This window comes from Octopus sinensis, linkage group LG19 (assembly GCF_006345805.1).
Source record: "Octopus sinensis linkage group LG19, ASM634580v1, whole genome shotgun sequence".
NCBI classification, from domain to species: Eukaryota; Metazoa; Mollusca; class Cephalopoda; order Octopoda; family Octopodidae; genus Octopus; species Octopus sinensis.
This window is the reverse complement of record NC_043015.1, coordinates 35,008,972-35,072,180: the sequence shown is the minus strand read 5'-3', so window position 1 is coordinate 35,072,180 and position 63,209 is coordinate 35,008,972. Positions and strand designations below refer to the sequence as shown.

The window sequence follows — 63,209 nt, the reverse complement described above, 5'->3', positions numbered from 1 at the left end:
GCATTATCAGTCCTTCAAATATCCCAAATTAATAAAGTAAATACATATGGGAGTTGAAATCCGATAAAATAGAATATACCCTTAATTGGAATATCATTAGTAGAGCGAAGTCATATAGAATAGGTAATAAAATGTGTGTATTATGCACAACAGAGTTTATGAAACTACTCCAGTCGAGACAGGTATTACTGAACAGTATTGAAGAGAGAGGAATAAAATGCTGACATAAGAATAACTTTACGGACAATAAAAGGAAAAATAAAATTATACGCCCCACCCCCGAGTATGTAATCTCTTAAACAATTATGAGGAAGATAGTTAAATGCAGTTATAATAGAATTATATAGCAGTATTAGATACAGATATACCAGGAACCAAGAATATATTAAAGAATATTACCTTAAAAGGAATAGACAGGCCACTTTTAATCTAACATAAATCTCTAAATCTTAAACACTACAAAAAAATCCAGTTACAGCTAGATTTAAGAGTATCTAGTTATTATCTCCCCTTGAATTCAACCTCTCTAATATTATTAGTCTTAGAGAATTTTTCAGAGTATTATATGTATGTCATTCCCATAATACTTAGCGCACAACAGAGGGAGCAGCCATTTGCACAGGAACGAAGAGGAAACATTTTGTATTCTTCTTTTGTTAGTTTTGTTTACTAGATTCTTTTACTAGTTTTATTCAATAAATTTACAACTTATATAGAGGTTTTTTATTAAATAATCTTTTTTAAATACTATTAACTTATGTTTGACATAAAAATGGTAATTCATACTTGTATAAATCTCATTAACAGGTGAGACAAAGGTGTAACAGACTGAGAATTAATATGTATTTCTCAATTTCACATATTTATAATAAAATGAAAATGAATATACAAAATTATGTAGTTATGACATATTTCTGTCATGAAACTGTCCAAAGCACCCTTTACACAAGGGCATTTTGCAAAAGGAACACATATACAAAGTCTCTATCTGATACCCTTTGCCTCCATGAGGCCCACGCTCAAAAGGAACTCATTGACTTAGCCTCCGCGAGGCTCAATACTTGAAAGGATCTCAGTCACTTTGCCCCCGTGAGACTCAATGCTCAAAAGGAACTCAGCCACTTTGCCTCTGTGGGGCCCAATGTTCAAACGGTGCTCTTTATGTGCCACTGGCATGAGTGCCAGTTATGTGACACCAACATCAGCCATGACTGATTTCACTTGGCTTGACAGGTCTTCTCAAGCACAACATATTGCCAAAGGTCTCGATAATTATAATTAGAAAGGTTACCAGGTTCACAGGCACTTTGCCCCTTTCACTTCTAATCTGAGCCATAAAAATTCCACACTAACATATTTTATCAATGTACAACATATGTAGCTACAGGTATATCCATAATATTGATACAATTATTTCTATTTCCAGTTGGTTAATCAAAAGTTAGTGGGTTGGTAGTGGTGGTGTTGATTATACTGATTTTCATGCTGATGGTGGTTCTTGTTAATTGCACTGCTGTTGCTGTTTAGTTTCAAGTAAATCCTTATGAACCTAAGATTGAAGACTTCCATTCAATATTATCTCATGTGATTGATTTTTAAAAATTTCAAATGAAGTTGCTGGATTGCAATGGCAGGGGTCATGTTGGCATTGAAGGCTGGTGTGTGTGTGTGTGTGTGTACGCACACACAAATTTATGCTGACTATACATGGAACTGGTGGAGGAATATTAAGCTAAACAAACTAATTAATTTTATATTATTTATTATATTTTGCTTTTTCCCTTCCCTTTTCTACTGCTTTGCAGCTCTTAAAATAAACTAAAATATTTCCTTTGGTCCTCAATACCAACAGGTACATTCTCTGTTGATCTAGCTATCTACCCCACCTTCTCTTTCTTTATGTGGTCAAATAATTGAAATCTCTATTTTGAAGCAACAAGCAAATAACTCCAAGTTCCTGCCAAATACACCTTCTCTCCCTCCCTCTGTGAATACATATAAACCCAGAACCACGCTAATAACTTAGGAGTGAAATTTAGGATTTCTTTGTTTTCTGTAAATCAGTTTTGATAAAACTTTTCCCAGCTGGTTTACATACTATGGCAACACCATTGTTATGTTTTCATTATTCTGTCTAAAGTCCTTTTTTTTTTTTTATTTCATTTCAAATTCTTCAGTTTTGGGGTGAACCATGCTAATAGCTTTTGAATGAAAAGTAGCCCATCTAGAAATTTTTTTTCAGAAAATGAAGGGTAATGATACATATTAAGCATCAAGTGTTTTTTTTAACAGAATAATATTATAACATTCTGTTTTCGGATTTGGTTTGCAAGATTCTTTATGTGAGTTCGTGTGTTGAAGTATATTCTGTTGTGTCTGGGGAGAATCATTTTCTTTTTTTGCCTTATAATTTAACACACTCACTGGTAAAATTTTCACTTATTTTTGTCTTCCTAAAATTTTCGTTGCATCTTGCAACCTTTTCAATAGTCAAGACTATTGAAAAGTTTGCAAGACACAACGAAAATTTTAGGAAAATAAGAAATAAATGGAAATTTTACCGGTGAGTGTGTTACATTATAAGGCACAAAAAGAAAATGATTCTCCCCAGACACAACAGAATATTATAACATTTATTGACATAATGAATTATTTAGCTACATGAGTGCCAAGAAAGAAACGATCCAATGGTGGGACTGCCAAGACTGTGACAGCTAGGAATTGAAGGAATATTGGCCACAAGTTATGTGGGAAACCTGGACAAACAAGCAAAGCCATTTTCACCACCTCCGAGCTTCCTCATGTACCAAAAACCACCAGAAATCACGTCCTCAGAACCCCTGAAACTGCCTCCTCACAGGAGTTTGAGGTTTCAATGGGCCCAAAAGTACATTAGACATGAGTTGTATTCTGTTCACTGACGAAAGCAGGGCAACCCTTGACGAACCTGATGGTTGGGTCTATTTTGGAGATGAGTGTCACCAATGTTTACAATGTCAACAACAGAGTGGAGGAGTCATGTTGTGAGCTGGTATCATAAGGAACAGACTTGTTGGCCCAGTCAGGGTGCTTGAAGAGATTAAAGTGTCTGCAGCCACCTATTGCAATCTCCTGAAGGTCTTGGATCCCTGGTTAGATGACATATTGCAGATCTTGACCCTACTGAAAATCTTTGGTTCATCATTAAGCAAGATGTTTATGCCGATGGACATCAATTTACATCAAAAGATGTCCTATGGGCAACCATCAAAGCTGCAGCTGAGGCAGTCCAACCTGCCACTGTTAATGAATTGACAGATTCCATGACTAATAGGTTTTTTGAAGTTATCTGTCGAAATGGCGCTCATGTGGCTAAACAATTCATTATGTCAATAAATGTTATAATATTATTATGGTTTTCTGTTAAAAATAGACTCAATGTATACTTAATATGTATCATTACCCTTCATTTTCTGAAAAAAAAAAAAAAAAATGTCTAGATGGGCTATTTTCATTCAAAAGCTATTGGCGTGGTTCACTCCAAAACTGGAGAATCTGAAATAAAAAAGAAAGGATGTTACACAGAATAATGAAAACATAACAATGGTGCTGCCACAGTGTGCAACCCATCTGGGAAGTTTTATCAAAATTGATTCACAGAAAACCGAAAAATCCTAAGTTATTAGCGTGGTTCTGGGTGTAGGTATTTCAGATATGGATAACAAATATTTCATTTCTCTCTTGAAAGACAAATTTATTTCAAGTTTAGATTGGTAAACATTGTGGTAGGACATTTTGTCGATATGTGAACTCGCATGTAAGCCCAACAGAGGGAATAGCTATCCTAGTGGACAGCAGTATGGTAGATAAGGCAATTAAAAATATGAAAATCAGGAAAACCCCTAATCCATCTGGAATCATGGCTGAGATGCTCAAAATATCTGTTAAAGTAGGATAGAGGCTAGTCACCTGTATAAATAATCAGATCATTCAGGAAGATTTAATACTCAGTGACTGGAGTAGCAGCATCATTGTTTGCTGCTACACGGTTTAAGGATGATGCTTTAGATAGAGGCATCAAACTCCTGGACCAGGTGATGAAAATTATGGAGAGAGTTATAGCCCAATTAATTAGGAGCAGAATTAGGTTAAACAAAATGCAGTATGGCTTCGGCTGGGAAAGAAGCGCTACTGGCACTATTTTCATAGTCAGGCAAATTGCACGAGAGGTGCTTAGCTAAGAATAAACCATTATACTTGGCATTTGCTGATCTAGAGAAAGTCCCCCGCTGTGTGATTTGGTGGGCTCTGTGGAGGTTAGGGATAAATGAATGGCTGGTGAAAACTATACAGGCCATGTACAGAAATGCTGTCAGTAAGGTGAGAGTTAATCACAAGTACATCAAAGAATTTGGTGTACAGGTAGGTGTTCATCAAGGTTCAGTCCTTAGTTCATTGTCCTCCAGACTATAACAGAGGAATTCAAGACTAGCAGCTCCTGGGAACTACTATATGCTGATGATCTTGCCCTCATAGCAGATTCTATATCAGAGCTAGAAGAGAAATTCCAGGTGCAGATGCAAAACCTGGAATCTAAGGGCCTTGATGTTAACTTAGCAAAGACTAAGGGCATACTAAGCAAGAAAACAGACAGGACCCTACCCACTTCAGATAAGTGGCCCTTTCAATCTGAAGTAAAGGTGTAGGTAGGAACTCCAAATGGTGTGCACAGTGTAACCTATGGACACAAGAAAATTATCTGAGAAAGTAGTGTTCATATGTGGAAGATGCACAAGATCCATAAAAACTCTTTGAGTGAAAAGAAGATTGTATGATGCATGTATATGGACAGCAATTCTACATGGTAGTGTGATGTGGGCTCTGAATGCAGAGGAACATGCAAAGGTTAGAAAGGAATGAGGCTTGTGTTCTCCACTGGATGTGTAATGTTAGTGCACATGTTCAACAGAGTGTTAGTGTATTGAGAGAGGTTAGGCATAAGAGGAATTAGATGCTGTGAAGCAAGAGAGAAGACTGTGCTGGTTTGCTGATGTGATGCAGATTGGATGCCGATAGCTCCATAAAGAAGTGCTGCTCTCTCAAAGTAGAGGGAACATGGAAGTGGGGGATCTTGGAAGACATGGAACAAAGTACTGAAGAATGACCATAGAACACTGAAACTTTCAGGTGAAATGACAAAGGACTGAGATACCTGGTGCATTGCTATACTCAAGAAGACAAGTGCAGAAGTATCAAGGCTGGTCCCCCTGCAAGAGTCCTGTGCTAGTGCTATGAAGATGCACCAGTGTGGTGTCACATAAAAGCATATGTGCGGTGCCATGCAAAAGCACCCATGCAGTAACACATAAAAGCACCTCTGTTGTGCCGTGTAAAAGCACCCAGTGCACTCTGTAAAGTGGTTGGTGTTAGGAAGGGCATCCAGCTGTAGAAACCATGCCAAATCAGAGTGGAGCCTGATGCAGCTCTTCGGCTTTCCAGCTCTGGTCAAACTGTTCCAACCCCTGCCAGCATGGACAACAGACTTTAAATGATGATGATACACACTGGAATATCTTAAGTTGAACTGAACAGCAGGTTTTCACAGGAGCCCCCAGTTTTGCATGTGCTTCAGTTCTTACTAACTCCTTTGTATGCCCCACCCAAGTCATAACTCCTGGATACCTCTCTGCTCCTACATTCTATGCTGTCTGAATTGCAACTTTCCTGGGTGGTTAAGGAGGTCCAGAGCCAAAGTAACCAGCTCAGTCTGAGATGCCAGTTGACTGTGGGGTAAATAAGGCTTTTTGAAATTCACTTCAAGTCCTCCTTGACCAAATCCAATTGGGACTCTTTCTCCCAGAAATTGATAGCTGTTTCATGAGATCATAGGCAAATTTGCCCCCAAACTCTCTTGCTCCCACCCCTCCTATGCCAAGGACATTGAGGCTAGATTCTTTCAAGCTGATAACAAAACTCCCATATTTTTCAGTCTTGTAGAGGTGAACTGCCTTCATTCTTTCACATGGCAGAGTGAATTAAATCAGCATCAATTTGATGAAAGTGAATAGAGTACAATATCCAGTCTCATATCACTCTTATTGATTTTTCCATTCTGGAAGATTTGCTATGCCCTCCCAAGTCCTTCCATCCATATAATAGATCCTGCTTCCATGATTCAATTGATACAGCTGTTCTAGGCTACCATTTTTATCCCCTGAAGTGTAAATACTAGTGGAGCTTCTGATAGTATTGTCTTTCCTCTCACAGCACAAATCACACACAAGATCTTTTTAAGTACTTGATTGTGTCTTTTATGTGTACCACCTTTGGACTAATGTGACTTCACATGAACTGCACAGTTTACCTTTGCAGAATGGCATGTTGGGTTATCTAGGTTTCCTCACCTCAATGGGTTTGTATGAAAGCAGGAGGTCAAATACAGAACTGAGGATGAAGCTCACTCGAACAGCTACTGTTTATTCATGTTAAGACTTATTTGGCACACTCTCTCCTTGCTGGACTACCTTATGGATTCTCTTGGTGGCCTCTTCTCCCATCACTTACTGAATAACCCTCCTTTGACTTCCCTTTTGTCTTCGAGCCTAGTCCCTGCCTATTGGTCTGAGTGTCCCATTATTTCGCTTATCTTGAGATTAATTTTTGCTGCATTCACTGCCTCCCGAACTTTCTATTTTCTGTCAGTTCTCAGCTTGGGTTGAAATGATCTTACGACCTTATTTTCAGAATATCTAAGCACACACAAGATGTAGATAGATAGGTGGATACTCATTGCGATCCAAGAAAATATACACAAACACAAATATTCAGAGAAAACTTCCACCTCACACTCCTTAAGTGTTTATAGTGATGCGCACACACACACACACTTGCATACATGCCTTACCAACAACAACACACAAACATATTATGTGTGTGTATCGTGATTATAGTTTTTCAAACTGTGAACTACAAATTTGATCGGTCAAACTAAAGCGTTTGACCCAGTTATAAAAACAAACAAAACAAAATAGTGTAATAGGTGTAAAACAACTTCCTCTAAACGAATATGACAAAAAAAAATGCGCGCTCGTGAAAGGGGGTGGGGGAGAGGACTCGGAAAATTCACATATTCAGTCCATGGCCTTTAGACTATAGTGTTTGACCCGGGCCGGAAAAAAATTTTTTTAAATAGTGCAATTGGTGTAAAAACTACTTGTTCTAAACGATTGTCAATAAGCAAGAAAGATAGTATCAAATAAAAGGCTACAGCACCATCTTTAGTGTCTGTTGTTATTATTATTGAGTTGAATGTGTGTGTGGTGAAGTTATTAATATCAATACATTAACCAACACCATTGAAGTGAAATAACAGTTTCTATACTTTTGGTTTGGCACTGCTGAATTCAGTCAAAGACTATATAATACAAGTTAGCAGGAAAAAAAAAGAAGAAAAATGCGATATCCATAACAGTAAAGAAATAAGACCTTCCCCAAACAGTAACCCTTGTGTTTAAAATCTCCCTAACAAAAAGGGAGGTTGTTTGGCTAAGGACCACACTGATCTTTCCATGTTGTGGTTTAGCCACTATTTTTTTTTTTTTGTGTGCCAGGGTCAGACGCTTTCGGAACATTCACGATGTGAATTTTCCGAGTCCTCTCCCCCACCCTCCTTTCGCGAGTGCGCATTTTTTTTTTTTTTCTTGGTCATATTCGTTTTACACCTATTACACTATTTTAGTTTGACCATTTGATCTTGGTTAAAACGCCGAGAAGCGGCCTCTTAGATAAAAACACAGTGTAGTTTTTGAATTCTCAAAATTTATCGTTTCCTTAACGGAATAATAATGCATATTTCCAAATTAGTGGTCATATATTACAATTCCAGTAGGCGCTGAAATCACGTACCCTGAGATGACTGTATGGCGGAAATGCTTGTGAAACAAAATCAGGGAAAGGTAGAGCTTAATGAAAACAGGCAGATGTTGTCTTCGATGAGAAATGTGGTGACGACTGCCAATGGACAGGGTTTGAAATGGGGCAGAAAGATGAAATTAGGTGGAAAAAAACATCCAAATCCAATTACAAACTTACCAAATGAGTTTAGAAAAAGTCGGAAATAACATTTACTTGGGTCAAATCAGAAATGAAACGAAACTAGAAATTTTTCTGGAAATGATTTGAAAGACGAAAGTCATAATTCAACAATAGAGGAAATAGAAACCTGAATCCAATAATGCCTTGTGGATAATCTTACCTTTCGTTCTCTGTGATAATCTCGACGGGAAAAATCCTTACTGCGATAGAAATCTTTTTGAATGTCATCAGAGCTGGATGAATACCGAGAGAAGTTGGAGCAGCTTTCGATATCTCCGTCCATCTTAACGAGAAAGACAAAATGGAGGCGGATGACTAATTGAAGCGGAGTCGACAGCAATCATTGTAGCGTACAAAATTACTCAATATATTTCCATGAATTGCTAAGAAAATAATATGTAAATATATTATTTAGATTAGTTTAAGTTATTTTTCTAGAAATACATTAATTTTTTCCAATGTTTTAATACTAATATTATTTTCGTATTTATGAAGAGCGTGTAAACCTGGAAAATGGGACACGAAACGTAAGTAGGAAACTTTTCGTCAGGTTTCCCCAAATAATTTTTTGGGGTTTTTACTTCTCCTTGTCCATTATAAAATATTATCTTTTCTCTGCTTGTTATTATTATGGTGTTCATTTTTTAACTGATCTTTGATTGAGTGAATCTTTTCTTACAAATTCTAGTTTCGTAGGTTTCGATTCCTGCAAATTTCTCATTCATTAGCAACGTTTGTTTTGCTGCTAAAACTTAATCAAAATAGAAATAATCTAATTTGTTCTCAACATTACATATATAAAGTGAAAACTAAGCAAGTGGTGCCAGGGCGGTTTCGGACACTTTTTTGCAGTTTCGTTCAATTTTATTTTTGTTAAAAACAAATTTTTACAATGATTTCCTATTTCCAGTCGGGGAGACAAAATGAGGAACTTGGATTTTTCTTTACTTGTTTGAAAACATTACATTGCAAGCACTGCATCATTATTTTGTCTTTTCGGTCTGCGTGACGGGTACTTTTTTTTTTTAAAGAAATTTTCCATCAACTTTGACCCGATTGTAACTAAGGTTGCTAATAAAACATCTGGAGAATTTTTGGTGTTTAACAATCAATATTCTTTTCTCTGTTGGATTCCAAGTCATTTTTTTCCCACGCTAATGTTTAATTTGATAATTTTCAAGTTTCAAAAAATATCTAAAATGGGGTAAAATGAGTAACAACTAATTTCAATAATTTCTTCTCATTAACTGTACAGTGTGTAAATATATCATAAGAGAACACTCCGACAGATCGTGAAGAAGCCATAAAAAATGTTTTATGTTGAGTTTTTCTTTTATTTAGTCGTTTTCGTTAATTTCGTATCATTTACCATTTTTCCATGACCCTCTTTCATTTAAATAATAATAATGAAATTATTGTATACAGTGCTCAGGTGCACCACAACTTGTCAGAGAATATGCAGTAATGTACAAATGTCTGGAAAGCGAACAATGCATGAGTCAGATACATGCTTGTGTGTGTATGGAGGGGAGAAAATCAGGTGTAGTGTTGGCGAATCTCAGGAAGCATGGAAGTTTTGAAGGATGCAGTGTTCCGACAACTAACAACTGATGCCGGCAGTTTGTTCCATGCTTCAGCAACTCTGAGCATGAAAAAATGTAGATCTTTTATATTTTAGACTGCAGCTATGTTGGGGAGGTTACCGGTAATAAAGTCACAATTAATTTATGCTGGCCGGTAATAAAGGCACAGTTAATTTAATGGGATCCGGACAAAATCCCCATTGAATTTTTTCCTGTGGCTTTTTTTACCTGTATTCGCTGGGGCACCTTGAAGAATTTTTAGTCAAATGTATCGACTCTAGGATTTATTTTTAAACCTGGGACTTATTCTATTGGTTTCTTTTGTCGAACTGCTAAGTTACAGGGATGTAAACACATCACACAAACATATATAGATATACGACAGGCTTCTTTCAGTTTCCGTCTACTAAATCCACTCAAGGCTTTGGTCGGCTTGAGGCCGTAGCAGAAGACGCCCAAAGTGTCAATCTGTGGGATTGACCCTGGGTCTATGTGGTTGGGAAGCAAGCTTCTTTATTTCATGAAATTGGCCATGAAAGCTGTACATAGAGGGGACAGTGCAAGGTGAGGGGGTAAAAAAAACAAAAACCAAACGAATGGAAAAGATGAATTGGATAAAATGAAGAATGAAATGCAGCTGTTTGGCCCCACTTCCGACCAACTTCATTGAACCTGTTAATACAACTTTTTTTTGGGAACGCTAATTTACAATTATTTACACCCCAATTTGCAACAGTTAATCTCCATTTTTTCACAGAATGTCTATGTTATACTTTTTTAATATATCAAAATATCCTACCCATTCAGGCATTGTGCTGGTGTCTATTTTCTTGACCCACCATTCACGGTCAAAATTTTCCACATAATCATGTAATCTGAACAGGTACTCTTCTGGGTCTGCCAACGTGCAGTGAATGTTCTCGAGCAGACCTCTTACTCCCGTTACATCCACTTTAATCACTCCGTTCCACGAGTCTACCTCATTGTAAAGTTCTTCATTTTATCCATTGTACATTATCACATATATTTTTCCTTACAGAGCAGGTAAGTTTGAGACTCCTGTGTGTTTGCACTTGTTTCTATGTCAGAGCATGGGGAGGGTTGGGGTAGAGTGGGTGTGGGTCACCCGTTACCACATGTCTTCTCTTTCTCCTTTTCCTTCTCTTTTTTCCACCATTTCCCAGCTGGTGTTCGCCTCCTCTTCCTCGATGCTGGTACTTGTTTTTGTTTGTGGTGCCACATCACTTTGCTTTTCCTGAACATCTACGGGCAGTGGAGTACCAACCACTTTTTCACTCTTTTGTTTCTCCTTAGCCTTTTCTAGTGTTGGAAGACTATCTGCTCTAATGTGACCTTCTAGGCCACATTTATAGCACCATGGAATCCTCCCTTCTACTCTGACTTTTATTGTTGCCTCTCCGACCATGATAGTCTCAACCATCTTTTCATTGTCCTTGCCAGTTCCTCTGGGGTGTTCTGGTGGCCTGGAGGACCACCACTCTCTCCTCCATGCCTAGTAGTATGGCAGCCACCAGCCAGGCTACATCTACTTCTGGGAGTATTTCCTCCACTGTAACCTAGGAAGCATGCCTCCCAAGGTATACGGGTAGAAGTACCACTTTGTCCGTTCTCAGTGGTGTAGCTGAATGCAGCCTGGTGGTAGCCAACTTCCAGAACTGCACTTACACCATTCCAAACTTTTTTCCTCTGGCAAGGTAGGAAATCCCTTGCCAGATTGGTCAAAGTGCCTTTTCCACTTGCACTGTTGACATATAACTTCAATTCTCTTTGCTGCTACAGAGTATGTCCTGTAGATCATAGTTTTTTCCCCTTTTCTCCTTTAAAACTTCTTTGTGGGGAGGGGGAACACTTTCACTTAGTTCCCCCTCTCTTTTAATCATGGTTTTAAATTGACTCAAATCCTCTAGACTCACATCTTCACTCTTTTCTTCCGCCACTGTAGCATAACTTTTTGCTTCCATTTTCTCATCTATTCTTTTTAAACGCTCCACCATCTCTTCCTCAGACGACACAAAGTCCGAAGAAGGGCAGTTTATGAAGTCTGATCAATTCAGGCTTTCACAGCTTGTCACCTGACGCCCCTCCATTAAACAAGAGGGAAAACGTTGCACCGCCAAGACAACCAAAAGACACATGTGTTATTCACAAAGACCACAGTCGAACTTAACAAAACGCTATACCAGAAGCAGGCTTCTTACCACACAGCCATGCTTGCATCTGATATTTAATATTTTTTTTTTTTTTTGCATTTTTGATCTTTCTGGTGTCTAGGGTTGGATATTGATCTGTATGGGTTTATTTTCTGAAGAATTGAAGCAGAAAAGTTTAATCCTGTCTTGTGTTACTCATTTTACTCCAGCCACATTTGTCTTTTGAGAATGGCAATAACTTCCTGAAATAGCGATCAGATTATGTTATAATGCTTTTAAGGCATATAGGGAAGCCTCCACTCTCACAGGCATACTTTCAATCAGATGGTGGAAGGTTTCCTGTGGAAAAGCAGCTCACTCTTTGCAGAGTGCTGGAATGAACAAGGGTATCAATGTGGGTCAGTGTGGTTGAGCATGAAGTTGGCATTCCAAAACATTCCAGAAATATTCTATGAAATTTAAATCGGGACCCTGCACAGGCCAGTTCATTAGCAGGATGTTGGTGTCATCAAACCACTCCCCTACAACCCCTGCAGTATGGATGGGTGCTCAGTTGTGTTGAAAGACACAAAGGTCATCCTCGAACTGGTCTTTGATGGTAGGCTGCATGAAAGTACTTAAAATGTCAGCATAAACTTGTGCCGAGTAAAGGAGACTCACAGCTACATTATGACCCCATCACCGCCAAATTTCACAGTCAGCACTATACAGGCTGGTGCTCATCGTTCACCAGGCATTCGCAACACCCACACCCTACCATCAGATAGCTTCATTGTGAACTATGATTCATCACTCCACACAACGGTTTTCTGGAACAAGTGAATAACAAAATTAAATTCAGGTTGGAAAATTACAGCAATATACCAAATTTGAAAATTTTCACTTAAAGGTGGTGCTCCAGCATGGCCTCAGTCAAATGACTGAAACAAGTAAAAGAGTAATTTTAAAATTTCAAAAACTGTGGCAGCAACAGAAAAGATCCATAAGATTCTCTGTCTAATAAAATAATGCAAAATACATGGTTGAAATGGCATGTTTTACTTGTTTCATTCATTAGATTGTGACAGTGCTGGGGCCACTGCCTTGAAGGGTTTTTAGTCAAACAAATGGACCCCAGTACTTATTTTCATTTTAAGCCTGTTATTTTATTATGAACAGGAATTAATCATCTCCCTTTATTTCTTCACTCCTTATGGCCTTAAATTTGCCACCTTTCTTCATCTAACACCAACCCCACACAGATTCCCATACACCTCCCACCTTCAGCTGTCCCTCCCCTCCACCACTACATCTGTACACCCCCAATTCAGTACCCTCACCACCCACACCACTATACAAACACCCATACACACTGTTCAACTCAGTACTCACATCACACACCATTATGCACACACACACCACTATACAAACACTCCTACATACTGTTCAACTCGGTACACACACCATACATCGTTATGCACACACTAGTACCCAAAACCTGCCAACCCCTAACTCTCATCACCCCTGTCACACCTCTCAATCCGTGACTCTTGCCACCCCATCTCACCTCACACCTCCATACATTCCCCCCATAACACAATATTCTCATCAAAAAGTACATGCAATGCACATGAACACAGACGCACACATGCAACACACAAATACATACAACTTTTGCACACAAACACAATACACATGCACACACATACACAAGCGTTTGCATATGCATACACACACACAATAGCCTCACACATATACACATGTCCATATGCACACACATACACGAACTGCACATCACTCCACATACACGTACACACACAAATGGCACCAACACAGGTGCTTTTTTGTTACACCAGCATGAGTGCATTTTGCATTGCACTGGTGCATATAAATTTATTTTTTCAAACATTTGTACATTTTCAATAAGAGCTTACAATTAGGGGTTCTTTCCCCTCCCCTAACTACATGCCAAAAAGCCCTAACTTTTCAAAATTTTAATTTTCATTCCTTTCTCCACCACGATTTTTCTTTTTTTCATTCATGAAAATTTTTTACGAATTACATGTTTTAGTGATGCATCAGTTGAGGAACACACAGATGTGGTGTAGTGTTGACAGGCTAGAAGCTGGATTATTTGGTCTGGCTGTGTGCTGCTCCCAAATAAAACTATTCGCAATATTTTTGTTTTATTAACATTTACAGATTGATGTTACAATTGTTAAGCTGCTATGCTGAATACCAGAAGCTATTGTTTGAAAATGTGTGCATGACAAGAGAGAACGTGTTCATGCTTGGCAAGAGGTTGGAGTGGCATAGCTGCTGACTAACCAAGAAAGCCTCTTCTCCAATGTATTTACTGCACATCATAATTTATAGACATGATTTGGTGTGAATCTACATGGAATTTTCCATTAATCTCAACACTACACAACTGTGCCAGAACAATGATTGGCTGAAACATGGATCAAGATTACCTAATAAGGACAGTCATTGCCAAATATGGAAACTTGATATGCTCTGGCCTTTTCTTGTTATTGAACTGACAGAATTTCAAATGCTGAGTGCTGCTACAGTGGGACTGGAAATTTAAGGAAATGAAGCTAGGAATGTTCTAAAACAGATTTGCCCATTCAGAGTAAGTGAGATGGATAAGTAAATGCTTAAGATAGATTTCTGTTTTCATAGTTGCTCTGAAAGTGTAGCAGCTAGAGTATGAACTGAGTGGAGAAAGTTCAGAGAGCTGCTCTCACTGTTGAAAACAAAGATCTTTTCCCTAAGAGTGAAGGGCAGATTGTATGATGGGAAGAAAGACAAAGTCAACCTTGCTGGAATTTGAACTCAGAATGTGAAGATGAACGAAATGCTACTAAGCATTTTGCCCAGTATGCTAACGATTCTGCCAGCTTACCATCCTATATACCTATATAGGAGTTTAGATTACAAGAGATTAATAAAAGATTGGTTGAGGAATATTCATACTGGTTGTAATATATGCTGGTATTCTCCTGGAACATAGTTGTAAGCTAAGTCTATATTATTGATATTAGCTCATTAAGTTAAGGTAGATGTGCATATCTTCCTTCTCATGTAGTTTTGGTTTCTACCTGTGATGACCTGCCTTTAATCTGCTGTCTAATATCAATAATTCAGACTTACCTTATAATTGTACTTTTATCCTATTACTAGCAATGCATCCTGGCATTGCCCTGGTGTTATGACCTCCAGCCACATTGTATTATTTGCTCCTTTCCTATGGGCAGAATCAGCACCACTGATATATCCTGACATGCTAGAAACAGCAGGTAAACAACATTATTTCTGAGGAAACCTTGCTTTCCAAAAAGCTAAAAGTGAAACATTGGAAGTATGTAGGTTTTTGAAAGTGGTGAGGTGATGGGTAAAATTCTTAAAGATTTGTACTCACTGTTTTTTCTCCATGGTTTACCAAGAAAAAATATTTGAAAAGAAGTCAAAAATGAATTTGGTGTGGAGAAGGAGATAATTAAAATATTGAGAATGTGTTTGGTGGGTGAAATCCTAATGCCCCGTATCGCAAACATAGTAGTAATAGGAAGAAATTTAGGGAAAAAATAAGGTGAGGGAGCGTAAATGTCACCTTGGACATGCTAGAAAGAAGAGGTAAAGGACAGGATTTCTGGAAAAACTTTCTTTTAAGCTTATATTGAAGATCAGGTTTTTAAATACGCTCATCACAAACAAATTACACGATAGAAAAAAACCATTTCAATTGGATGTGAGCTTTAAATTTGCTTGTGCACACTGCAAAAAATAACATAATTTGCACAGAAGTTTTACCTAGAGTGTGTGTGTGTCAAAGGAAGTTATTTTATGGCATTCTTCCATTTGAAGAAGCAAAGTTATCGACTCGACATATATGAGATCATATGATTGTTTGTTAATTTCCATAAAATTCTTTTAATTTCTTTATACTTTGAAGAGAGGATAAAGTGAAAAAGCGACATTTGCTTTCAAGTGAGAGGAGAAAGTGAAGGATGTATGTGTATATAAAATGTATGTGTATGTGTGTGAGAGAGAGAGAGTGAAGGTGTGTGTTGTGATGTTTGAATTTTTTTTGCATGTATGTATAAGTGTCACTCACTCTCTCTTTCTCACACACACATTGTTTTACATATACGTGTACATAAATAGGCGAAGGTAAAGAATATGTACACCACCCGTTTTCAGCGTAACTCTAACCCTAAACACTGGATGTGCGTATTCTTTACCTTCGCCCATAAATACATATGCATACATCTTTTTTGTGCATGAGAGGGAGAGAGAGAGAGAGTAACTGTATTTCCTCATAACATATAGAGAAATGTATGTCTTTTAATGCAATTTTTTTGGTTGTGGCTTATTTTAATATAATATTTATGTGTACATTTTCATAAATGTTTGTCTGAAAATAACCTCAAAATTGTGTGACTTGCGTAGCTGCCGGGGTTATTTTAGTTGTAAAAAAGAGTTGTTGAGTGAAAAACAGTTTATTTGGTAGATAGATAATAAGCCTCAAAGTTGTCAACAAACTGTCATCCGGATCAGCTGTTTTGTTCTGTAAAAAACATTTATTTATTTACTTTTGCTTTAAAGTGAAAGAGAGGGGAAAGTGAAAGATGTATGAATATGTATATGAAATGGACATGTGTATATGTGTGTGTGTGTGTGTGTGTGAGAGAGAGAGTGAGTTTCACTTACACATACATGAGAACATGCACATTCACTCACTCACTCTCTCTCTCTCTCACACACACATGGACATGCATAAAAGACGTATGTAAACATGACAATACACTCCTTCAGTCACTCTCTTTCTCCCTTCCTGTCTCTCTCTCTCTCTTTCTCCCTTCCTGTCTCTTTCTCCCTTCTCTCTGTCTCTCTCTCACACACATACATGCATCTTTTATTTTCTCCTTTCTTTCACTTTAAAACAAAAATTAATTAAATAAAAATTTTTTACAGATATTAATGAACGCAGATGACAGCTCTACAAGTCAAAGCAAAAGGTCGCCTGAGCAACTTTATTATAATACAGATGTCACTAATTTGGAGAAACATTACTTTCTTTATTCACACATCGTCAGTCTCGTAATTGAACACTGTAATTTGGGTTGAAATTAAAAGTGTGAAACTATTTTCACTTTCTAATGAAACCTACTTGTTTGTAACTTTCAATATCAGTGCATTTCACTGTTGGGTGGGTGAGTGATGGAGAAAGTCACATACATATCTCTCTCTTCACTCCGTCGATTACGACGCCGAGGGTTCCGGTTGATCCGAATCAACGGAACAGCCTGCTCGTGAAATTAATGTGTAAGTGGCTGAGCACTCCACAGACACGTGTACCCTTAACGTAGTTCTCGGGGATATTCAGCGTGACACAGAGAGTGACAAGGCTGGCCCTTTGAAATACAGGTACAACAGAAACAGGAAGTAAGAGTGAGAGAAAGTTGTGGTGAAAGAGTACAGCAGGGATCACCACCATCCCCTGCCGGAGCTTCGTGGAGCTTTAGGTGTTTTCGCTCAATAAACACTCACAACGCCCGGTCTGGGAATCACATACATATACTGGATCTTTTCAATTCTGAAGCCAGTTTTTTCAAATTTTGAAAAGATCCCATATACTTACTAAGACACACCCAGACATACATTAACACACACCTCAAGCCTATCTCTGTCCCTGTGTGTGCCTGTCTGTATCTTTTGATGTGTGTGTGTGTGTGTGTGTGTCAGTCGTCACAAAAATATACTGACAGACACAAACACTGTCACACACATATACTTGTCAGTCATTGGCCTAATATATGTAAAGAGTGCTCGAACACACACACTGAAAACGTTGCATCATCATCACATTTGTCATTTACGATAGGTGACTAAAAGAAAAATGATAATCTTAAATTTTTGTAATGCAAATAAGTGAATGAAAATGTAGTTTAGTTGGTAGCCAAAAGTTTACTGAATCTTTTGATACCCCATACGTGAAAAATGGCAACTCGGTTTTGGAATGCAGCAGGAACATATGCACACACACACAAACAAACTCTTTTATATATATATATATATATATATATATATATATATATATATATAATATATATAGATAATGATCAACCATGTGTGTAACAACATAAGAAGTAGACCTCAATATCATTAGAATAGAGGAATATACTTAATATATTATGCAATGATAGAACATTCACATATGGTACTCAGAGTTTCCCCAGCAAGCTACATATGTGAAATTATTTGAATTCTAACACAACAGCTGATGAATGGTGGGCATGTGCATAAATTACAAATCAGGAATTGGATTACTTTACATCCATGGCTTGCCAGAAAACATCAAGTATTGTATGTTAACGCTCTGAATGCTCTATGTTTGTGTATGTGTGTGTGTGTGTGTTATGTGTTTCATATTATATCAGGTCACTCTTAGTACTACTGGTAATATGTAACCTAATATAACTTGTTGTTTGGTTGGGCTGTTGGCAACTAAACTGGCAACCCTTGCTTGGTAAGGATAGTGGGTTTTTGTTGGATATACTGCAGGAAAAAAAATACAAAACCTGACAAACCTGTGATCACCATGAAAGGTTATTGGTGATAGTAAAACATAGTAAATATTGGAACACAAGGAAAGAAAAATGAAGAACTTAATTTTTGATTGAAAGCTAAAAAATATTATTTATTAGGAATAGAAGACATTTAACTATATAATGTACAAATATTCTCAAAAAATTATGATTTGCTGAATAAAATAAACTTTAAATCTATGGCTAATAAGAGAAAATAAACAGTTACTAGAAAATCAGAAAATGCTAAATACTTTAGTAGTTCTTTACAGTAATACTTTCTTATATAAGGAAGCTGATAGCAACAGAGAAATGAGAATGTTAGGTATTCATTGGTCTTGCAAGGCATTAATGTTGTGAATAAAGTTCTAATTAGGAAAAGAAATGTAGTTGGAAATTTGTTTTTCTAAGACTTTGGGGAAATATTTATGAAAAATATATAATTCATGTATATGTTCTTAAAGAAATAAAGCAACTGTTGCAAGAGAAAATGTAGTTATATTTTGATTTGGTTTTCTTACTATTCCAGTGATTTCTCCAGGCCACCTGAACTTGTCAGCTGCTCTGAAGAATTTAATAAAAAAGAAAACAACTTTTTGAAAGGGTGTAAATGGTAAGATTTGATTTTTTAATTCAAATTTTTATGTTATTTATATTCATAGTCTAATGTTTTACTTGATTTACAATTAATATTATCATCAAATTACATCTGCTTTCAGTGCTGGTATGGGCTGGGTGGTTTATCACAGTATAAGGCACTTATTTGGAGTCTGCCCCTAGTGAAGTTGCATTATGTTCCACAAGACATAAGGGTCTATGTTTTTTGCATTCGTTAAGGTAATCTGACTGAATGAATACAAAAGAGGGTAATTGCAAAAGAACTAGTGTGAGAGGGATGAAGAAGCAAGAGTATGTGGGGAAATAGCGAATGAGGTGAGAGTGTGAAAGAAAGTGGAATGACAATGCTAGAAGGAATAATAAGCAGAGGTAGCAATGGCAGGGTGTAATGGGAGAGATATACTAAAAGAAACTGAATGTTTGATGGTAAGAAAGATGAAGGATGAGTGATGGATGTCAATAATGAGTGGCCTGGAGGAGAGGTGGTGATGGTTAGCAGCTCAGGATGATAATGTCAACTGGTATGAGAGAGCACTACTGAATAGTAGCTATGGAGATGGGTGAAGGATGTTAATGAGTGACTGAGAGAAGAGGGAATTATGGCTAGTAGTACAGGAAGGTTAATGGAGGGGCATATTAGATAAGAACAGATCTGATGCATTCCTCCTTAGGCATCATGATTGGTGGCAAAGAAGGATAGCGGGATACAAATGGTAATAGGTACAAAATAGGTAAAAGGCTCAGATGTAGACATATATATTCTAGTCCCCATCATTACTACCATTTAGTGTATGTTTCACCATGCTTGCAAAAGTGGTGGAGCATGTAGCCATTTTCAAATAGTAGCGCCAATTTCTGGTAGCTGGCAATATGACGTAATGTCGTATTGCAGAAGAAATATGATTGTTGTTTTCCCATTGGTTGATATAACTGCTCATATAGGAATTCTAAAAGTTAGTTAAAAAATATTTTTATGTGATTTTTCTTTAAAGTCAAGTTGAGCAGTTATAAAAACCCTGGATTTTGGGAAAAACGTTAATGTTTGTGGGATGTAACTAAACTCCACGACACTCACTCCTTTGAGACATTGGTTATTTTTTCATGCCATGTCTATGAAAAATCCAGCAAGACTTGTTTGAATGAGGAATTAGTTAACTAAAATATTAAGTCGTAATTCTCTACGACAAAATTACTTTACTTCAAATTATACTATAAATATTAAAAATGCTATATGTACATAATAAAATAATGTAGAAATTATTAGGGTGTGGGTATTGGGGGTGGGGGTGCTGTGAGCAGGGCAGTGAGGGCAAGAAAGAGGATAGGAAATGTGAGGAAGAGAAAGATACAGTTTAGAAGAAGAGTTGTAGTTTGGTTTCTTAGGGTAGAGTGGGTGAAAAGTGTGTTGTGACATGTGGGTGAGGCACAACTCTTCTAGCACTCAGTTTTATGGACCAGTCTTCTCTAGAACCTCATATCACCAAACATTTCGGTCCATTTTCATTTCCTCTGTGAGCCCCAACATCTTAAGATCGGTCCTCACCACTTCATCCCATGTCTTCCTGGGTCTCCCTCTTCCACAGGTACCATCCACTTTCAGTCACAGGCACTTCTGTATACAGCTGTCTTCACTCCTACACACCATATATCCAAACCACCACATTCTCTTCTCCTGCAGACCACATTTAATCCTTCTTATGCCCAACTTTTCATGCAACACAGTTGTGCTCTGTCAGTCATGCACACTGATGTTGCAGATCCAACAGAACATACTACTTTCATTCCTCTCCAGTCTATACATGTCCTCCACAGTCAGAGACCATGTCTCACTACCATGTAACATAGCTATTCTCACACAAGCATCATACAATCTGCTTTTCACTCTGAGAGAGAATCCTTTTACTGCCAACAGAAGTGGTAGTTCTCTGAACTTCCTCCATCCTATTCTTATTCTAGAAACAATACTTTCAGAGCATCCACAACCATTACTAATTTAGTCACCTAAATAGCAGAAACTATCCACAACCTCAAGAGAGCCTCCTGGGCATTTTTGAGAGTCTAAGTCCCTTGTGCTCTTAGTACTTATTGTTCCTGCACATCTGTGACACACGAAAGCAACCTTATCTGATAACTTGCCCATGATTCCACCACATCTCATGCATCCATGGCTTATCATTAGTGCAGCAAATGGAATTACTTCACACTCCTTTCCTACATATTGAAGAAAGGATACTGGTCTAAGAGAAAACATAAGGGAATGTAAGAGGAAGGTGAATGCAAAAGGTGGAATTTAAAAAATTGGAATGAGAAAACTGAAGATAAATGAAAAGGAAAAAGAAAGACAGGAAAGAAAACTAAGAGTTTTGTCCCCTTTCTCTATTGAAATCATAATTTGTATAGCAAGAATGGAATGATTCAACAGGGAGAGGCCAAAGTCTGTGAGACAGCGTGCTTAATTTGGTGCGGAGTGTCCTCAAGTTCAACAAAAGAAATTTGTCCATGTGTTTGCATTTGCTAAAACTTTTGGATCTGGAATTAGATAGTGGTGGAATTCTTAGATCTAAAAAGAATGTGAGATCCTTCAGCTATATATAGCTTGCATCTCTGCGATCTATTTACATATGGTATGGATTTCTCCATGATGACCTGGGTATACACCTAATAAATTTAGAAAAGATGTTATATGTACCTTTAGTCAATGAGGCCTCAGAATTACTGTAACCCCTAATCTGTTAAAAGCTGATTTTTAGATGTTTCCCTAGGCTTAAAGTTGTACTCTAATAAACCCTATCATAAACTGAATGAGAAACTCATGTATATACATAAACAGTCCTGTCACCCAATTTAGTGTTTAAAATCCTAATAACCAACTTCAGTAATAGAATATCTAATCTCTCCTCTTCTAAGGAAATATTTGACAAAGCAGCCCTCTTCTACAATAATGCCCTAGCTAACAGTAACTTCAAAGATCTTACAACCCAACAATTCAAAATATGAAACTTAAAAATTGACCTACAATATTAATGTTTCACTGCTCCCCTTTCTATTTGAATATTAAGACTAACATAGGCAAAAAATTCCTGGAATTACCAGATAAGCATTTCCCAGTAAACTATAAATACAGGAAAATTTTTAATAGGCATTTGGTGAAAATGTCATGCAATTGCTGCCCCAATATGAAGGACGTTTTTTTTTCTCATTTCAGTTTTCTTTGCATTCACCTTCCTCTTGCCTTTTCTTGTTTTTTCAAATAAGATCAGTCATGTGTATCTGAGCTTGAAGGTTTGCTTGGAAACAGGAGGAATGATACATAAATCTGCTGAACTATTGTGTTTCTACAGCATGAAACTGTTAATAGCTCATATTTAAATAATGTGTATATTAAATGGTATTTATCCATCACTGGATGGAGTCCTTCTTTTGTTGAACCTACTGATAACAGAACAGTAAACTATATATATATATTTATATACATATGTATAAATTTTATAGCTTTTATTTTGTTGTAAGTTCTGTGCTCTGTTTGAGTTTTTCTTTGTATGCTGTCATATAAAAGTAAAATAGTTGAAAGACTCATTAAAGATGATTTTATTGATTTTGGTTGTTAATGCCAGGGCTCCTGATGGATCATGTCTACTGACCAATAGTGAAGACCAATGTTTGAGGTTGTTCAATTTACCAGAGAAGATTTATAATGGAGAAATACAAAATTTACCACCAATTGCAAGTATATCTTTCATTTCATTGTTTATCTGCTTGATATTTTCCCTTTAAAGGAAAGAAAATTTCATGCAACATTTTTTCTCTCTTTTTCATTGAATTTTATCGATTTTTAATTTTTTTATTTATTTTTTTTTTGTAGAGAGTTCATTTGGATTTCTTTTCTCATACCATTCTGATTGGATGAGCTTAGTTTATAATTCTCCATACATAGGCGGCGAGCTGGTAGAAACGTTAGCATGCCGGGCGAAATTCGTAGCAGTATTTCGTCTGTCGTTACGTTCTGAGTTCAAATTCCGCCGAGGTCGACTTTGCCTTTCATTCTTTCGGGGTCGATAAATTAAGTACCAGTTACGCACTGGGGTTGATGTAATCGACTTAATCCCTTTGTCTGTCCTTGTTTGTCCCCTCTATGTTTAGCCCATTGTGGGTAGTAAAGAAATATATAATTCTCCATACATCTCAGCCTTGTATCATTTCATCTGTACATTATCCATTTAGTATACATCTTCTTATCAGAGAGGCTGTGACATTGGCTTAAATTGCTTTAATTTTTCAGATTTTTTTAATAATTAACTTGCACTCATCCATCTTTGAAAGTTAATATCAAAACATCTAAAAGATCATACTTATGATTTCTCTACAATTCCTGCAGATTCTCTGCATTTTCACCTCACATCTTACTTATATCTCATGAAACATTTTGATGGTAAGTTGCATCTTCCATCCTTTTGAACTATGACCACTAGTTTATTACTGATTTCTCTTTCAGTGAGTATAGATAAGATACTCTGCTATCACTATTTTCAACTACAGCAACTGAATGACTGTGTATTGTGTATATTGTTTAGCCTACTTGAAATAGTTGACAAATCTCTCTCACAGCATACCTTACCATCTTAGAAAAAAGGAATACATTTGATAATGTGGTTCTAGGTGAACAGTGCTAGGAAAGAAGTGTGGTCATGACTGGAATGCCATTGATCATAGGCTAAATCAAGGTTTACAACTGCAGCATCTGAGTGTCATGTTGTTTGTATTTCAATATAGCATCTATCCCTATATATTCTGAGTCCAAATTCCATTGGAGCTGATTTTGTCTTTAATCCCTATTGGATACATAAAACAAGTATGATTCAATTGCATCCTCATCCATTATGAATTCCTAACTTTGTTCTAGTGTGAGGAATTAATCTACCTTCATAGTTTTTAATTTTTTGTATTTGCACTTCATAGATTAAATGTTCTCTTAAAGTCTCACTTTTTTAGTCAATTCTTTAAGATTATTGTTTTCCATCACCCTATCTGTTAATTCAGTTGATACTAATACTCTGCATACTTTATTTTAAAGGTGTTGAATCTGATGTTTAAAGCATTTTTCCATATCTTGGGACTTGCTGTGTAGAGATCTGTTTGACCCTTCACAATTCTTTTCAGTCACTGAGAATAACTTTGTTATTGAGCTTATCTGTCTCATTATTTTCCCACCAGACTACTATTCTCTTTTCAGCAGTATTCTTTCGGCTTGATTATATTTTTATTTAATACTAGCAGTATAGCCCGGCTTTGCTTGGGATTAAGTTAGGATTAAGCTAATCAAGCTCTTTATTTCAAAGCAAACTAAGTAACATCGACGTCAAATTTGAGTGAAATCCGTTGAAATTGGTAAACTTTTGGCTGAAATTTTGCAGACAATTTGATTGGGAAATCCCATAAGGAATCAGTTTATCGATTTTTTTCCACTCATCGATTGTTTTTTTGTTTTTGGAGAACTTAAAGCATTCAAAGATCCCATGAGTCCTAAGTTATGCTGGCATCAAGTTTGAACAAAATACATCAAAATTGGTAGATGTTATGGTTGAAAAAAGTCAGATCTCTCCTTTTGAAAACATGGACAGTTTCGAAACATTGTTTACAAAATGCAAATTTGGCACCCGGACGTAAGTTTTGTAAGTGGAAGAGAGAAGCCTACCTTCTCCCTCAGAGATGTGAGAGTCAGATCTCTCCTTTCGAAAACATGAACAGTTTCAAAACATTGCTTATAAAATAATAGCTTATCGTTTGCGAAAGTGCGCGTCTACAGTCAACAGTCAACACGTAGGTCTTTTGCTCTGGTAACCTCTGCTCTCTCCCATGTTCACGCACGACCAGCTATATATCGCTATGAGTAGAACAACGGATTCAACTAATTTGGAAATTAGTTGTGGAGAAACAGAGAATATCGTGTATATATATATATATATATATATATATATATATATATATATATATTTATATATGGGCAACACGCACACACACACACACACATTGCATACATGTGTTTTGTACTCATACATGCTCGTGTGTGTATGTGTGACTGAAGCCATTTACATACATTCATACATACATAACAACACCTGTCTGTTTTTGCCTATCAATTACTCAGTAAAAAGACGAAATTTTAAAAATCTGTTATCTCTCTCTCTCTCTCCCTCCCTCCCTCTCTTTACACCGTCGCTAGTAGGGGACTTAACTCATGTTGGTAAACAATGGTGGATTTCTCCACCGTGAAAATTGTTATGGTCGAAAATTTATTTTTACCGCTATTCTCTGGTGCCTCGGGAAAAAATAATTTGATGAAAATACAGCTAGGGTCATGACAAATATCCTCCTAAAATTGGAGCGACATGCGTGCTAATTTGTGGGCATGCATAAATTACATTCATGTTCACACACACACATCCTGCCTTTTATATATATACAGATTTAGTATCAGGTATCACTATACACCATTACTTTTTGCCTTCTGTTTAAACATATTTTTATGCTTGTGTAAAATGTGTTGTTTGGTCTAGGGATCCTTAAAATAATCAACTAAAAAGCTTTTCAATAATAGTCCTGATTTAATTTCATTAGTCAAAAATGGTCTTGTAAGGTTTCTCTTACTGTTTTCATTTAAACATTTCAAGTTGACAGCAGTATTGTAGTTAGAGCATTTAAAAATAGAAGGCAGGGAAAGCATCTGATCCATCAGGAATTAATGCCAAGATGCTTAAGATGTTTGGTTGAGTAGGATATGAATGAGTTACCCACATAGTAAATTAGGTAGTATAAGAAGGTGTCCTATGCAAGGATTGGCATAGCAGCAGTAGTGTTAACTGTTACAAAAGAGATGCTCAAGAGCTATGTAATTACAAAGGTTTAAAATTGTTAGATCAAGTAAAGAAATTCATGGAAAGAGTCATAACTCAGTTGATGAGGAAGAAAATAAGTATATATGAGACAGTTAAGTTTTGTGCTGGGAAGAAGTATTCTCAGTCAGAAAACTGTAGAAGTACTTAACCAAAACTAATCCTCTATACCTCCTTTTTGTTGATGTATAGAAAGCCTTTGACTGGCTTCCACACTGTAAAATCTGGTAGTCACTGAGGAAGTTAGGAGAAGTATGGCTTTTGAGAGCCACACAATCCATATATAATGGTACAGTTAATAAGGAGATAGTCAGCAATGAATTCAGTGATGAATTAATTTTGAAGTAGGAGTTCATCTGAGGTCAATCTGCAGCTCATTTTTTTAAATTATAGTCCTCCAGGCAATTAAAGGATTTTAAGGTTAGATGTCCATGAGAACTTCTAAATGCTGATTACCAAGATCTCCTGCCAAACTTCTAATAAATTTAGAGAAGAAATTCCAGTTGCACAAGCAAAACCTAGAATCAAGAATAAAATTTGAAAAACTAATGCATTAGTAAGTAGGAGATAAGACAAGATTCTGCTACCATACTCAGTATGCAATGATAGTACAGTAAAAATAAGTCATATAAAGCTCAGAGCAAAGGGCAAATTGCACAATGCTTGTGTATGAAGTGTGGTGTTACATAGTTGTAAAACAAGAGCCCATAAATGCTGAGGACCAGCAAATGTTAGAAAGAAATGAAGTGAACATGTTCTGCTGGATGTGTACTATTAGCATGTATGAACAATGGAGAACAAATGAATTGAGAGAAAAATTGAATATAAGAGGAATCAGAAGTAGTGTGCAAAAGAAAAGTCTGTACTGGTAAGAACATGTGATTCATACGGAGAAGAAATGTATAAAGAAATGATGCACACTAAAAGTGGATGGTATCTGTAAAAGAGGGCTACTAAAGAAGACTTGGGATGAAAAGATGAAGATTGATCTAAAGGTTTTGCATCTCATGAGGTTCATCATCATCATCATCGTTTAATGTCCGTTCTCCATGCTAGCATGGGTTGGACGGTTCGACCGGGATCTGTAAGCCAGAAGGCTGCACCAGGCTCCAGTCTTATCTGGCAGTGTTTCTAGAGCTGGATGCCCTTCCTAACGCCAACCACTCCGTGAGTGTAATGGGTGCTTTTTATGTGTCACCAGCACAGGTGCCAGGCGAGGCTGGCAACGGCCACGATCGGATTGGTGCTTTTAACATGCCACCGGCACAGAAGCCAGTCAAGGCAGCGCTGGCATTGGCCACGTTCGGATGGTGCTTGTTACGTGCCACCAGCACAGGGATTACAACTACAATTTCCATTGATTTTTGATGTTGATGTACTTGACTCAATAGGTCTCCTCAAGCACACGGTCGAAACGGTGTTTCTTTACTTGCCACCTGCACACGAGTCAGTCCAGCGGCACTGGCAACTTCCGGGTGCCTGACATAGGATTGGTTCAATTTCAATTCCGATTTCACTTGCCCCAACAGGTCTTCACAAGCAGAGTTTAGTGTCCAATGAAGGGAGGTTGGCATGGGTGCCAGTCGTCGGATGAGGGTCGATTTCGAATTCAATTTTGACTTCACTTGCCTCAACAGGTCTTCACATGTCCAAGGAAGGAAAGGCATGCATAAGTGGGCTGGCTACATCCCTGGCAAGGGACACGGGATGGACTCACTTGTCCTGCCGGGTCTTCTCATGCACAGCATATTTCCAAAGGTCTCGGTCACTAGTCATTGCCTCGGTGAGGCCTAATGTTCGAAGGTTGTGCTTCTCCACCTTGTCCCAGGTTTTCCTGGGTCTACCTCTTCCACGGGTTCCTTCAACCGCTAGGGATTGGCACTTTTCACACACCTATCTTCATCCATTCTCGCCACATGACTCTACCAGCGCAATCGTCTCTCTTGCACACCACAGCTGATGAGGTTTGCTGATAAAAGACTGTGTTAGTTGATAAGATGTAAGAAGACCTGCACTCATAATAAAACAAGGGTGACTGAGATGGATGCACTCATTAGACTCTTCCTCTATCTCTCACCTCTTCTACACCAGCCTCCTGCCTCTTACTTTCACCGACTCTTTCTGCATAGCTTTTCTGTTTTCTTGTTACCCTCTTTTCCCCTCTATCATGCACCTCCACCACTACCCCAGGCCCACTTGTTCACAAAATAGCACTGAATCTTCCTTTATTCATCTTACCCACTTCTATTTACTTCCCCTATTCATCTCTCTCTAACCCCTGGTTTTCTTCTACTACTTTTCTCTGCACTGTCTCTTCTCTTCCTTCTATCTCTACCAACTTCTAACAATAGTAAATTTGTTCCTCCCATATTTTCACTTCCTCAGTACCTCATCTTAAGTCAGCATATGCTGTTACCATCTCTTCTATTTTCTCTCTCACTATAATCTGATGAGTTATAAGATGATCTCACTAGAGTCAATGCATGATAAAATGCACTCTGTACATGCAGTAAAGTCATAGGCAGATCAAACAGTTATAATATGTACATGAGAGGACTTTTTAGTCTTGTCTAGTACATGACAACCTGTTTAGTTGCTGATGCCTTGGTAAAATGCACCCAGTACACTCTGTAAAGTGGTTGGTGTTATGAAAGACATCTAGCTGTAGACTGAGATGTCTGAGGAAGCTGTGGTCCACTGACACATCCATCAGGGCAATAACTTTGCATAAAACTGACTCAGATCATCATGGGGGTGATCTGTTCACCCTATGCCAGTAAGGGTAGTGGATGTAAATGATGATGATGACTACATTCTCTTAAAGCTCATATGGTATAATGATGATAATTCCAAACTGCAACATGCAGTCAAGGTGCAGTTCTCCAACCTATATAAGAGGGTAGTATCTCTAAATAAGTCACTAACTTGGGCATCAAACCCATGACGGCATGAAAATTTGACCTAAAAGGATGATATTGGTACAATTGACAGTGACAGCAATACTACCACAAAATATGATCAGAACTGACTGGAGGTGTGTATACAATGTAGAAATGTCCATGACATTCTACAGAGGGAAAGCAGTGTCCATGACCCTCTACAGAACCTCTGATACTAGTAAGAGGAAAGAGGGTATCTTCAAACTAGAGGCTTGTTCCAAATGCTTGCAACAGACAGGATTCTGTTAAAGGCACTGAAAATGCCAGGTGGTGCTGTTGAAGTAAGTGATGGATTGAGTCTGATACCCAAGATTAAGTTTACCATCCAGGATTAAATGTACCACTCATTATTCATTATCATCATCATCATCATTTAACGTCTGCTTTCCATGCTGGCATGGGTTGGATGGTTTGACTGAAAACTGGCAAGCCAGGAGGCTGCACCTGGCTCCAATCTGATCTGGCAAGGTTTCTACAGCTGGATGCCCTTCCTAGCACCAACCACTCTGAGAGTGTAGTGGGTGCTTTTTATGTGCCACCGGCACAGGTGCCAGTGAGGCAGCGCTGGCATTGGCCATGACTATGATTTCACTTAACTCAACAGCTCTTCTGAAGTACAGCATATTGCCCGACGATTGAAGAATACTTTTAAATGGGCCAGTTATGGGACACTGGCATTGGCCACAATCTCACTCAGTTAGCCATGTCTTTTCAACGGCCTCGGTCACTTGTCATTGCCTCTGTGAGGCCCAATGTTTGAAGGTCGTACTTCACCACTTCATCCCATATCTTCCTGGGACTACCTCTTCCACAGGTTCCCTCCACTGTTAGGGTGTAACACTTTTTCACACAGCTGCCCTCATCCATACACAACACATGACCATATTAGCACGGTTGTCTCTCTTGCACACCACATCTCATGCTTCTTATGTCCAACTTTTCTCTCAGGGTGCTTACACTCTGTTGTGTTTGCACACATTACACATCCATTGGGGCATACTAGCTTCATTTCTTTCATGCCTATGCATGTCCTCAGCAGTTGCATGCCATGTTTCACTGCCATGTAGCATGGCTGTTTGCACTCCTGCATTATACAGTCTACCTTTCACTCAGAGCGAGAGGCTCTTTGTCACCAGCAGAGGTAGGAGCTCTCTGAACTTTGCCCAGCCTATTCTTATTCTTACAGCTACATTCTCAGAGCATCCACCCCCCACTACTAACTTGGTCACCTAGGTAACGGAAGCTATCAACTACTTCTAGTTTTTCCCCTTGGCATGTGATGGAGTCTGTTTTCTGTACATCTTTAGTGTTTATTGCATGTGTGCATCTTCCACACACAAAAACTGTCTTGAAGATTAAAAAAATGACTATCTTTGGTAATATTTTCTATTCCATAGGATGCAGTCCTGAAGATGTTTGAATCAGGAACAATTTATGACTACTGCTGGTATCCAGGAATGTCATCAGCTTCTCCAGACACTTGTTGGTGAGCATTTTAGACTGTAGACTGATTCCTTTCTTTCTCAATTGATAATGTAACATTGTAGCATGAGGTTTCCCAATAGAACTCATTTTCTGAATATTTGCTATTTGGCTGAACAATCAGTCATGATTTTATACTGGGAAAAAAAAGCTGCTAAAAAAGGAATTTGATAAAAATTTGTGGAACATTTATGGAAAATAATTGTATTTTTAAGTGTAATTTGTTGTTCCTTTTTAGAAATATAAAAGTATTATTTAATTGACCAGTTATTTGATTACAATAAATGCATTGAAGAGAAGAAAAAATGTAATGTTTTGGTTCATACAATTCTTATTTCTGGCTAACTGGTATTGCTAATGTTCATCTAGGAACACAAGTTAGTAGTGGTGGTAGTAGTAGTAGTAGCAGCAGCAGCAGGAGTATCATTCGGTGATTTGTTGTATGGGTATTTCATAATTATTATTTGTGGGTACTCATTATCAAACTTACACTACTGAATGAATAAATTTGGACCTCATGTTTGCTTAAAATAGTTTCAGTCAGTTTATGGTTTATCAATATTGAAGCTAAGTGGATTAGTTGGGTTAATACCATAATCCATTGTTCTCTCTAGAGAGTTCAACTCCATTATTATTTTTAGTAAAGTATGAATAAAAATATATTCTCTGAATTATGATTTTTTTTTTCACTAACAATATTTCTATAATTCTTTCTGCTTTTGTAGCTTAGCTAGTACATCCAAAAATAATCCAGTCCATTTGTGGGATGCTTTTACAGGGGAATTACGTTGTACATATAGAGCTTATGATCAAGCTGTAAGTAGTATTTCAGATTTCTGATTTTATTCCCTAAGAAAATTCATTAAAAAAGCACACTTTTTAAACTCAGTAATTTTTGGTGAGATTTAATAAGTTATTCTTCATTAAAAAATCTCATTGCATTTTATTATTCATTTATATTCATAAAATTGTATCATTCAAATAGGATAAAGTTAGCATGTCTGTTAGTGATGGCTACCTGTGCAATAATTACCATCTTATAAACATTATATAATCTACAAGCATACCTGTGTCGTCAAAAATTCAGACTGCTCTATTAATGATAGAAAATGGTGCATCAAAACAATGGGAGTGTAGCAGGAGTTTTCAGCAATCCAATCACTATATTTGATATTGCAGTTCACTAGAATATTACCCATGTGATCAACAAAATCTAACTTATCACAACTTCACATGGAATAGGCTCCAGTGACAATTTCAACTTTTTGCGCGCTTTCTGAGCCTAACCATCAGTATTAAATTCAACAATTGAGAGACAGCAGAGATGAGATGGCAGACAGGCATGGTAGCTGTTGACTCAAGCTGACAACAAACAATGAATGCTTGGCAATAGCAACACAATAACTGTCAGTTAACTTTTTGACTACTACTGAAATTACACCAAGACCAATAACATTTCAACTGCCTCTTGATGTTTTCTCATGTGTAGTAATGACAGTATTTGTTTTTTGTGTATGGAAAGAATAAAATCTTGTTTATCATAAATCTCACCTTCTCCAGTGTTCTTCGTACAACTGATGCCACACACATTTAAAGAACATCTTTGCAGCCAATGCTGAAGGAAGAATATGATATGGCTTAGAAACAACTCACCAATGGCTCCATCTGCTGGACACTACTGCTACACAATTTACCAACATTTTGCAAGTTTATATGAACACTGATATGTCTCTGGAAGAATTTTCTCTGCCATTGTAGCCTTGCTGCTTCACAATCATCTCTGTCATTCATACTCTAGTGATTGTGTATCAAACACACTTCTTCTCAGCACTTCAAACGTTTTCAGCAACACTACCTAGATGTCAGTACCTGCAGCAGCATCGTTATCAACCAACATACTCAGTAAATTCCTATTCATCCTATTTTCTTTGTGGCTCATTGTCAAAAAAGACTCCATTAGCATTGAATGCCTGCAATTAGTTCATCTTGCATCTCTAATGACATCGACCTCACCATCTGAACAAACAATATCTTCCACTCATGCCTCCATCTATTCTGGTGACAACATGGATATTTCCAGTGCAGTAATAAAAAAGACCATTTTCTTCATCAAGATTACTATTTTCTTTCTTACTGATTTCCCTTTCTTTCTGTTTACATTGCACACACTTGACATGCATACATTTATATTTAGCATGCACACAAACGCCCCACACTTGCATAATATGCACATAGACACGTCGCAAACACATTCATTGCTAGCATTCTACATAGAATTACTATGGATGCAACCTGATTTCAGCTACTTATATTCCTAAGCTTGGAAATAGCTGAATAAGTTCACAATACCAACCCATGGTATTCAATGTGCATATTCAGATGCACATGAATATGCAACTAACAACCCACTGGTATACATGACACCAACACTCTGGTGTCCATGCACATGACTATGTATGAGTCACTCACTCCCTCATTCACTCACTTATACATTTAGCTGCACTCGTCTGGCTTGCATATATGTATCTTCATCAGATCTTCTTTTCTAGTATTTCTAAAATCATACTTTGGGCTACCATTTAACCAACATTTTTAATCTTTTCTAATTCATGCTCCTTTACACAAATTATTGTATCTTGCAATTCCTGCACTGTTGTCATCATTTCATTCAATTCACTATGAATGGGCATTTTACTGCCTGGAGAGCCATGTAATGAGAATATTCAGCAGTCCAATCACTATGTTGCTCCAGCAATGATTTCATCTTTCTGGGCCTAGGCTATCAGTGTAAGTCTGGCACCCCTTGACTACTTGACAGGGAGCTTTGAGTGAACATTGGCAGACAGCAGTAACAAGATGGCAGATGAATGGCAAACAGACTTATCAATATGGGAACTGAGCTTATTGCAAACTCTTCTTGTAAATTTTATGCTACATTCATGTTTAGGATCATTATTCGAAAAATCTTCAGACGTTCCTCTATAAGTGCTAACCCTTTAGCAATAATTCTTAGTCAATTTAATGTGGTGTAGTGAAACATTCATTGAAGTCGGCAAGATTTGAATATGTAAACTTTAGGCTGCAAGTGAACTGAGAAAACTGTTTAATATTAGTGGCATTGATTGGTGTACACTAACTACTAGTATTTGCAAAACTCTTTTCTATACATTTTAAAGAATACTTCCAGTGTGCTTAATATGACAATTTATGGCCAGTGTTTGATCTGCAAGAATTATTTCTCCTATATTTGAAATGGTAAGACATTCCTGACATCTGGAATGATAAATATTTAGTTTGTTTGTTCATCTCATTTTTTTCAATAACATTTATTTCTCTACTTACCTTTTCTATATCTCTTTCAAAGCTGCAAATCAAGTAACTAATGCAATCATTACCCATTTGTATATCATTGCTCCAGGACTCATTGTACTAATTACCAACTTTCAATGATTCAGGCTAAATATTGATTCAAAACACAGAAACATTTTCTTCTCATATGAAAAATTTCAGTATAGACTTGTTGGCAAAGTTGTAAAATGTGTGCTAAGAAAACTGACAACAGAAAATGAGCAAAAAAATGGAATAGTAACATTTTCTTCCCTTTTTCATTAACATATGACAAAATATCTTTGTAAACATATCACTTTTCAATTTTAAAGGATGAAATTACATCAGCACATAGCTTGGCATTCAGTTTGGATGGGAATAAACTTTTTTGTGGTTTTAACAAGATGTTAAGAATATTTGATGTCAGTCAACCAGGTCGGTTTTGTACCGAACAAGCAACATATTGTAAGTATTTCATTGTTTTTTGTTTGTATTTGTAATAAGTAAATAGTAAGGTAAAGGTAAAAACTGAATATATATTTTTATAAATCTAACTTTATGAAGTCATCATCATCATCATGTGCACCATAATTGTGCACTTACAAATGAAAATCACTTAAAACCAAATTACCATGTTGTATCAACATTACGTGTGTTTTTGCACCTGAAAATTCCAAACAATTTTTCACATTTATGAGGTGAAATTGATCAATTTTTACAAGCTGATTTCAAAAATTACAAAGAAATTATCCTATTACCTACAGTTTCTTCACAAAATCAATCATTGCATCTTACTATTATGCCCATATTTGACTATTGTCTTTTATTATTATCATTAATTGCCATATTTAAATAACAGTATAACTAATAGGCATAATTTTGAAAAATCAACATCTGGCAACATTTCGACTACTTCAGCTACACAGGGAAGTGCTGGCATCACAAGCTTCAGTCACCTCCAAGCAGGGAAGAGAGAAAGACATGCTTTACAAGCTTAGGCTGAAATGTATTTTTTCCTCATCCTTTTTTAGTGTGTATATGCTACATACATTGTTTTATTGTATCATATGTTACATTTCAATGCATCTTTAATGATATTATGTATACATTTAGATGGTGAATCAAATATAGGCTGTTTAACAAATGTCCCCTTCCCCTTTCCTTTCCTTCATTTGAAGTAAGGATGTCTTCTAGAAGATATACAGCAAGCATGGATAACTTTTGTTACATTTTTCGGAAGTTTATGACTAAAAATCATCAGAGAAACATTACTGAATTTGTAAAAAAAATTGACTCTGCCTAGTTTGGTGTGAAATTAAGGCCTACTCAATTTCTGTTGAAGAACTAAATCACTGGGCAAAATGTACAAAGAAGTCTTTTTGATTTGGCCTTCCAGTGATATGGAGAGAGCCTGAAGATCACAGTAAGATGCAGGCACACAATTTGAAGAGTGGTAAAAAGACTATTTATCCAAATCTGCCATCTGCTGCATTGCTCATGGACCAGATGTTCCAGTCTCGTCTCCATCAGGAAACCTTGGAGACACACACGAGTTCTGAGTCAGAAGACAGAAACAGCAATGATGAAGACTTCAATAGCAGTGAAAGTGAAGAACTCAACTATTCAACCCGTGTGAATTAAATGGGAGGAGGCATTGGAGGAGGTGACTTGAAACTAATTTGCATGTTGTTTGGACAACAGTCAGACTACACAAAGTTTTCCTGTTTCTCATGTAAATGGGACAGCAGATCCAGGAACCTCCATTGGTTTAAAAAAGAATAGCCAACTAGGGACACACTTACACGAGGAAAAAAGAATATCCTTCGAGAAAGTTTGGTTGACCTGAAAAGAGTTCTTTTGCCTACTCTACATATAAAACTTAGCCTCATGAAAGAATTCTTTAAAACTTTGTTGCAAGATGGGGAAGGCTTCAGGTATTTGTGTAACATATTTCTCTTCCTTTACTCAACTATCCCATTTATATTCTGATCCCCATTCCTTGTGAGTATGCCTAGCATTTTGCCATCATCTCTATCCTGCTGCCTCCCACTCTCTCTCTCTCTCTCTCTCTCCTCCTCCTCCTGCACTTCCATCAGGTTAGGTAACTGTGTATTTCCTTTGCAGGTGCACGCCTGTTTCTGTCTTCATTCCTGCTCTTTCTCTCTCCGGCTGGGTAACCTTGTACTTCATCTACAGCAAGACACCTGTATCTGTCTCATTATAATCTTTTTATCATCACCTCCGCCAATGCCTCCTCCCATCTCAAAAGTTGTTTTTTTCTTTATGTCTTGCAAGTACTTGGGGATCCTGTCAGTACAGGTGCCACTTAAAAGCACCCAGTCCACACTGTAAAGTGGTTGATGTTCAGAAAGGTACCCAGCTGTAAAAATCTTGCCAAAACTGACCTCGCCTGTACTCGTGTGCTGTAAAAAGCACTACTCACCTCATCTGTGCTTGTGTCACATAAAAAGCACTAAGTCCACTCCGGTGACTAGTTGGTGTTAAGAAGGGCATCAACTGTAAAAATCTTGCCAAAATAATCACAGAAGTTTGGTGCAGGCTTCAGCTTGGCCTGCTCTTGTGAAACCGTCCCACCCATGGCAGACAGATGTTAAACAATGATGATGTTTTCTGATCTGTCAGAGACTGAAGTTGAAGAGGGTATATATCAGTGGTTCTGAAGAGGATATATATCAGTGGTTCCCAAAGTGGGTGATATTGCCCCCCTGAGGGGGGGGGGTTCCAAGGGGGCATTGAAGAAAAATGGGATGATAATGGCTTAGCAATTCATGTAAAAAGTGAGGCAATAATGGGGTAGGTATTTGTGTAAAAACAACAAACTAGTGGGTTTACTAGGTTAAGTTTTGTTTGTGAAATACAGTTGCTTTGAATTTGCTTCAGAAAGAGGTCTGTGTTTGTGATGGTTAGTTGGGGTGGGGGCACTAGGAGTGTGGCCTGGGTGTCAAGGGGTTAGCAGCCCAAAAAAGTTTGGGAAGCACTGGTGTATATGTAGAACCAGATATAAGGAAACTTGTCAAGGATGAAAATTTTGAAAACTCTCTTAGTGATTCTGTAAAAGATGCATGGATTAGTTTGTTTTAAAGATGTGGGGAAGATCTTCTTGGTTAGTCACAAGGATTCAAGCTACAAAGACCATTGTGAGAAGAATTTTGAGGCCCTCAGAATGTAAAGTGAGCATTAAAGTTCATTTCCTACATGCCCCCTTGGATTTCTTTCCAGGAAATCTGTGGGATGTGAGTGAAGAACAGGGGGGAATGTTTCATGACATGAAGGAGATAGAAAGAAGATATCAGGGAAGATGGATTGTCAATATAATGACTGACTACTACTACATGTTACGTCGTGAATGTCCATCCACGTAAAAGAATTCCAAGCATAGTTTCCAAGTAAAAAAAGAAGAGATTTTGAGGTGTTGAACCTAAAAAATGAATGGAATCCTTATAAAAAAACCTACTTTCTCACCTTTCACTTGCATTTGCACCATTTTATTTTGTTAAATAAAGTACCAAATTCATTTTTATTGGTTTTATTTTTGTCTTGTCATATGTGGGTTTTCCTACAAATCATTAAATTAAACCTTAGGTAATGGGGAAGAGCTTTTTTCATATTTTGAATCAGCACCACAAAAATATAAAAAGAAACATGAAATTATCAAAACAATTTTCAAGCAATTCCATTTTTCATTAGAAAGTTAGTTTTTTCTATACCTACCAAATTAAAATTATGATATAATAACAGTTATTTCACCAATTTTCTGAATATATTGTATTCTAAGAAAGAATAAATTCTTTCTAAAGATGCTTTAAGTTCTTCAAAATTTGCTTTAACAGCAGCAGTTGTAACAAATGTAATTTCAAATATCAACCAAAATTGCCTTATCGAAATCTTTGCTAAACACAAATAATGATAAAATATTTTCAATTGTCATGTTGTATTTTTATGTGTAAAATAATTATAGCTTTAAGTTTTCTTATTAAGCAGCTTTATGATTAACATAAGTTCAACAAGAGCAATTTATATATAATTGCATCTAGTAATTGTAACCAGACATTTATATCCCATTGATCTCATCTCAAAGTGAAAAGAGCTGATCTGTTACTTTTAAATATTAGTTTTCCTAACTCTAAGCAGAAATTGAAGTGGAAAACAAATGATATTATAACTTGTTTATAATGCTAATAAGAGCAATTTTTTTTATATCTAATTTGATTATTATTTTTTTTTTTGTCCATTAATTGAGATATTGAAGAGATACGCAGCTTGAACTTTGATGAGTCATAAACTGTATACAAGAGTGTAGATAAGAACTTAGGTTTATATTTTCTTAATATTCGGCAATAAATAAGTATTAATGTGTTCAGCAGTTCGCTTTGGTATGTTTAGCATGTATAAATATTCTTTAAATAATTTACTTTCAAACTGACTTGGAGAGAGAGAAAGAATGAGAGACAATAGATTACATATAGCCATTTTATTTTTATAATATCAGCAAAGAAAAGAAAAAATGGCCAGTCTGGAATTATATCATGTATTGCACCTAGCCCTGTTGACATGTCCTTGTATGCTGCGGGTTCTTACTCTAAAGAAAGTAAGTTACTGTTTTCACCTTCATGTCATAAATCTTACATTTCTTTTTCATTCTATGAATATCTGATTTTATTACTCTGTTAGAATTGCATATGTTTTTAAATAGGTATTCTCACAGAAAACTGTAGAATGTAAGTATAAGAGACTGTGAAACTAAACTTTATTAGATTATACAAACAAAAATATTAGTAGACTACTTTAAACACAACACTGATCAGTCAGATAAGCAAATCTACAGCAACATCAAAACTTCTATTGGTTTTTAATAATTTCAATAACATTGAACTGTGAAATTTAAAAAAAAAAATTTTTTTCCAATCTTATTTGTTTTTCTAACTGCATGATAACAAGGCAATGGATGAATGAACATTTATAATGTAGAAATGTTATCCATAGGTATCTAATATCCGAGACAAGATAAGATCCTTCATAAGATTGTTTAAAAGCAGTATTTAGCTTGGTACAAAATATGTAAATGTGAAACCAGCATGTGTAGTTTAAGGTATGAGATTATATAGATTGTTCAAGGGATGAAATATTAAAATTTTATAGTGTAGCTCTATGAGTAAGAAAAGAAATACAATTATCCAGTGTGTATATATTTATATTTGTATAATCAGTTTAAAGCAAGAAATTAAGTGTCTAAATAAACAGAAACAGAAGCCAAAAAAAAAAAAAAATGAAGCAAATATCCACTGCAAACTAGACAAACTGAAGGAAACTATAGTTTGGCAATTATCCATTGATAATGATCTAGTGTCTATTCTGGATCGAACATTTGTTCAAATTTAATAATTTCTGAAATTCTTGAAATCGGCTAGTACCACAAGACAGCTAGTCAGCTCTGGCTGCTGGAGCGGAAACTAACAGGACTCTGTTGGAAAGTAGGTCTAGAGAAAGCGTGAGCCAAAACTACGCGCTTTTCCATTCCATTGTTCAGTTGAAGCTTAGATTGTGTTGTGACAGTTAACTGGCACTAGTTGCTGGTACCTACCAGCGACTATTTAAAAGGAAATTTGCCAGGGTGGTCATTCACCTGCTGACATTCATTGATGTTGCATTGAAGAAACTAAAGAACAAAAACCCAAAGAAAAAAGGAAAAACTGCACTCAACACCAGAGCTGAAGACACCTCTGATAGGGGAGAGGGGAACATTGAAAATGGTAGAGAGGTAGGGTCTGAAACAGGACATGGTTCCTCCTAATGCTGTCCTTAGTCACTGGATCCAATAAAGGAATTGTTGAGGTGGAATTCCTTCCACCGAGAAAATCTTTGCAAAGTGGTATTTTGTATTAAGATTAGATTTTGTGGGGATTATTACATCTCCCTGAATAAAACACTTGATGACTGGAGAGCAAAACAAGGCTTAGCTACACATTTTGTGACTGTGCATTTGAAAGATGAGGTTAACAGTTTGGAAGTTAGAAATTAAATTTCATTCAATTTCTGTAGATTAAGTTCATCAGGTTATAAGGTTCAAAAGAAACAGTTTTATAGAAGTAAGGCTGATTGTGTATTTAATGTGGAATTTCAGCTTCATGTGAACCTAAAAGATAGATATTAATAGTGAGGTGTGACTAATGTAAAAGAATTTTTAAGAGTTGTGTATTATTAGGGTGGAGGCTGCATTTGGATTTTACAAATGTATTTACTAAAGTTCAATGTTTAACAGAAATCATTGAGAATCTGATGAGGTCATTAACTTGTTATTAGATGCATGTGTGTGATTAAAAACTGATAATAAGAAATGGTAAGTTAAAGGAGGATTTATTAGGTCTTCTATAAAGCTTTTCAGATAGTAACTGTAATTTTAGTTGTATTAAATCTTAAGTGTATGGGAAAATATTGTTGCTGTTCTGACAGTAAAAGTTTTCTTTTAATAAAACTGCATTCATCTATGGTATTGATTGGAAGCCATCTTGTGTAATTGATAAAAAGCTCTCACACCTGAATTAGGCATATCAAGTAAATGTTAAATGAAGTTCTGAAAAATTTTAAGCAAAATCCTGCTTTTTGATAATGAATTAATAGATGACATGTAGAGATTGGTGATATTGATATTGTTGTGTAGCTCCAGGTGTATTCTATCAAGCAGACCTACAGCATACGGTCAAGCTACTGCCTAGGCAGGGCTGACAAATTTGTCCATTTATACTAGGCTGGCTTCAAGGCTTATTCTAACGTAGAATAATGATTTCAAAAGGTAGCTTGTTGTAACCAACGTATAATAACTATTGTCTTGGAAATTCTCCTTTTCATAAGTTGCTTGAACGCTATGTGCATGTAGTTGAAGCTGGTAATCTTCATCAGCACAAAACAATTTTTTGTGCAGGTTTCTTCTTAAATGTCAATGTGGCCCCAGGATTGTTTTCATGTGTCAAAATGAACTACTCTAAGGATCTTTTATTTTTAGTATTTTTGTTTTGTTGTATAAGTGGTCTTTGGATGTATCTGTAAACACACTATGATGATCTGAACTGTACAGTTTACTATGTAGAAATTAGGGGAACTAGCAGTATTGCCATAATCTAAAATGAATGTAATATATTATTTATATATTACTATTACTATATGTTGGGCAGATGTAGTGCCTATGAGTGCTGTTTTGTTTCATTTAATGTCTTTTATATATGTTGGGACTCTTAGAGCTTTTGTTTTCTGGTTATAAAATAATAATAATAATAATGAAATTATTGTATACAGTGCTCAGGTGCACCACAACTTGTCAGAGAATATGCAGTAATGTATAAATGTCTGGAAAGCGAACAATGCATGAGTCAGATACATGCTTGTGTGTGTATGGAGGGGAGAAAATCAAGTGTAGTGTTGGCGAATCTCAGAAAGCATGGAAGTTTTGAAGGATGCAGTGCTCCAACAACTAACAACTGATGCCAGCAGTTTGTTCCATGCTTCAGCAACTCTCAGTTTGAAACAAAGGTTTCCTGAAGTCATGGGAGCTGTGCTGTTTTCTGACTTTGTAAATATGTCCACAGGTGTTAGATGGGTGGAGTTTGAAAAGGTGCTCAGAGTTATTGTTTGTAAGCTGGTTGATAATTTTATGGGTGTCTACCAAGTCAGCTGCCAGACGTCGGAGTTTCAATGTGTCCATGCCCAGGGAAGTAAGGCGTTCAGGATATGGCAAATGCCTGATGGAGGGTATTCTTTTGGTTGCACGTCACTGAACAGCTTCCAGACAATTGATATCCTGGGTGAGATAGGGGTTCCAGACCGGTGATGCAAATTCCAGGTGAGGTCTTACCATAGCTATATAAAGCCGCAGATAGATAGCCGGAGAGCGGCTCACAAAGGATTTGGTGAGTGATGCCAAGACACCCTCAGCCTTCTTGGCAATTTTAGTGATGTGTTTTGTCCAATGCAAATCACTGTCGACAATAACACCCAGGTCACGTTCACACGAAGACTTTTTGAGATTAGTGTTGTGGAGGGAATAGGTGGACGCTGGGTTTCTCCTCCCAAAATGCATGGTGGTACATTTGTCCACAGCCAGCTTGAGTTGCCAGTCCATGATCCACTGCTGCATTGTGTCCAGGTCTGCTTGCAATAGAGATCTATAGTGTACAGGATCTGACCTCTTTATTTCGAGGTACAGCTTGATGTCATCTGCATATTTCAGCACTGTGGCATTCTTTAAGTTGGCATCTATGTCATTAACATAGGCAACAAATAAAAGGGGGCCAAGAACAGATCCCTGTGGTACACCAGATGTCATCTCATAGGGTGAAGAGTGCTGTCCTAGAACTGTGACAACCTCTTTTCGGCTGAAAATAAAGGACTTCAACCAGTTATAGAGTTTGTCTTTTACGCCCAACGCAGAGAGCTTCACCATAAGTCTTTTGTGTGGCACAGAGTTAAAAGCCTTAGCAAAGTCCAGGTAAACAACATGGTATATTTATATTATTGGATGGAATGGCTGATTTATCTGATACTTTCTAGCATTACTTTTAAGAAGAGAAATGCTGGATTTAGTAGATGTTACTTTAAATTTTCTAAGTTATCAGTGTAGGGCTGGAGTAATTATGCAGTTGTGTCTAAAGAATGGTCGGAGTATGTAAGTATGATGCTATCTGTTGATGAGACTGCATGTTTATTTTGTGGAATTGTTAAATGGTCATGCCCCTCACCACCCTTAATATGCATTATAGTGATTTGGATTATGAAAAATTTTTATGAAAAATATTTGAGTCCATTCTTAATAAATTTTCTTTTTTTAATCCTGTAGTTGCCTTTTACACGACATCATCTGAAAGTATGCTTTGTATGCTAAAAGGCCATAAAGGTGGAGTGACACACATAATGTTTTCATCAGATGGAACTAAACTTTACAGTGGTGGTCGTAAGGTAAGTTATGTTGATATCATTGTTTATTTCTCTATTTGTTACAGTCTTCAAATTTATTCAGTTTTAAATTTTAGTTTATGTTAATATTCTGAACATTTTCTTTTTTTTCTTTTTTAAGGATCCTGAAATACTTTGCTGGGATTTACGGGATCCAGGCACTGTATTATATGTTGCAACACGTCAAGTTGAAACTAATCAAAGAATTTATTTTGATCTTTCACAGTATGTTAATCTTAAATTTATTTGTAAGAAACCAATAAAACAATTCAAAATATTTCCCAATAACTCTATGTAAATGTTACACCAAATATTATTGCTGATGACTAGGTACGGAAGTAGATTTTGTGGAGCAATAAGTTATTGACAGTCGATGACAGCATTGAGGGTACTTTTGAATTTTCCTCATCGACCAATAATTTCCTAGGCCCTAAACACCCCAGGAAGTGAGGGAACTCACTGCAAAGTTCATATCCTGATAATCTTTTTTTCTTGCTGTAAGGGATTTTTAAAAGAAAAGAATAAAGGAAGTAGAAACTATCACCTGAGGGAACACATTTCTCTCATGTATGACCAATATGTCAATCGAATGATGAAAGTAAATGAAGAGAAAAGTGAGAGAATTGTTTATATGGATGAAAGCTACATCCACATGAACTGCTGCTGGCATGAGGATCCATTGTACAACCAAATGATGAGCAAGACCTTACAACTATTGCATGCCACAAAAGACAACAATATTGTTTCGTTGCTGCAGTTATAGATGTCAATCATAGTCTTCCAGAAGATTAATGACTGGAGAACAACAGGCTGAATTATTGATGGATATGCTTGATATCTTTGACAGGGAAAAGAAGCAAACACAGGATTACCATGGCATGTTTGATCACAAATACTTTGACAAATGGATGAGACAGCTTTTGCAGTGTTTGAAAGGGAGAAATTGTTCCAATGCTCTTATTGTGATGGAGAATGCCAAGTACCATAAATAGTTACCCGAAAATATGCTGTGAAAGAATGACCAGAAAGTAGCATTACAAGAAGTATATGCAAAATATGGAATTGGTTTTGATGACAAAGGCACAAAGGCTATGTTATGGTATAAACTGCATCCATATATCCAAAATAATGTAATACCTGTAATTTCAAGAATGGCTCAAGATGAAGGACATGGAGTAAATATTTTCACCACCTCATTACTCAGATTTGCAACTAACTGTGACTGTCTGGGCTGTTGTAAAAGGAGAGGATGGTAGGCAGTACACAATTGACATTACATTCAAAGATGTACTTCAACATTTGAAAGGTACTTTTAATCATCTGAAAGCAAATACTGTTCAAGGATGCATCAATAAAGCAAATAGGAATCTGAAAAGACTATGGGAATACATCAAGTCTATGGGAGATGCTGATGATGAAAATGGAGATGATTGAAATGAGGATATGGGTTCTAGTGGCCCTTCTGATGACAAGCAAAGCATTGCTGAGGACTCTGATAATGATGATTAGAAATATATCTGACTTTTCTTTTACTTTATTTTTCTAGCAAATGGTCAAAATATTGTATTAATTCATGATCATACCTTTGCCAGAATTATGCTATCGAAAACCCGTTGGTTTTTGGCATATCATGCAACATCAGAGGCTTTGTAAAAGTTTTTTAACAAGTTTCATTAGTACTCACGATGCTGGTGCAGACAGTGAAATAAATGCTAATAGTATTTTATCTGTTCTATTTTAGTGATGATATTATATTACTAGCACTAAATTGTTCTTATTTTATTAGCTTCATTATATTATTGGCTCCTCATTTATTACTGATCGAAACCACAGGATATAATTTTAGAAAGAGACTAAATACATAAAGATATGAAATAAAGATAACTGTCTTGCATGAATTTCAACAAATTACTTAAAGAAGTAAATGCCTATGATTTTTAGATTGATTTGGTTCTTGAAAATATTAAAATTATCAATCATTGTTTTAACAGTTCTGGTCAGTATTTAATATCAGGAAACCATGATGGTACAATTACCATTTGGGACACATCTAAGACCTCTGATAATGAAGGTACAAATGCAAGATATAGTCTCTTATCCCATTTCACATATTCTGGCCATACAGACACTGTCAATGGAGTTAGGTATGTTGTGTTTTAATCATTCATTAAGTATTTACTATTGTTAATTTTAGTGTTTATAACCTACATGTTCTCTTGTTTTTTTTCATTATTTATGTTAGTAAATATAATTATATAAGTTGATATAAATAATCTTATTCTAGTATTGTAAACTTTCTCTGTAGCAATATTCTCATTATGACTACACCATCTGAATAAATTCTTTTGCAAGCCATCACCAACATGTCAAAGAATATACCCAACGTTTTCTCTGCATGTCATAAAAGTCAACTAAAAGAGGTTGAGGTAGGATTTGCACTCCAACCTTGTAAAACCCTCACCAACAACAACTACCCAAACAGATCCATATGTTGGAGGGTTGTCGTCTGAGTGGTGCAAAGATGTCATCTGCTGAGAGTAATAGGGAATCACCAGCAAATGATGGATTCAGCAATGCACTGTTACTGTGCACATCCTGATACTACTATTAGTAAAAAAAACTATCAACTACTTCTAATGAATCATCTGAGCAGTTGATGAACTTCATTTCATAAATGCCTTTTACTGTTAACAACACTTGTACATTTATTATATCTGAAGTTCCTACAAGATCCCACTCTACTGTTTGCATATCCATTTCCCTGAGTGTGCGATATCAAATTCCTACCCATTCCCTTTGTCTGGACAGGGCCCTGGTGAACATCTAACTTTATATTAAATTCCTCACTAAATTTGTTTTCTTTCCTGACAATGATGGGAACATTATCTTCATCCATACAGGTATGCCACTGCCCTGAGCTTTCACATGGCTTAAAAAGATCTCACAAGATATTCATCACTACTTAGTTTTTCTTTGTCTCCACCACATTAAAGTGTGAAGGACTACCATCAACTTCATAAGTTTACATGAAGTAGTGTACCAAATACTTGAAGCTAAAAAATGTCACCTATACCATGAAGTATAGCTTAAGTTGGAGGGAACTAAAATTCTATGTGCTTCTTAATCATGGAATCCTGTAGGATCAGAATAAAATTACCATATATAAGGAATCAGAGATTTAAGTAAACAATTAGTTTACATTTAAAATTGATTTATGTTTTTGTAAAAAGTTTTCGAAAATGGTATTGCAGAATGGTTATTTTCATTTATACTTTCAGCCTCCATCCAACTTTCCCTTTAGTGGCCTCAAGCTCAGGGCAGTGGCATAGCTGTATTGATGAAGATTCTGAAGATAATGTTCCTGTCAATTATTCAAATGATCTCCGATTGTGGTGGTTTCAGTAAATTAAAATTTAGAAAGTAGCAGTCAAATGGTTAATATAGTGGACTGCATTTTTAAATCTTTGTGGACATAATAAAATATGAAGTATATAATAAAAGCTTTTTAAAACATCATCAGTGAGATTTACTGTAAATTAGTATATGTATGAGAATATATATACATACTGTAATCCGGGGGTGAATAGGGACAATTTTGAGGTTGAAATGCATGTCACTAAGTGACTGCAATAGCATTACTGATTAATTTAGTGGGATTTATGTCCCTACCAGTAACCTACCATTGAAACTTTATCAAAATTCATTGGCACACCCATTTTTTAGATAAAAAAACCACTCTCCCTATTCACTCATCAATTGGGGTGAATAGGGACAGTTATCTACAACACACTATTGGACCTATTCAACTAGCTGCAGGGTGAATACAGACAAATAAAAAAACTACAGGAGTGGCCGAAAAAATGATACATCCATCAGCAGATGTGTCGAATTGTGACAGAAATATGAAGGATATATTGTTCTCCTCACACGCTTTTATCACTTCTAAGGACAAATGTGAACTTAGATTGTCGTCAATCAAAACCTTTTTTTTCCTGCCAGTTTTTTCAGATAAGGAAGTAAACCAGTCATTGAAACTTTGAAAATCAAAGCAGACTTCCTTCTGTTGTATCGGGCACCTTTTGGCCCACTGAGTGTCCAAGTGTCGTACAGGTTAACAGCCTTGTACACAATGTAAGGATGGAGAAGAGTACCATCAGCCGCAGCGGCATACATCAAAGAAGTAGATGCTTTAGAGGTGTTCATAATTCTTTCTGGATATTTTGTACCTCGCTTGGTGATGACTTTTTTCCATCCCAAGTCATCCATTAGGTTCGTCTCATTGTAGTTCACAATATTTGGTGCAGGTATACCATCTAAGCTCTCAGCTAAATTGTTGAAATACGAGTTTATTGTAGGCCGAGAGACAGCAGTTCTTGCTCATTTGATATTCTGGCATATTCGTTCTCTTAAACTGTCTTTATGTCTCATGAGAAATGCCTCAGCCCAATCTACACCAGGCATATTCCCTTTGACTCTTTTCACATCGACACCTCAATGATCCAGGTATCCTTTAATGATCAGTTGCAAATCATAGGAATCCATCAGATAGCCCCAAGAGGTGCACAGCACAAGCCTTTGCTCCTCACCTGAAGATAAAACAGTCTCTCTATCTTGATATTTTTCCCACAGAAGCCAGTCGAGGCGGCGCTGGCATCGGCCACATTCGGATGGTGCTTTTTATGTGCCACCGGGACAAAAGCCAGTCGAGGCGGCGCTGGCATCGGCCACGTTCGGATGGTGCTTTTTATGTGCCACCGGCACAAAAGCCAGTCGAGGCGGCACTGGCATCGGCCACGTTCGGATGGTGCTTTTTATGTGCCACCGGCACAAAAGCCAGTCGAGGCGGCACTGGCATCGGCCACGTTCGGATGGTGCTTTTTATGTGCCACCGGCACAAAAGCCAGTCGAGGCGGCACTGGCATCGGCCACATTCGGATGGTGCTTTTTATGTGCCACCGGGACAGGTATCACAACTACTATTTCCATTGATATTTGTTTCGATGTTCATGTACATGCCTGTCACAAATTAAGATTGAACTGAAAAACAGTAGTGACTAATATGGTTGTGGTTATAAATGAAAACCATTTGTAACTAGGATAATACTTCACACAGAGTTTATCACTCTTGTTAAATTTTCATCTTTGATACCAAATTTGTTTTTACTATTCATATATCTATTACCTATACACTAACAGTGATTCTACTTCAGAATGTAGACCAATATATTTTGAAACTTGAAAGTAATATCAGTTGAGAGTGGTAACTGAGTTAATTAAGTGCAGCTGACATATTTGTAGTTCACATATTACATTAGTGAAAATATATTACCTTCTTTGCCTGTTGCAAGTATATATTATAGAAAAACAGCTTTCTACAGTAAGTGGTAAAAGGGTACTGTTCCATTAATGTAGTTCTGTGTTTAACTCCTGTGGGCATAGTTTACAGAAAAATTGGCCTTAACAAGTTAACTTGTTCAAGATATACCCCATGAAGATAGTCTTTTGAGCATATGTACTAAATTGTGAAAAATACTATCACTGATATATTGAATTTCTACAATACTCCTAGTGAAAAATGATAGTTTTTAAAATTGCTAACTAAATATTTTGATCTTAAATAAAATGCAAGTTTCCATAAGATCAAAATTACAGACCATATCCTTAAAGTTAAGCCTGAAAATCCCATAACCTAAGGTAGCTGTAGTGCAGGGAAAACTAGTAATTACGGGATTGTATAGACATCACAGTTTGATCTTTAGCAGTGTACAAGTTTCATAGTTAATGTTTACAAAAGTTGATTTTTATGTAACATAAAATATTTGAGGGCCAGTTTTATTCAGAATATATATATATCAAAATAAGCAACAAGGATATCCAGAGGTAATGCAGTACAATCGTTTCATGCGACTCCATTTAATTTAACAATGCAATCATTTCATTACATCAATTTAAAATGAAGAGCAATCTTCAGCTGCACAAAGACATAGAATTGCTTTTTCTGACCAACTGACCTTTCCTCGTCATATAAGACCTATTATCTGATGTCTTTGTGGACAACATTTCTGACTGTTTCTTCTGACATGCAACCAAAAGAATACCCTCCATCAGGCATTTTCCATATCCTGAACACCTTACTTCCCTGGGCATGGACACATTGAAACTCCGACGTCTGGCAGACACCTATAAAATTATCAACTATCGTACAAACAATAACTCTGAGCACCTTTTCAAACTCCACATATTTACAAAGTCAGAAAACAGCACAGCTCCCATGACTTCAGGAAACATTTTTTCACGCTGAGAGTTGCTGAAGCATGGAACAAACTGCCGGCATCAGTTGTTAGTTGTTGGAGCATTGCATCCTTCAAAACTTCCATGCTTCCTGAGATTCGCCAACACTACACCTGATTTTCTCCCCTCCATACACACACAGGCATGTATCTGACTCATACATTGTTCGCTTTCCAGACATTTTTACATTACTGCATGTACTTTATATGCACTTTCTGACAAGTTGTGGTGCACCTGAGCACTGTATACAATAATTTCATTATTATTATTATTAAAGTCCATGAGGTCAGTTGAAAGAGATCTCCATGAGGCATTTGCCATATCCTGAACGCCATGAGATCTCTTTCAACTGACCTCAGGGTTTCTCTGATACAGGATTCCATCAGTTTGGCGATGCAGCTAGTTGCTGGTGTAAATTTCTGGGATTGTAATCAATGATCTATTGAACTTGTTGGATAAATTCAGGTGTTCTGAGGATTTCAGAGTGTTTAGAACGCTTTTTATGCTTTGATACTGATGATACATTTCCATCTTTAATCTCTAGCTCCTTTTAAACTTTGTAGGCGAAAGATCTGGCAACTTTTAAAACTCGAGATATTTCTAAATTGCTATGCTCAAACTTTTACAACCACAATAACAGTATGACTCTCCATTTGTTGAGTAAGCTGAGGGTCTGCCATTATTATTTTCTGAAACAAAGATTATACAGAGTTTGCAAAAAAAATCAGCAATGACCCCAATATTATGTGTGTGTGTATATATACACAAAGGATAAAATTATTATAAAATAATAACAATAATATCAGTGGCTAGCATGCTTTAAAACTGTAGACATAAAAATTAATACAAGTCTATAATCATATATAAATATATACAACTATAATGAAGGGTACTGGGAAAAGTAGCAACATGCTAGAAATAGAGGTGAAAATGACTCTAAACCACTTAAATCACTCATATACACAGGTGAAAGCAAGGAAATAACCAAGAATTAGTGTACCTTTTGAGAATAAAATTCACAAGTAATAAACAGATGATCCCATATCGATCAATTTCAGGACCTGCAGTAAATACTCAGCTATCGTCAGTGAGATTTACTGTGAATTAGTATATATATGTAAATATATAGACATACACATAACATAACATTCACACATATATACACGAGGCCAATCAATTTGACTATCTCACCATGTGCTTTCCAATCAAATATTTCTGCAGTAAATATAATGATCAGAATGAATAAAACAATATAAGAATGTGTGTGTGTATATATATATATATATATATTTTGTTCTCAAGTTGGCTACATATTTTATTTTACCACCACTCTAAATTAACCCTTGCTTGTTTGCAGTACGTCCAACCACCCATTCCCACTACCACCACCACCATCAATACCGGATATCTCTCTTCTCTCATCGGAAACCCCCTCAGTCAATGGAGGTATCCTCTACTCAAACCTGCAATTTCCTCCTCCTCTTCCTCTCTCTGAAACTTGTCCTCATAGCAGAATCACTGCCAGAACTAGAGAAAAAATTTCAGGTGTGGAAGCAAGGTTTCGAATTGAAGGGCCTTAGAGTCAATGTAGCAAAGACCGAAGTCCTAGAAAGTAGGGAGGCGAACTCATCACAAACCCCTTCGGGTAGATGGCTCTGCTCAATCTGTAGAAAAGGTGTAGGTAGAAACTCCATAAGATGCACCCAGTGTAAGGTATGGATGCATAAGAGGTGCAGCAACATCAAAGGAAGATTAACCGGGAAGATAGCTTTTTTGTGTGTGGCAGATGCACAGGGGCAATAAACACTGCAGATGCTCAGAAAATGGATTCCATCACATGCCAGGGGAGAAACTAGAAGTATTGATAGCTTCCATTACCTAGGTGACCAAGACTGTAGTGGGGGTGGATGCTCAGAGAGCGTCACCACTAGAATAAGAATAGCCTGGGCAAAGTTCAGAGAGCTCCTACCTGTATTGGTGACAAAGGACCTCTCGCTCAGAGTGAAAGGTAGATTGCATGATGCATGTGTGCAAACTGCCATGCTACACAGTCACAGCTCATGTTTCACTGCTCAGTGAAACATGGGCTGTGACTGCTGAAGATATGCGTAGGCTTGAAAGAAATGAAGCTAGTATGCTCCATTGAATGTGTAGTGTCAGTGTGCACACACAACAGGGTGTAAACACCCTGAGAGAACTATTGGACATAAGAAGCATCAGATGTGGTGTGCAAGAGAGACGACTGCACTAGTATGGTCATGTGCTGTGTATGGATGAGGAGAGCTGTGTAAAGAAGTATCACTTCCTAACAGTGGAAGGAACCCATGATAGAGGGAGACCCAGGAAGACATAAGATGAGGTGGTGAAGCATTGGGCCTAACAGAGGCAATGATGAAAGACCGAGACCTCTGGAGATATGCTGTGATTGAGAAGACCCGGCAAGTAAAGTGAGATCACAGCCATAGCCTATACCAGTGTCGCATAATCAGCCCATTTCAAAAGTACCTTTGAACCGTCGGGCAACTTGTGCTTGAGGAGACATATGGAGTCAAGTACAATCAAAATCAAAAATCAAATCACAATCAAATAGAAATTGTAGTTGTGGCTGATGCCAGTGCCACCTGACTGGCTCTCGTGCTGGTGGCATGCAATAAGCAACATATATGCGTGGGTCATTGCCAGTGCCACCTGACTGGCTCCCTGTGCCAATGACATGTAAAAAGCACCATCCGAACGTGGTCGATGCCAGCCCCACCTGACTCCTGTGCTGGTAGCCTGTAAAAAGTACCATCCGAAAATGGCTGATGTCAATACTGCCTGGCTGTCTCCCATGCCAGTGGCACATAAAAATCACCCACTACATTTTCGGAGTGGTTGGCATTAGGAAGGGCATCCAGCTATAGAAACATTGTCAGATCAGATTGGAGCCTGGCTTGCAAGTCCCCAGTTAAACCGTCCAACCCATGCCAGCTTGGAAAACGGACGTTAAACGAGGATGATGAATAATGCTTCTGAAAACAGATTACTAAGATCTGACAAGTATCCATAAATGAAGGTTTTTGTGTAATCAAATTTTGCTTTAGAAACACATCAGTGAGAATCCTCTTTGTTTTCACATGAATCTTATTAAATCTAAATATTGAACAAGAATGCAAGAATGATTAACAAGTACCTTGATGACTTCTTGTAATTACATCAAAATTGTTGATGTTCATTTCAAGTTTCACACTGATTTCAGCAAAATAATTACAACTTTCGAAAAACATTCATACTATACTGCTTTAGTCATGAATTTGAAAATATATTTTTTGTGTAAATTACAGACAGCTGCTAATTGCCATGCAAAATTTAAGTAACTTCCAAGATTTTAAAGGTTGAGCATGCCTGCACTAGCTATATTATAGTGATAACTGAATTAATTTTGGTTTTCAATGGGGGTGGAAGAGGACATAAAACTGATGTTCTGAACAATCAGTTGCCTTTCTGAAATTTTTTAAAACAGATTTTTTAATATAATCGAAGTTGAGATAATCACATGTCATGTCAAAAATCTAAAAAGATGAAGCATTAAAATTTTATTTTATTTGTAAATTTATATAACAATAAAAACAGTTCTTGAAAAAATTATGATTTGGTTTGTTAAAAATTGGTTTCAAGTTTATTACAGTAAACAACAAAGGTTATGAATTAATATTTCCAAGTTATCCTTTCTTTCATATGTATTATAATTTACTTGATTTGGGTTAGAATATAGTAGCTTTAGAGTTACATCAGTAATAAATAAAAAGAAAGCATCTTCCAAGAAAAACTTTGAATACAAAATGATATCATCTAAGAAAGTTCTTGCAATTAGCTGTCCATTTATATTTATATATATTAAAGTTAGCTAAGGACGGTTTATGGGATTAGCATAGGTTTCACGTCCATAAAGGGCTTATACTTATAGCGTACCATCAGATCCCAAAACCTGTTGGCTAAAGACCTGTCAGTATGTTAGAGGAAAGGACCCCATTACTCAATGGCAACAAAGGAGATTGTCTCCCCTTGGCTATTAATCGCCAATGTCAACAAAGGGAATTGTATTCCTTTGGCTTATTGATTGCCAGTGATCCTGTTGCCCTGTGGGTTCCAATAGGTTAGCAGGAATTTCCTAAAATGTAAGCACTGTTCAAAGACCTCTGTTCTGGAGTTCAGGATGTTCCCTCGGTTGAGGGAGTCCTTTAGGATCCTTACCCATTCCACTATGCATAATTAACAGCAATTGGTCCCATTAATGTAGGGGCCTGGATTTTCTAGGATTCTCCATGATATTGTGTATGGAATCCCATCGTTTATCAGCTGCCAAACATATATAAATATATATTGTAGGAAATAAGCACCAACAGCAGGTTGTGGAACGGAGTGATGCCTGTCATTTATGTCTTCTAATAATGTTTCTGTTTCTTGTCCAGGTCTTACAACTACTGAAGTGAACTGTTTCAATATAAGCTTTGAAAAGTAGCATTTTAAATCTATTACGATCTGAAAAATTACAAACGTTTACAAATTCTTGTTAACTGGGGTCTGTTTTTGACCTTTCCAGATGCCAATTAGCATGGAAGTGCAAACTTTTGGAATTTTCCATTTAGTGATAGGATTAAATGCTTCTTCTCAAAATGTACATTGAAACAGTTTCTACAGCCTATCAATTTAACAAGGTTGAGCTCCTGAGATGCGGCATAGAATTCTGAGCTCCTCAGATGGGGCATAGAATTCTGAGCTCCTCAGATGATGGAGCATAGAATTCTGAGGTCCTCAGATGGGGCATAGAATTCTGAGATTCAAATTTTAATTGATTAGTTTTTTTACTCTCATTTTTTGCAGATGTAGTTTCAAAATTTGTCAGTTAGATGGGGATCTAGCCACATCCCTATTGTCTTAATCTAATGAAGTATATTATTTTCAAAGAGATTTTAGATGAAACTGTAGTTTTATTCTAGAATGAGCACATTAATAAGAAATTCAAACTGGAAAAATTATGTTCATTAATCTCTTTAATATATAATTTTTTTCTCTGAGACATTGACTACAAAGCTTGTGTTTCAACAGTTTTCTAACTGAAGCAACAAAGCAGATGGAAAACAAACCTGAAAAGGTCATCTCTATTTCTGCTTTAATACCAGTATCATCTACAACTACAGCATATTTAAACAAAGTTAAATTTATACTTAGAAATGCTAGTTTTCTTTGGTTTTTTCTTGTTGGTTTTTTTTCAGTTTGAATTAAAAATCTAGAAAGCTGTTAATTTGGTACTTCACAATTTCTACAAACTTACTGACCTTAAAACTTAATATTTTTCAATCTCTTTTAACATTAAACTACATAAACTAAAGCCCAGTGTTGTATATACCTGTTTTAAACCATTTGAAACTACTTGACTACACTGTGAAAATAATGAGTATCAATCTTTATTAATGTGGCTACTTATGAATATTTCATGAGTTAGTTCATATGTAGTCGAAATTTGACCACCGATTTGATTGCTTTTGTAGCATTCTTGTATATTGCCCAAACTCTACATCGAACATGAACTGTTAATCCAGGTTGTAAGGTATTAAACTGCACCATAAGCAATGGGGCTCGATAGTGAGGACTCCTCAATTGTGGGAAGAAATCTAAAGAGTACCCTTTTAATGGTGAATAAGTGATAGAATTATTGAAAATGGGGTCCTGTGTGATTAAATATCTTGTGTCTGCTTCTGTCTGTAAAAAAATGAAAATAGTTTCTTATAATAACCTATAATTTGATGACGATAATAGATAAAATTTAAAATAAACTTAGCATTCTTTAAATATCTAATGTGCTCATATTTTCTAAGTTGTAATAAATTCTTTTGTATGAAGAATATATATAGAATTCCAGTTGGCAACTTCATTATAATTCACATTGTTCTGTAGAGAAATTTTATGAAAAAGTTTCTAAAATAGGGCATAATTTTTGTTCCTGTTTCTATAGCAGGTATTTTTTTTTATAAGATATCTTTTTTAATGAACTTGTAATGTTTATGTTGCAAGTTAAGTAAATATTTTATAAAGAAACGGGTAAAACCTTTCTAGATAAACTTTTAGTGAAAATGCTCCTTTAGGCTCACTGAAATACTCTGCTTCATATAAAAAATTTAGGAATTCTCTACATTATACAGCACTCTACCATTTCAACCACAAATATAATTAGAATTAACACAATTTCTTTGTACTAATGCCTTGATGTACAGTTAGGTTTTAGGTTTGTCCTACAGATAAATCCCATTGTTGCCAGCATAGTAAAACAAAAACTAAACCAGTAATAATGATGATTACTTTCAATATTTCTAACATCAGAGATGGCAACTACATGCATCCATGGTCAAATCATACCTATAAATAATGATATAAAATTTGTAGAAAATACCTCTCCAGTGCAGGTAACTGGAACATGATCTTTAGACCATATGCCAGTTAAGTATTTTTTAACAACAGGGTTGCTTTTCTTGTAAGGGAAAGGTAATGTATTTTCAGGCTGAAAGAAGATAATAAAGTTCATTATTTGCAATAAAATGGTAACAGAAAGAATAAACTTTTTGATATAGTACAATACAAAGCCCTAAGCTCATTTCAAGATTCCTTCTTTGACACACACATACACAGATTTAAAGACAAAGTAAGAACTATCTTTTCACCTTTAACCCTTTTGTTACTAACCCAGCTGAAACCAGCTCTGGCTCTGAGTACAAATGTCTTATTTTCATAAGTTTTGAATTAAAATCTTCCATCAAACCTTAGTCACAATTTATGTTCCTAACACTAGCTTAATGATCTCTATTGCAATCAGACCTGGACACAATGCAGCAGTGGATCATGGACTGGCAACTCTAGCTGGTTGTGGACAAACGTACCACCATGCATTTTGGGAGGAAAAACCCAGTGTCTACTTACTCCCTCGATAACACTAATCTCAAAAAGTCTTCTTGTGAACGTGACCTGGGCATTATTGTCGACAGCAATTTGCGTTGGACAAAACACATTGCTAAAATTGCCAAGAAGGCTGAGAGTGTCTTGGCATCACTCACCAAGTCCTTTGTGAGCCGCTCTCCAGCTATCTACCTGTGGCTTTATATAGCTATGGTACGACCTCACCTGGAATTTGCATCACCAGTCTGGAACCCCTATCTTGCCCAGGATATTAATTGTCTGGAAGCCATTCAGCAACGTGCAACCAAGAGAATACCCTCCATCAGGCATTTGCCATATTCTGAACACCTTAATTCCCTGGGCATGGACACATTGAAACTCCGACATCTGGCAGCTGGCTTGGCAGACACCCATAAAATTATTAACCATCTTACAAACAATAACTCTGAGCACCTTTTCAAACTCCACCTGTCTAACACCCACAGACATGTTTACAAAGTCAGAAAACAACACAGCTCCCATGACTTTCGGAAACATTTTTTCATGCTCAGAGTTGCTGAAGCATGGAACAAACTGCTGGCATCAGTTGTTAGTTGTCGGAGCACTGCATCCTTCAAAACTTCCATGCTTCCTGAGATTCGCCAACACTACACCTGATTTTCTCCCCTCCATATACATGCAAGCATATATCTGACTCATACACTGTTCACTTCCCAGACATTTATACATTACTGCATATACTTTATATGCACTTTCTGACAAGTTGTGGTGCACCTGAGCACTGTATACAATAATTTCATTATTATTATAACTAAGTTATTTTACTAAATTCTCTGTTATATTTAAAGTAATTGAAAGAAATACGGAGCATCTCAACAGAAATACAGTAACGAAAAGGTTAAATAATTTTCTTTAATGACACTTCATCTATATTGCCTATTTGTACTATTTCTTCTTTTTTTTTTTCAGACAATGGTCATGTATCTGTGAAACTCTAAAATTTTTCTTTATACTCATCAGGCATCTTGTGTGCAATCCTGGTTATACATCTTCATTAAAGGGTAGCACCAAAACGAAAACCCAGCTCATCTGCTGGTAAGTTTCCCTTTTCTGCCAATCTCATTGTTGCACACATTACCACCATCATTAAGATTATGTTGATTATGTCTCCATAATTTTATAGCTTCCTCTAGTTGGGCAAATTTTTGCTTCTGTATGATGAAGTCTTTGTTCTTTTATTCATTCTCTTTAATGTTGCTTTCTATTTGTTCAGTTTGCAAAAAAGGTTTTTGATTGGTAGAGGACCATACTATCACTGCCATGTTGTTTGGCATATTCAGCTCAGTTTTAATTAATTGTGCATGTCTGGTTAGTTGCCACAGAGTGTAGAGTTACTGAATTACCAGCAACAGATGATCCAGGAAGTCAGAAAGATGACTACTTATAAATGCCAAAACCTTCCCAGGTGAAGAATGCACCCCACAACAGAGATTAGTAGTTAATGACTTCAGGATCCTGTGAATGGACAGAGATTTAGAGACGTATTACTCGAAGCTTTTGACAACTGGAGCTTCCTATGGGACAACCTGTTGAGAGCTACTGACCAGCCACAGGGCTACTGCATATGGTGCAAAGTTCTCTCTCAACCTAAGGTAACGTGGTGGTAAAACAATATAGTTGACAGGGCCATGAGGGAAAAGAAACAGGCTTGGAAGGACTGGAAGAGTGGACGTAGCAAGGAACTGTATCAGATCACTAGAAGGGAAGCTAGGAGACAGGTTTACTTAACCAGAGGGGAAGCAGATAAGAAAAATTTGCCAATGTTCTGTGTCATGAGGACTAAAGACTTGAAGTGTTTCGTATTGCAAGACAGTACGTGAGAAAGAATTGTGATGTCATAGGAGAGAAATGTGTCTGCATGAATAATGGCTCACTTGCATTCAATGGGGCTGCAAAGAGAAAGACTTGGAGATACCTCTATGAAAGGTTGGTAAATGAAGAAAATGAATGGGAGAAAGAGAGTCTGCCAAATGTCAACCCAACAGAGGGATGAGCTATCTGAATTGACAGTATCTTGTTAGATAAAGCAATTAAGGGTATGAAGACAGGGAAAGCCCCCGGCCCATCATGAATTACTGCAGAGATGCTCAAAATATCTGGCAGTGTCAGCTATAGCCTAGTCACCTGTATAGTCAACCATGTGATACATGAAGGAGTTATACCCAATGGCTGGTGTAGCAGCACCATAGTCAACTGTTACAAAGGTAAAGAATGATTATAGAGGCATCAGATTGCTGGATCAGGTGATGAAAATTAAAGAAGGGGTCATAGCCCAACTAATTAGGAAGAGAGTTAGTTTAGGTGAGATACAGTTTGGGTTTGTGCCAAGGAGAAGCACCACCAATGCTATATTCCTGGTAAGACAGCTGCAGGAGAAATATCTATCCAAAGATAAACCTCTGTACTTGGCTTTTGCTGACATGGAGAAAGCCTTTGACAAGGTTCCTCAATCCCTTATCTGGTGGTCAATGAGGAAACTAGAGATAGATGAGTGGTTAGTGACTGCTGTACAAGCCATGTACAGGGATGCTGTCAGTAAGGTGAGGGTTGGCAACGAGTATAATGAAGAATTCCAGGTAGGAGTAGGGGTCCATCAAAGATCAGTCCTCAGCCCCCTCTTATTCATCATAGTCCTCCAGGCAATAACAGAGGAATTCAAGACAGACTGCCCCAGGAAGCTCCTCTATGCTGATGACCTTGCTCTAATAGCTGAGTCAATACCAGAACGAGAGAAGAAGTTTCAGGTGTGGAAGCAAGGTCTAGAATCGAAGGACCTTAGAGTTAACTTAGCAAAAACCAAAGTTCTTAGGAAGTAGGAAGGCAGACAAATCACAAATGCCTTCAGGTTGTTAGCCCTGCTCGAATTGTAGACAAGGTATAGGTAGAAACACCATAGGAGGTACCCAGTATAAGCTATCAACATTTAAGAAGTACAGCAATATCAAAGGAAAGTTAACTGGGAAGATAGTTTTTGTGTGTGGCAGATGCACAGGTGCAATAAACACCAAAAATGTGCAGAGAACAGCTTCCATCACATGACAGGGGATGAAACTACAAGTAGTTGATAGCTTCGATTACCTAGGTGACCAAGTCTGTAGCAGGGGTGGATGCTCTGAGAGCATAGCTGCTAGAATAAGAATAGCCTGGGCTAAGCTCAGAAAGCTCCTACCTCTGCTGGTAACAAAGGGCCTCTCAGAGTGAAAGGTAGACTATATGACACATGTGTGTGAACAGCCATGCTACACAGCAGTGAAACATGGGCTGTGACTGCTGAGGACATGCGTAGGCTTGAAAGCTAGTATGCTCTGCTGGATGTGTAATGTCAGTGTGCATACACGACCGATGTAAGCACTCTGAGAGAAAAGTTGAACATGAGAAGCATCAGATGTGGTGTGCAAGAGAGACAGCTGCCCTGGATGGTCATGTGTTGTGTATGGATGAGGACAGCTGTGTAAAGAAGTGTCACACTCTAACAGTGGAGGGAACCTGTGGAAGAGGTACACCCTGGATGGACTGAGACCTTTGGAGATATGCTGTGCTTGGGAAGACCCAGCAAGATCATAGCCGTGGCCTATACTAGAGTTGTATAACTGGCCCATTTAAGAGTACCCTTTAATCATCGGGCAATATGCTGTGCTTGAGAAGATTGGTTGAGTCAAGTGAAATCATTGTCATGGCCAATCCCAGTACCGCTTGACTAGCACCCACGCTGGTGGCATGTAAAAAGCACCATTCGAGCGTGGCTGATGCCAGTACTACTGGACTGGCTCCATGCCAATGGCACATAATAAGCACCTTTTGGGCATGGTTGATGCCAATGCCACCTGACTGGCTCCCATGCCGGTGGCATATGAAAGGTGCCTTTCAGTCATGGTCGATGCCAGTGCCGCCTGACTGATCCCTGTGCCAGTGGCACATTAAAATCAGCGCTACACTCTCGGAGTGGTTGGCATTAGGAAGGGCATCCAGCTGTTGAAACCTTGCCAGATCAAATTGGAGCTTGGAGCAGCTTCCTGGCTTGCCAGTCCTCAGTCAAACCATCCAACCCATGCCAGCATGGAGGACAGACATTGAATAATGATGATGAAAAAATGGCTATTAGAAAAGCAATGAAATGTAATAAAAAGTTCTGAACACGATTTAGTGATGATGGAATGGTTCCAACAATGTTGGAATGAGGTAGCTTGACAGCAATTATTCTTCAAAGAACTTAAATTAGAACATGGGTGTTGGCTTTGAAAATTCAAGAAGGAATTCATTGAAGGAAACTAGATAGAACATTGATTGGCTACAAAGGGCCATGGAAAGATTCATGCTAGGAATATTATTTTGAGAGCAAATCCCAAATGAGATAATCTGAGAAGAGAGCAAATCCAAAATGAGATAATCTGAGAAGAGAGGAAATCCAAAATGAGATAATCTGAGAAGAGAGCAAATCCCAAATGAGATAATCTGAGAAGAGAGCAAATCCAAAATGAGATAATCTGAGAAGAGAGCAAATCCAAAATGAGATAATCTGAGAAGAGAGCAGAGTGAATGTGATGAGAGAATACGAAAAGCCCAAGTCCAAACATGTTGCAAAATTCACAAACAGGTGGACCTGTGCAGTTGCTGAGTGGTACCCAAGGCTGATTAGTATGAAAAGGCCACTTGGATGGCCTCCATGATAATGGGAAGGTGATCTAGGTAAGAAAAACATATTTAAGTATATTGACAAAAAGTTTTCATTATTGATAATTTGATATCCATAAGTAAATAATAGTGAACAAATGAATTAAGATATTCACACACAATTCAAATTCAAAACCTAGAGTAAGCCAAAAGGATATAATTCTATTCCAAATATTTCTGTCATCTGAATACAGCTAGGATTAACATTTTTTACCTTCACTTGCAGTGCTGATCTCAAATTCTACACAGACATTACAAAATCATTCTAAGATGAAATGTTCACTGGGAAATTAACAGCACAGTGAATGTGTTATTACTTTGCATAGTTTACGTTTTAATAAAGAATAACAAATCATTAACAAATATTTACATATATATATACATGTGTGTGTGTATATATATATATATATACATTACCAGTTCAAGTGACAAAAGAATGCAGGGTCTACCTTCTGCATAACCATAATTCTGTAGGTGAATACAGCTACCAAGGTCTTGCTGCCAATAAATACAATTTTCTTTCTTTGAGTGTAGTCCAGACACTGAACAATCTTCTAAATGTGAGTTGTTGACATACTCATGCCAGTATTCTGGAGAGAAAAACCATGAATTTGTAAATGAACTTGCTATATCAAAATGTTTTTTTTTTTTTATTGACACAGAGTCTCAAATTTCAGTAACAATATACTGTTCACGAAATTTGTGATTTTATGTTGATCTTATCAATGCTGAAGTTGTTTTTACTTAGCTCTGGTTAAGCAAACCTAGATCAAAAGCAGTCTTCCTGTGACAATCTATCTTATCTCTTTGAATATCTAACATTACATTATGTAACATATTTTCCTTTTCTTAAAATGACAGGTGTAACATGAGGGAATTTGTTTCCAATTTTTGACAGGTCGAGGCTTCTTCACCAGCTTGCCAACACTGAATTTACCCCAGGTGGTATTTGAACTCAGAATACAAAGAAGAAAATATTACATTAGGTGCCCCATAATATCATCCAGTTCTATGATACATAATCATATTTAATAAGAGAAAAACTGATAAATTAAAGATTTAGTGATGGTATGAAATAAAAAGAAAATGAGATGCAAATTGAGTATCAAATGTTATAAGACAAAACAAAAACTAATACAATATAGAATGATGAACTTAAATGCAGTAAGCTAGTAATAGTAAATACCAAGAGTTTTCTGAGGATTGGTGCTTAGATCCAGTTAAGTTGATGCAAAATAAATTTCCTAGAATTTCACAGGATCTAATCAGAAAAACGTTGCTAAGAATAAGTATCACTATGAATTTTTGAAAATATTTAAATGTAATTTCTTTAGTATACTTTCTTGGAGAGCATCCAAAAACATTTTGATACCTCTTTTGCGAAATATGGATGAATATTTCAGGAAAGTTGAATGGGCATTGAATTGGTTGAAGTCTTGTCTAATTGGGTTAAATGAATAATTAACCATATTTGCTTTCAAATTGAGGAAATAATCATCTTCAAATTATACAAATTAATAGTGTCCTTGGTGTAGCCTTTATCAAGTTGTTGGATCAGGTAATGAACGTAACGGAGAGGATCATGGTTGGGCTATGACCCTCTCCATTATGCATTTCATTTAGACTTTGGGTTTGTGCCAAGGAAAAGCTCCATTGATGCTATATTTCTGGTTGAGACAGCAACAGGAGAAATACCTAGCAAAAGATAAACCTCTGTACCTTTTGTTGACATGGAGAAAGCCTTTGACAGGGTTTCCTGATCCCTTATCTGGTGGTCAATGAGGAAACTAGGGATAGATGAATGGTTAGTGAGAGCTGTACAAGCCATGTACAGAGATGCGGTCAGTAAGGTGAGGGTTGGCAACAAGTACAGTGAAGAATTCCGGGTTGGGGTAGGGGTCCACCAAGGATCTATCCTGAGCCCCCTATTATTCATCATAGTCCTCCAGGCAATAACAGATGAATTGAAGAGGGGATGCCCCTGGGAGTTCCTCTATGCTGATGACCTTGTTCTAATTGCTGAGTCACTATCAGAACTAGAGAAGTTTCAGATGTAGAAGCAAGGTCTAGAATTGAAGGGCCGTAGAGTCAAACTAGTAAAAACCAAAGTCTTAATAAGTAGGAAGGCAAACAAATCCCTTCAGAGAAAAGTTGGACATGAGAAGCATCAGATGTGGTGTGCAAGAGAGATGATTGCGCTGGTATGGTCATGTGTTGTGAATGGATGAGGACAGCTGCATGAAAAAGTGTCACACCCTAGTAGTTGAGGGAACCTATGGAAGAGGTAGACCCAGGAAGACCTGGGATGAGGTAGTAAAGCACAACCTTCGAACATTGGGCCTCACTGAGACAGTGATAAGTGACCAAGACCTTTGGAGATATGCTGTGCTTGAGAAAACCCAGCAAGCTAAGTGAGGCCATAACCGTGGCCTATGCCAGTGCTGTATAACCAGCCCATTTAAGAGTACCCTTCAATCATTGGACAATAAACTATGCTTGCGAAGACCTGTTGAGGAAAGTGAAATCGTTGTCGTGGCCGATGATAGTACTGCCTGGAATGTTAAAAGCATCATTCGAGCGTCATCGTTGCTAGGGCCACTGACTGGCTCCTGTGCCGGTGACACATAAAAAGCACAAT

The 63,209-nt window shown here is 37.0% G+C and overlaps 2 protein-coding genes and 1 long non-coding RNA gene across 5 annotated transcripts in view; 1 reads left to right on the top strand and 2 right to left on the bottom strand.

The window, feature by feature from the left end:
- Positions 1-8,494: 8,494 nt before the first annotated feature.
- On the top strand, positions 8,495-46,135 carry LOC115222260 (telomerase Cajal body protein 1). 3 transcript variants are annotated; one of them, XM_029792421.2, is made up of 11 exons: positions 8,495-8,600; positions 18,929-19,012; positions 22,632-22,740; positions 30,244-30,332; positions 31,054-31,144; positions 33,988-34,120; positions 38,166-38,264; positions 42,504-42,622; positions 42,741-42,844; positions 44,611-44,763; positions 45,898-46,135. In XM_029792421.2, exons 1-11 carry the CDS (start codon positions 8,587-8,589, stop codon positions 46,022-46,024), a joined length of 1,122 nt encoding a protein of 373 aa, XP_029648281.1. In that variant the 5' UTR covers positions 8,495-8,586; the 3' UTR covers positions 46,025-46,135. The 3 variants fall into 3 exon arrangements, with proteins under 3 accessions (XP_029648281.1, XP_036367021.1, XP_036367022.1); XM_036511128.1 differs by lacking the exon at positions 8,495-8,600 and having other exon boundaries at positions 22,632-22,744; XM_036511129.1 differs by lacking the exons at positions 8,495-8,600; positions 22,632-22,740.
- Positions 8,796-20,792, bottom strand: LOC118767095. Its single transcript, XR_005002989.1, has 3 exons — positions 20,782-20,792; positions 13,591-13,593; positions 8,796-9,189 (listed from the first exon to the last, which is right to left on the bottom strand). It is a non-coding gene; the product is annotated as an uncharacterized LOC118767095 (long non-coding RNA).
- A 7,348-nt stretch (positions 46,136-53,483) lies between the features above and the next one.
- The window catches only part of LOC115222259 (sodium/potassium-transporting ATPase subunit beta), a 28,635-nt gene continuing 18,909 nt past the window's right edge, over positions 53,484-63,209 (bottom strand). The window contains exons 3-5 of the mRNA XM_029792420.2: positions 60,989-61,161; positions 55,341-55,448; positions 53,484-54,652 (exon numbers count right to left, since the gene is read on the bottom strand). Coding sequence (XP_029648280.1) covers positions 54,392-54,652; positions 55,341-55,448; positions 60,989-61,161 — 542 coding nt within the window. The 3' untranslated portion in view covers positions 53,484-54,391. The remainder of the gene's footprint in view (positions 54,653-55,340; positions 55,449-60,988; positions 61,162-63,209) is intronic.

Excerpts from the sequence above, each read along its gene's own strand:
- LOC115222260 (XM_029792421.2), top strand. Across the intron at positions 30,333-31,053 it reads GCTTCTCCAGACACTTGTTG|CTTAGCTAGTACATCCAAAA; the intron begins GTGAGCATTTTA and ends CTGCTTTTGTAG. Across the intron at positions 44,764-45,897 it reads GACACTGTCAATGGAGTTAG|CCTCCATCCAACTTTCCCTT; the intron begins GTATGTTGTGTT and ends TTATACTTTCAG.